Source organism: Rhinopithecus roxellana, chromosome 4 (assembly GCF_007565055.1).
Source record: "Rhinopithecus roxellana isolate Shanxi Qingling chromosome 4, ASM756505v1, whole genome shotgun sequence".
Classification (NCBI taxonomy): Eukaryota; Metazoa; Chordata; class Mammalia; order Primates; family Cercopithecidae; genus Rhinopithecus; species Rhinopithecus roxellana.
Genome location: NC_044552.1, coordinates 121773034 through 121845122, shown reverse-complemented (window position 1 = coordinate 121845122; position 72089 = coordinate 121773034). Strand labels below are relative to the sequence as shown.

General features: G+C 38.9%; 1 long non-coding RNA gene across 1 annotated transcript; it reads right to left on the bottom strand.

The window, feature by feature from the left end:
* Positions 1-43569: 43569 nt before the first annotated feature.
* LOC104678236 lies at positions 43570-50035 on the bottom strand. Its single transcript, XR_004056941.1, has 3 exons — positions 49914-50035; positions 44706-44767; positions 43570-43728 (listed from the first exon to the last, which is right to left on the bottom strand). It is a non-coding gene; the product is annotated as an uncharacterized LOC104678236 (long non-coding RNA).
* Between the last annotated feature and the right edge of the window lie 22054 nt (positions 50036-72089).

The following is a 72089-nucleotide window of genomic DNA, read 5'->3' as shown; positions in this document are numbered from 1 at the left end:
GTATCTAAAAAAATAGGTAACAGGAACAAAAAAACACAATGTAGAAGGAACAAATACAAAATAATAAAAAGGTAGACCCAATCATAAATATATCAATAAATACATGAATGCATTTAATCTAAACATTCCAATGTAATCTAAACACTCCAATTAGAATATAGAGATAGTATGGATAAAAAGCAAGACCAAAATATATGCCATTTGTAAGAGTTGCACTTTAACGATATAGAGAAAAACGGATGGAAAGTACACGGATGGAAAAAGATTTACCATGAAAACAGAAGGTGTAAGAAGACTGGTGTAGCTATATTAAAATAAGATATAAACAAAATTTTAAAGATAAAAGTATCACCAGAGATAAAGAAGGACATTTTATAACAATAAATTTGTCAATCCACTAGAAATGCATAACAGTAATAAATGTCTATGTGCCTAATAACAGAACTTAAAAATACTGGAAACAAAAATTGCCATTCCTAAGTTATAATTAGAGATTTTAATTTCATTCTCCCAAAGATAAAAGAACAGCTAGATAAATTAAATCAGAAACACATAGCTCTTTACAAAATTATCAACCATCTTGATCTACTTGATATTTATAGAATCCTACACCCAACATTTGAAAGAATACAAGAGACGCATTTTTTCCAAAAGCAATGTGGTATATTTGCCAAGATGGATAATATATTCAGCCATAAAACAAGTTTCAGTGAAAGATTCTAAAATAATGAAATCATACTTAGTATGCTCTTTGATCATGATGGGTTTGAATTAGAAACAAATAGAAATAAGATATCTAGGAAAACCCCAAATATTTGGAAATTAAACAACATCTCCTAAGTAATTAATGAGTTAAAGAAAAAAATTGCAAGAAGAAATTAGGAAATAATTTGAACTGAGTGATAAAAATGCAACATATTAAACTTTGGGGGATGCAGCTAAAACAGTGATTGAGGCAAATCTGTAGGTAGATCTTTCTCTTTCTTCTTAGATCTTTTTCTCTTCTGAAAAAGTATTGATTTATACATATAAGATGTATAAGTTAAAGAAAAACAAAAAGATCTAAAATCATGATTTACATTTCAACCTTACAAAATTACAAAAAGAAGCACAAAAATTAACCCCAACTAAGTAGTAATCTACTTAATTACTATTAAGTAGAAGGGAGAAAATAATAAAGATAGCAGAAATCAATGAAAGGTAAATTGGACAAGCAATAGAGAAAAAATAAATAAAACTTGTTCTTTTAAAATGTTAATAAAATTCTTAAAACTCTAGCTGAAAGATGCAAGTCCAAAATTACCAATATCAGAAAAGGGGGCATCACTTCAGATTTTACAAACATTAAAAGGATCATAAAAGAATGTGTAGCTTTTGACAGCCAATTTGACAATTTAGATAAAATAAACAAATTTCTTAAGAAAAATAGATTACCAAATCAGGACCCCACAAACTAGAGAACTTAAATATCCTCATATTAATTATAGAAACTCAGTTCATAATTAAGGGGCTTTGAACAGAGATAACTCCAGGCTCAGAGGTCTTCACTGGTGATTTTCATTAAATGCTTAAGAAATGAAACCAGTTCAAAACAAACTCTTTCAAAAAACAAAGGAAGAGGGAATAATTTATTCCTTAAATGCAGCTAGCATTATCCTGATATTAAAACAAAAACATCATGAGAAAAGACATTATGTTGATAGGCCAAATAAACATAAGTAGTAAATTTCCTAACAAAATTTTGGCAAATCAAATCCAGTAATATGTATAAAAAGGGTAATACATTACAACAAATAGCGTTTAACAATGGAAAATAAATCAATGCATTTCACCACATCAACAGAGCAAACACCAGAAAAATGATTATTTCAACTGACGTTCAAAAAAAAAGCATTTTATAAAAATTCAACACTTGTTTATAATAGAAACTCTTAGCAAGGTAGCAAGGTAGCAAGGTAGGAATAAAAGGTGATTTTCTCCTAAATCTGATTTAAGAATATCTATGAATACTTAATGGATAACATTATGCTCAATATTGAAAGACAGAATATTTTCTCCTAAGATCAAAAATGAGGGAAAGATGTCTACTTTTACTGGGTTACTTAATATTTCACTGGAGTCTTCATCAATGTAATATACAAAAAATCTAATAAAAAATATAAATTGGAAAAGAAGAGGTAAAATTATATTTGTTTATATATAAAATGATTTTGTACATAGAAAATTTTAAAGAATCTATAAAAAGTTACTAGAACTAATGAGTGAATGCAAGATGGTAAGGTACAAGGTCAATAAACAAAATTTATATTTCTGTACACAGTGAACAATTAGACAACTTTAAAAATTCCATTTATAATAGCATAAAAATACTTGGGGATTTTTATGGTCTGAATGTTTGTGTCCTCCTTCCCCACCACAAATTTCTATGTTGAAACTTAATTTCCAATGTGACAGTGTTAAGAGGTGAGGCCTTGAGATGACTAGATCACGAGGGTGGAGCCCTTAAGAATAGGACTAGTGTTCTCATAAAAGAGGCCCCAGAGAGCTTGTTTACCTCTTCCATCATGTAAGAATGCAGCAAGAAGTCACTGTCTAACAAGGAACTGGACACTTCTGGCACCTTGATCTTGAACTTCCCAGCCTCCAGGACTTGGAGAAATAAATTTCTGTTGCTGACAAGCTACTCAGTTTGTGGAATTTTGTGATAAGAGCCTAAATGGACTAAGACATGAATTTATCAAAAGATGGTAAGACCTTTACACTGAAAACCACAAAATCTTGCTGAGAAAAGCAAAAGCAGACATAAATATAGACATACATGTTTGTGGATTAGAAGATTCAACATTGTTAAGACAGCAATTCTTCCTAAATTGATTTATAGATTCAATGTAAAACCAATACAAATCATAATAGACTTGTTTGAAAAAATTAATAAGCTGCTTATGAAATTTACAAGGAGAATCAAAGGCAAAGAATAGCAATAATAATTTTTTAAATGAAGAACAAAGTTGGAGGACATAGCCAGCCATGGTGGCTCATGCCTGTAATCCCCACACTTTGAGAGGCCAAGGTGGATGGATTATTTGAGGCCAGGAGTTTGAGACCAGCCTAGCCAACATGGTGAAACCCTGTCTCTATTAAAAATACAAAAATTAACCAGGTGTAGTGGCACACACCTGTAATCCCAGCTACTCAGGTAGCAGAGGCAGCAGAATCGCTTGAACCTGGAAGGCAGAGGCTACAGTGAGCTGAGATTGCGCCACTGCACTCCAGCCTGGGGGACAGAGCGAGATTATCTCAAAGAAAAAAAAAAGAAAAAAAAAATCAAAGTTAGAGGATATATGTCTCCCAGTGGCAAAACATGAACTGTTTCTCTGCTGCTCACCTGCCATAACAGTCAACACAGAAGACTTCTGTGGCCAAATATGTGATTTCTTCCCACCAACAGGCAAGCGATCAATTTTGCAGTGTACACCAGTTGGGTGTCCTCTAATTCAATTCAGTTCTAATGCTACTTACCTGGAGATAGCATCAGATCACACAGTTTGAGAATTAGGTCCCTCAAGACTGAATCCCATGTTCAATGCCAATCGCATGCTCTAGGTGTTTTACCTGTGCTTTTGACCCACCAAGTAGAAATTGGGGTTTCCCATCCTCTACTCCTTGGATTCAGTTAATTTTCAAGTATGACTCAAAGATCTCAGGGAAATATTTGTGTTTATCAGTTTATTGCAAAGGACATTACAAAGGATATAGATGAAGAGATGCATATGAGGTATGGAGGAGGGGGCATGGAGCTTCCATGCCCTACCAGGAACCTCCACGTGTTCAGCTATCCAGAAGCTCTCTGAACACTGCCTTTTTGGGCTTTTACAGAGGTTTTGTTACATAGGCATGATTGGTTAAACCAACCCATTGTGATCAACTTAACTTTCAGCCCCTTTCTTTTCCCCAGAGTTTGCGAGGTGGGCTGAAAGTCCCAATCCTACAATGATTTATTGGTCTTTCTTGTAACCTTCCCAATCCTATAATGATTTCTTTGTCTTTCCCGTGACCAGTCTCCATCTTGAAGCTACATACGGGCTGTCAGTTGTCAGTCAACTCATTAGTGTACAAAAGGACATCGCTTTGAAGATTCTAAAAATTTTAGGAGGAAATAGATCTGAGACCAAATATATATTTCACATTATCACAATACCTAATCTCAGAAGTTATGATAAAATGACATTATTCAATACAATGTGTTATTGGTATAAAGATAGACAAATAGATCAATAGAACAGAATAGAAAATCTGGAAATAGACCCACACTTATATGATGGATTAGTTTGCAATAAAGGTGCCAAGTAATTCCGTGTGGGAAGGATAGTCTTTTACAAGTGCTGAAATAATTATACATCTCTATGGATTAATAAAAAATTAACCTTGACCCTTACTTCAGACTATAAGCAAAAATTAACTCAAAATGAATCATAGAACTAAATAAAAAAAGCTAAGACAATGAAACTTACAGATAAAAATGTAGGAGAAAGTCTTCGTGACATTGAGTTAATCAGAGTTTTCTTACGTAGGACAGGAAAAGCACTGATCGTCAAACAACATTGACAAAATGGACTTTTGCAAAATTAAAAGCCTATACTTTTAGAAAGATACAATGAAGAACGTAAAAAGGCAAGTTGTAGATGGAGAGAAAATATTTGCAAAGCATATGTCTGTCAAAGGGCTTGTGTCCAGGATCTATAAAAAGCTTAGAATTCCATAGTAAGAAGGCAAGCACAATGAAAAATTTGGCACAAAGATTGGAACAAACTCTTCACACACGGAGACATACGGATGGCAAATAAGCATATGAAAATGTACCCAACATCTCTAGTCAACAGGGAATTGCAAAATAAAACCACACTCTACTACACACTCATTAGAAAGACTAAGGTTAAAAAGACTGCTAGTATCAAGCGCTGGTGAGGAATGTGGAGTAACTCATACAGTTTAGTGGAAATGCAAAATGTTGCAGTCTTTTTTGGAAAGCTGACAACCCCAAATATTGGCAAGCATTTAGAAGGGCACTACACCTCTCATTCATAGCTGGTAGAAGTATATAATGATACAGTCATTTTTGAGAACTGTTTGTTAGTTTTTAATAAAACTAAACATGCCAGGACTTAGCAATTTTACTCCTATGTATTTACCAAGAGAAACAAAAATATAGATCTATAAGAAGACTCATACAAGAATATTTATAATCCTGAGCTGGGGAAAAAAGCCCAGATGTTCATTAACAGGAGAAAGGATAAACAAACTGTGACATTCATACAAAAGAATATTGAGTGCCTGGATCAAAACATCTCGTGCACCCCATAAATATATACATCTATTATGTACTCCCAGAATTTCTTTAAATAAAAAAGGAAAAAAAGAATACTCCCCAGCCACAAAAAAATGAAGAACTACTCATACATACATATGGATGAATCTCACAGACTAACGCTGTGTGAAGGTGAACACATGATTTCATTTACTGTATATGAAGTTCAAGAAAAGGCATTGTTAATATATTGTTATATAAATCAGAGCAGTTGTTGTCTATGAAGGAACTCACTGGAAAATGGTGCAAGAAAACATTTTTGAAGCCATTAAAATATTCTGTCATGAAGAAGCTGTTGGTTACATTGGTACGTACATTTGTCAAAACTCATCCAACTGTACACTTAAGATATGTATATAAATCTTTCTCTAGGAAATATCATAAAGTGAAGTATTACAGGAAGAAAAGAAGAAAAAAGACAAAGGGAATGGTGGAGACATTATTACTAATGTGAATTCGATTTTCCCTTCCAGTTTGGAACTTCTTTTTCTTTCTTTATCTTTCTTTTTTTTTTTTTTTTTCTAGAGACGAGGGTCTTGCCGTGGTGCCCAGGCTAGAACTCCTGGGCTCAAGTAATCTTCCTGCCTCAGCCTCCAATCCTCAGCCTGCTGGGCTTACAGGCATGAGCCACCACGTCCAGCCCATTTTGGAACTTAATTCTGCCTTTTTTTTGAGACAGGGTCTCACTCTGTCACCAAGGCAGGAATGCAATGGCACAATCTTGGCTGCTGCAACCTCCTCCTCCCGGGTTCAAGTGATTGTCCTGTCTCAGCCTCCGCCTCCCAGGTGGGTGGGATTCCAGGCACCCACCACCATGCCCAGCTAATTGTTATATTTTTAGTAGAGAGAGGGTTTCACCATGTTGGCCAGGCTAGTCTAGGACTCCTGACCTTAAGTGATCTGCCCGCCTCAGCCTTCCGAAGTGCTGGGATTACAGGCGTGAGCCACGGTGCCCAGCCTTCTTTTTTCTTAATCCTCATCTTCTGTGCCAGAAGGTTTTTGTTTTCTTAATCAGTAACTCTCTGTTTGAAATTACTAGTCTAAAGCTCTTTGATTTGGTTGCTTTGAATTGGTTGCTTTCATCAGGTTTAGATAATATTAAACTTTAAGGGGCTGAAGTTAATATTTATTAGACTCTTAATTATTAAACTTTTGTTATATACTTATTAAACTCGTGTTCTATTCTTACTATGTTCTAGAAAAAGAATAGACACTGTATATACAATATTTTATTTACCCTCACAGAAAACCTATGGAGTTCATACTATTTATAGAAAAGTCAGCTCAGGTGGACAGAGGTTACATAACTTGCCCAGAGGCAGACAGTTAATTAGTGTTAAAGTTTGATTAGAACCCAGTTCTCCTGGATTTTTTTTCATTTGACCCAATTCAGGTAACACTACAGAGAAACAACTTTCTCACTGACACTACTGCCCACTCCAAACTTCATGTTCATGTTGCCCCTTCATTTCTTTCAGTTACCATGTTGATTATTTGTTCGTTAATTCTTTAAATCATTTCACAAGGACTTACTGTACTGAGCACCTTTTCTGTGCCAGGAATGTGTTAGGTGCCTGCTGGGAAGGATTTCAAAATTGAGGGTGGAGACAGGAAAATAGATAACATCTGGTTGGCAGCGTGTTAAGAGGTCAGTGTAAGATGGGTGTAGCCTCTGAGAGATCCTTAAAACAGACTGGGGGTACTAAAAACAGGTACTTAAAATAGGCTGGGGCAGGCAAGACTTCTTGAAAGGGATGAGCCTGCACCAAGCCAGCCAGGTGAACAGGTGAAACAGCAGTGGAGGATGACCCAGCAAAGGGAGCTGCCGTGCATAGCCATGGCATCACAAGACAATGTGCTCTTCTCTAGAACTGCACATTTTTTTTTTAGATGGAGCCTTGCTCTGTTGCCAGGCTGAAGTGCAGTGCCACGATCTTAGCTCACTGACAACTTCTCCTCCCTGGTTCAAGCGATTCCCGTGCCTCAACTCCTGAGTAGCTGGAACTACAGGTGCACACCACCACGCCCAGCTAATTTTTTTAAAATTTTATTAGAGACAGGGTTTCATCATGTTGGCCAAGATGGTCTTGATCTCCTGACCTGGGGATCCGCCAGCCTCGGCTTCCCAAAGTGCTGGGATTACAAGCGTGAGCTACCGTGCCCAGCCTGAATTGCATATCATTTTATCCAAAAAGTGGATGGAGTTCCAGTGGAAAAGGAATGAACGGTGGAGACGAGAGAATTAAATAGGGGTTGACTCATTAAAGTCTCGGTATGCTGGGTTTGAATTTTATTCTGAGGCAAGGGCAGGGCATCTGAGGAGTTTAAGCTCCTTAAACAAAGGGAATTGAACGTGCTTATGTTTTGGGAAGATCACCCTAGCAGGATTAGAAAGGAAGAATCAAGCTGCCATTGCTATAATACTGTCAAAACCTAGTAAGTGTGTAACATAAGACAGCCGCAGTGAAGAAGGGTCAATCTGCCTTCTAATTAGTCAGGAAGAGATTTCTTTCTCTTTCCTGCCGTTGTTGGTGTAAAGAGAAGAAAGTGTAAAGTACAGGTAGGTTTCAGGCTTGGACCTGAGAAGCTGGTGGTGATGCCTACTGAGATGAGAATGCTACGGGATCAGGTCTACCTAATGTTCCTTCCCAACCACAGACAAAACCTAAAGTGTGTGGGCCCCAACCACTCCTACAACCATATGGTACAGCTATTCGAGGTGAGTTCTCAGGAGCAATTGTGTTGTTCTTCAACCTGAATATACTATATATTTTTTCTAATTGTTTGATCACATCATTATTCCCCTATTAATAACCTCTAATATGAATTTGCAGAAATGAGACCACTGGCTAGATGAAATTTATTGATTCTCTAAGAAAAATTATCTTCATTGGCCAGGCATGGTGGCTCACGCCTATAATCCCAGCACTTTGGGGGGCCAAGGCAGGTGGATCATGAGGTCAGCAGTTCGAGACCAGCCTGACCAACATGGTAAAACCCCGTCTCTACTAAAAATACAAAAAAATTAGCTGGGCGTGATGGCAGGCACCTGTAATCCCAGTGACTTGGGAGGCTGAGGCAGGAGAATCACTTGAAACTGTAAGGTGGAGGTTGCAGTGAGCCAATATTTCACCACTGCACTCTAGCCTGGGCAATAAGAGCAAAACTCCATCTCAAAAAAAGAAAAGAAAAAAGAAAAATTATCTTCATTGGCTAAATGAAGTAACTTAGTTAAGCAATTTTTTTTTCTAAGAGCAAGGATGCATGCATGTACAAAAAGCCTTGCCCTTTTCTCTCTTCTTTTTTCTTTCCTTTCTTATTCTTCCTCCTTTTCCTCTTCTTTCCTTCTGTCCTTCCACCTTCGTTTCTTCCTTCCTCTTTCTTCCTCTCTCTTTCTTCCTTCTTTCCTGTTAATTTGGAAGAAAATTTTCTCCAAACTTGAACTGACTCCAATGACTGACTCTAGCACAAAGAGCATGAACTCTGAAATCTGAAGTGAGATGGACATGTGATACTGAGGTTGATATTTCTGAGAGGTTTTCCACCAAATGTCCCTGACTTACCATCTCCTGCTCTTCACATGACACATGGTTTAATTTCTGCAGGATGGATTACATTCTATCCCCAGCTGATATGCAGATACCATCTCATGGAAAGAAATTTAAAAATAATTGTAAACTCATTAGATGTGGCAGTATCTGGGTGAGGAGGACACTGGGAGAGTGGACATAGGGGAACAGAGAGGGCACCTGTTTCCACTTCTAAGAGAGGATACCGAGATCACACCACTACACTCCAGATTGGGTGGCAGAGTGAGACCTTGTTTCAAAAAAAATAAAGAAGAGGCTGGGCACAGTGGCTCACACCTGTAATCCCACCGCTTTGGAAGGCCGAGGTGGGGTGGATTGCCTGAGCTCAGAAGCTCGCAACTAGCCGGGGCAACACGGTGAAACCCTGTCTCTACTAAAACACAAAAAATTAGTTGGGCGTGGTAGCACATGCCTGTAGTCCCAGCTACGCGGGAGACTGAGGCAGGAGAATTGCTTGAACCAGGGAAGCAGAGGTTGCAGTGAGCCGATATTGCGCCATCGCACTCCAACCTGGGTGACAGAGTGAGACTCCATCTCAATAAATAAATAAATAAATAAATAAATAAATAAATAAATAAATAAATAGAAAAATAGAAAGAGAGGGCTTTAGAACTGTGCTAAGCAAAGCTGCCAATGTACCAATGCAGGGTAAGCACATTGAGCACACAGCTCCACATGTGACTATGACACAATACTTTGGCAGAAGCAGTAAAACCATTTTTAAGGATCCTTGTTTGGGGACCTTCAATTGTTGTTTTATTACAATCAATACTTGTTATACAAAGCTGATAACAAGAACAATGTCCTGGAAAACTAAATCATGGGTTTTTTATTGACTTGGTATCGGAATCAAAAAGACTTTTAATTCATTCAGGCTTCAGTGTCCTGACCCATCAATGAATGCCAATAATTGCTACCAAGCAAGATTTTATGAGAAAATACCGAGATAGCCTTGTGAAAAGTTTCCCAATATAAATTTATTTTACTGTTCCCATTAATTATTATTCTTTTAGAAACATTTTTCAGAGTCAGAGGGTATTTAATTTTTTTAATAAAGCAAGGCACAAGAAAAATTAATTTATGGCGAAAAAATATTTTTATGTAAGATGCCGATCTCTCCATAAAACTTTGAAACAGTGAGTATTTTAATCCTTAGTGGAGACCATTAACTGTAACAACATCTTCCTGCATGGATAATTTTTGGTTTGGCTCTTGCGGAATAGATATCACACGGAACATCAGTTCATGGAATAAAAAGCTGAACTATAAAAATGTATTTTAGTTTTTTTTTAATATTACAAATGTTATTTATTTATTTATTTATTGCAGTGGGATAAACTTCATGACAGATATGGTGGTATTAGACCTCTGCTGTGATGAAATATCAAGCATTTTAACATTTTGGCTTTATTTGAATTTAGTTTTATTTTCATAGCATGTATTCAACTCCCAGAAGTAATATTACCTAATTTCATTTTTGCTTCTACAACTCAAAAGCAAAGATCATCATGTACATGCAAATTTATATAAATCAAGGTCATTGGGAATCAAAACCTTTTTCTACTTTTATCAGTAGACTAGAGCTGTTGTAGCTATATTCTGGCAGTGGATTTGGATAATTTTCAAGTTTTAGGTTTTGCTAACAAGAGTTATTAAAGCAAACAAACCAAAATCCTCTGAATAAATTCAGTGCATCCCAGACCATTGCCTCTAGGCAGGCAAGTCTGGTTCACTGGGGACAACTCATTAAGTGATAAGTGAACTTGGACACACAATCTATATAACTAGACGGAATATAACAGTACTCAAATATTAATGGAGTAAGTGTTAAAACATTCCCTTTCAACCACAATGACTAGATCTCAGAAACATATTACAAACAAATAGCCAGGGCTTAATTTCTTTAAAATCCTTATGCAGACATTTTCCCAGAAGACATACAACCTGCTTAATGTTCAACTCACTAGAGAGATGAGTGTCTAACTTGTCAACAAAAACACAGACACATAAGCACACACACAGAGAAAGTACTGCAGCTGTTACCCTTTGTTATTTATTCAGCCAGTTGGAGCAAAAGACAGTTAACTGCAGGGCGCTTTGCTGGATTTAATCAAGCTTCCTCAAGAAGATGCCACAGTATGGTCTTTACTTTGAGGAGCTTGAAGGCAGTGAGATCTCCACTTCATATTGCCATCTGCCAAGGTGCAAATCTCATTTGAGAATAGTAGGGTTGGCCCGGAGTAGTGGCTCGCGCCTGTAATCCCAGCACTTTAGGAGGTAGAGGACAGGGAATCAATTGAGCTCAGGAGTTTTGAGACCAGCTTGGGCAACATGGTGAGACCCTGTCTCTACAAAAAATACAAAAATTAGCCAGGCAAGGTGGTGTGCGCCTGTAAACCCAGCTACTCAGGAGGCTCAGGCAGTAGGATCACTTGAGCCCGACAGGTGGAGGATGCAGTGAGCCGAGATCGTGCCACTGCACTCCAGTCTGGGTGACAGCGTGACACCCTGTCTCAAAAAAAAAAAAAAAAAAAAAGTAGGATAACTATTCTTATGTTAGGGACAAAGACTGTCAATCTCACTACCTCTATTTTTATGAGTAAACACAGTTTCACCATCATAAAAAGTGACACAGCAACATATGAACAAAACCTGGTAAAAAGAACATGGGAAGATGAAAAACAGCAGTTGGTGTTTGAGTAATGGGATTGGGGTGAATTTTGTTTTTTAATTTTTTAATGATTTTTGATGTTATTTGTATCTTTGAACTTCTGGTTGATTAACACATGCTCACTCATGGAGAATTTTTAGTTATATGAGCATGAACTAGCTTTGTTTATTTTTGTACTAACTATGAAAGAGATGTTAACAGAACTCATAGATATAAAAACCATTTTGTTGGGGAGGGGAGGTGGTTTGCTTAATCTGAGAACAAATTATTTTTAAGCATTACCTTCATCCATTTCCATGTAAGACTCATGGTAGGAATATACAATCTAAATTCCTTGCTATAGCACATTTATCAGGACCAAAGATGACAGTAGTGTTTTAATCATAAGATCACATTATTATAAGTACTTTAAAATGACATAATTGATTTTCTTTAAGAATCCCCTTTAATTGAAGATTATTTTAATAGCTTGATATTAAATAATATATTGTACTAATTCTAGGCTTTCACCTTCTTCCTCCTAGCCCCCCACCCTCACCCCAATCTAACATTGATGGAGCAGTCTTCCTAAAGCCTAGCTTCCTCATGGCACTCCCTGCTAACACTTCAGTGGCCCTCCAGTGCCATGTGAACACTTTTGCTTTTTTTGTTTTGTTTTGTTTTTAAGACAAGGTTTTGCTCTGTCACCCAGGCTGGAGTTCAGTGGCAGGATCTTGGCTCACTACAACCTCCGCCTCCTAGGTTCAAGTAATTCTCCTGCCTCAGCCTCTTGAGTAGCTGGGATTACAGGTGTGCACCACCATGCCCGGCTAATTTTGTATTTTTAGTAGAGACAGGGTTTCGCCATGTTGGCCAGGCTAGTCTCAAACTCCTGACCTCAAGTGACCCGCCTGTCTGTGCCTCCCAAAGTACTGGGATTACAGGTGTCAACCACCCCCCCCACCCCCCATGGACATTTTTGGTTGGCTTTTTCTCAAAGCTGTCTGTAATTTGCTCCCACATTAACTATATAACCTTCTCTTTTAAATCCTCAACACAAAACTCCCATTTCTCCTACTGAAAAACCCTTCCCTCTCTTTTCAACTTATCTAAATTTTGTCTTGCCTCCCAGTTTGATTTCTGTACCATCCAACATAAGAAACCTTCCAGAGAATCACAGCACAATTTGGTAGCTCTTATTTATGAATTTCCATAAAAACTTATTACATATACTTCTATCATCACACCAGCAAAAATAACATTGAATTATTTTAAAATTTAAATAGATTTATTATTTTTAAACCAGATTAATATCCCTTACAAGGGCTGCTTTTTATTATATTTAATTCATATGTTTTCTAGCACCTATTTATTATACAACCAAGAACTGTTAAATTGCAGTGGCATGACCTAGAGTAGACACTCAATGAATACTTGTTGAATGAATAAGGGTAGACAACACTGTACCCATCCAGCAAGCAAGATGCTGGTTCCAACGTTGTTCTATTTTAATCGGAGTGATAGTGGCCAAGGCAGTTCATATTTTTGGTCCCCCATTTTCTCATCTGTGAAAGGAGCCAGTAAAAGAGTTGATGTTTTAATTTAGGCTTGTTCTACTTCCAGTGAATATCTATCTCACTCTATCACCAAGCCTTCCCTTGAGAATCCTTGTCAGTGTTGATCTGAGAAGTTCCTTTCAGCAACCCCTCACCAGCATTCACAGGGGAGCCTGCTAAGATAACTTACTTCCTATTACTCTTTCGTTTCAGCCTTTGTCCTGTGTCTGGAGACTTCTTGGAAGCTGAAGCACACAAATAGCTACAGCAAACCTGAGGAATGGACATGAATAGACTGGCTTTGGGGAACCTGCCAGCTTGGCTGTGTGGCCAAGGTAATAGGCAAGCCAAGGCAGAGCTAGAGCTCAGAGCTGGAGGGTAAATTAAAGCAACAAATGTAGAAACATTAACCCTGAAGAGGAGACAACGATGAATTCTAAAATGCAGGCCAAAGCTCAGACTGCAAGCTGTCTGGCTGCTCCAGGTGTGCCCAGAAGTCAAAGTCCAGTAGGGACAAAGGTGGAGGTGTGGTCCTGCATGTGTGGTGTTGGGGGGATGTGCAAGAGGAGGTGCTTTAAAATCCAGAGATCCCAGCTGTCCTGGTGCACCCTTGGAAGAATAAAAGACTAGAAACTGGACAAGTCAGGCTCAAGTGAAAGCTGTCTAAGGAATCAGGGAAAGAATGGAGCTCAGAGTTGGAGGTCAGGGCGGTATCTAAAAATCCAGGATAGCAGCAAAGCTGCTTACAAAGCTCTTACTGTGGTCAGGGCAGCCTGTAGCACCATGCCATGGGGGGCCTGACTGATCACGCCTTGCATTTGCAAACAAGGATTAATAGGGTATGAGTAGAATTCTGCTGGTGGCAGGGAAGGCAATGCCATTTACATCTTTAGAAGGTTTTAACAAAGGCCTGGAGGACACAACCTTCCCCCAACGTCCTGATGTCGCTGTTTGCTGGCAATAATTAGAGCCAAAAGAAGAGTGGCACAGAATGTGCCAGGGGTGTGCTGTGTACAACCCCAATGACCACAAGGCCTTCCTGGGTCAAGTTCTGCCATCTCTGGTTAAGATGGGCTCACCCTCTAGGACCTTGATTGAGTCATCGGACCACCAAGAGTGCCCCATCAAGAGCCTCCCTCTTCTGGTGACTCGTGCCTGCTTCCCGTAGAGAGCTCCAGAAGGGAGGAAACTGTGAGGAGGTGGAGAGCGTGGCAGGGATCCTAACTTTCTTGCTGAAGGAAGTTCTTAACAAGTACCCATCTGCCTTCAGGGAAGAAAACATAACTCATTTTGGTCTTTCAAATTCAGTTCTCAAAACCAAATCCTGTTGTCAGCAATCTGTGTCCCAACGCCTTCCTCAGCAACAGCATTTTCCCTGTGGAATTAGTTTCCAATGTTCTTTCTTAAATAAACCACTGAAGATTAAAAGGAATCCAGATACCCACCACATTTTGTTTCCTTAATGAGTAATTATCACATTTCTTTGGCTACTTAAAGGCATTCTCTGAGTCAGGTAAAGGAGATCATAATAATCAACAACAAGTACTTCTTGGGTACTTAACAATAGTCTTAGCACTTAATCATACTTAAAATTGACTATTAATGAACCTTATAAACCATTTTGCAATTCTGAAAGTGAATTTCTCTGCAGGCTTAGAGACTACTAAGCCATTTAGATCTTACCAAACAAATATTATTCATGCTTTAATTCCTGGGAAAAGAGATTTAGAAAATGAGGTTAGTGTTCAGTTTTCCTTTCCTGAGTTTAACAATTACATATTCCGTCTGTGATGCTCTGAACTCAGGTTAAACGTTCTTCAAGTTATTCCCACATTTTTCAAGTTATTCCCACGTTAGTGACCTACTTTTACTAAAGAAAAGGGCTGGGTGCGGTGGCCCACATCTGTAATCCCAGCACTTTGGAAGGCTGAAGCAGGAGGATCACTTGTGTTTGGGAGTTCAAGACTAGCCTGAAAGGGAGACAATGTCTCTACAAAAAATAAAAAATTAGCCAGGTATGGTGGCACATGCTCATGGTCCCAGCTACACAGGAGGCTAGGTGGGAGGATCACATGAGCCTGAGAGGTGAAGCCTGCAGTGAGCCCTGGTTGTGCCTCTGCACTCAAGCCTGAGAGAGACAGGGTGAAACCCTGTCTCCAAACAATAAAGTAAAATAATAAATAAATAAATAAATAAGAATGTAAATTAAAGACATTAAGAAATAGCTTTGCTTTAACGTAGGCATTTAAGGCAAATAGGTCACATTTTCTTTTTTTAAAAAATTACTGACCCACAGAAAAACAAGTCAAAAAGCAGACTATTTCATATTAGTGTCTTTTTGTTTTTTTTAAAAAAAGAAGATTAATATAAATTGCCTTCTCACCTGTTTTTAAAATAAAGGATTGAATGATAGAACTTAGACAACAAATCTAGTATCATGATAAAAGCCTTTAATCTGATAGCTAGAAAAGGTAAACAAAGAATAAAACAGGGTGAAGAAGAAAGAGGACAGATAGAATGTGAATTATTATCTACCTCTTTCTCAAGATAAAACTAATATTGCTTTTTAAAAAGAAGCAATTCTTTAGAGCAGAGGTCAGCAAACTTTTTCTATAAAGAGCCAGATACTATTTTATAATTTGCAAACCACATAAGTCCTCTGTTTCACGTGGGTTTTTTTCTTTTTTCTTTTTAAACAATAATTTTAAAATGTTGAAAATATTCTGAGCTCACATCTATAAAAAAGCAGGTAGTGGGTTGATTTGACTCACAGGTGGTATAGCTTGCTAATTCCTGCTTTAGATTTTAAGAATGAGGCAGATGTTGCCAGAATTTGCTCTACTAATTTACTATGAGGTTTGCAAATAAAAGTGTTCTTGACATGAAAACTTGCTATTTTTAATGGAAAGACATGTACAGCCCTTTCTCAGAAAGTAGAGATTAATGCATAAAAATTTATTTTCCTAACATAAAGGATCTTTTTTCAAAAAATAGCTTCTCCATCTTGTGGCCCATTGATGATGATAGCTCTGAAAGCTTTGAAAAGCTTGCAAATACTCAACTTCAGGAATAAAATCACCTCTGAGACCCTCACCTGAAGGCAGGATCTTTCCTGCAGCTTCGGGTCTTCCCAATCAGAAGCATTGTTTCTTAAACTGGACTCTGAGGACAACACTTAAAGTCACTCAAGTTCTCTACAAACTTCTTGTTTTGTGTTTTCATTTCTAAAGACAATAAAAGTAATCAATATGATCAAATTCGGGATTATCTAGATGATCTAGACAACTATTGCTGTCAAAATAGTCCTGATCACAGGCATTTTCAGTACTCACTGAATTGTAGAGCTTTGGATACTTGTCTAGTCTGTTTGGGCCACTATAACAAAATGCCATAAACTGGGTGCTTATAAAGAACAGAAATTTACTTCCCACAGTTCTGGAGCCTGGGAAGTCCAAAATCGAGGCAGATTTGGTGTCCTCAAGTGATGGAAGAATCAAGGGGTCTCTCTGGGGGCTCTTTTATAAGGGCACTAACCCCATTATGAGAGCGGAGCCTAATTACCTCCCTAAGGCCCCAACTCCTAATATTATTACCTTGAGGGTGAGGAGGGAAACATAAAAATACCATAGTACTACTAATAGGTATATCAGTGAAGAACAATATCACAATATCATGTAGATAGGAAGATTTTGCTGCAATTTGGTTAAAACAAAAAGTCGTGGGTGGATACGGTCATCAGATAGTTCAGTATTGGTATCCACATACTCACCCAAAGGAGCTGCACTGCAGTTGTGGAAGCCCTGTGCTTGCTACTAGCAGTGACTTAATTTCTGCAAAGCCACATGATCACGTTCAACTATGCTAGTTAACTTGAATTTTGGCTGGGTGCGTTGGCTGACTTCTGTAATCCCAGCACGTTGGGAGGCCAAGGTGGATGGATCATCTGAGGTCAGGCGTTCGAGACCAGCCTGGCCAACATGGCGAAACCCCATCTCCACTAAAAACACAAAAAAATTAGCCAGGTGTGATGCACGTGCCTGTAGTCGCAGCTACTCGGGAAGCTGAGGCAGGAGAATCACTTGAATTAAGGAGGTGGAGGTTGCAGTGAGCGGAGCTTGCACCATTGCATTCCAGCCTGGACAACAAGAATGATACTCCATCTCAAAAAAAAACCAAAAAAACAATTGTTGAGAAACTCAAAGAGGTTTCACTTGTATGGATTAGGTCTATTGCTATTTACCATAATATAAAATAAAACTGAAAAATTTTTAAATATTTTAATGCATTTAAAATAATAAAACTCATTACATGTCAACATAAATAACACATTTTCTGAAAAGTAATTATATTTTCCAAAGCAAAAATAGAAATATGCTTTTATTTTACATTTTTGCAGATCTCTTTTATACCTGGCTTAAAAGAAGATAGCTAGCTTTTAATTTCTGTTTCTGCACTTAATTTGTTGTATTATGTTGCTTTGGTTTAAGTATTTGAAGAAAGTCTTGTTTCACACAAATGTGTAGTTGGAAAAGAAAACAGTATTTTAACAGCATTTTCAAATAATTAATTTTGGATGTTCTTCTTTGATACTATACTAAAACTCAGCAAGTGATAGCTTCTTACATGTGTAAGAAGCTACAACACGATATCTGAAACTATATCAATAAAATTTTCATATTCTGTTACATGGTAATTCACTGGTCTAAAAACATTCATTGATCTAGTTGGTAGTTTAGACAGACATTTGACTCATGACTTTCATAATATTAAGTATTGGTCATCTGGAAAATTTGGTTCCATGAGATATGCAGATCTTGTAAATGTTGACCTGTGTCACTATACAGTATCAAAAATCACATCTGTTAATATCATCACCAATCTCACCACCACAACAACAAAAAAGTGTTGAAGTTTTCAAAGCTGTTAAGTTCGTTATGGCAGCTACAAATTTTCCAAATTCTAATTTTCACTTGAAAGCTCAGATTTCATTATTCCCAACAAATACTGCCAAATCTTTTTTTGAAATGACAGATCCACTTTATTCATTTAAAAAAAAAATGTCTGTCAATACCAATGTTTGAAGAACTACAGTTTGTCTGTCAGTTGTTCTTTCAAATAAAAATAGTATTTTATGAAGAAAGTGGCTGGTTCAGCCCACCACTCAGTTGCATAAGTGCTTTTCCTTGAGACAACCACCATAGTTCAGTAGGCAGCAGAGGTACTTTCTGTGCACTTGACACAGTTTGGATGTGTGTCCCTGCCCAGATCTCATATTGAAATGTAATCCCCAGTGTTAGAGGTGGGGCCTGATGGGAGATGACTGGATCACGGAGGAGGTTTCTCATGAATGCTTTAGCACCATCCCCTTGGTACTGTCCTCACAATAGTGAGTTCTTGTGTGATCTGGTCATTTAAAAGTATGTAGCACCTCCTCCCTTGCTCGCTTGCTCCTGCTGTCGCCATGCGACATGCCTGCCCCACCTTTGCCTTGCCTTCTGCCATGGTTGTAAATTTCCTGAGGCCTCCCAAGCAGAGCAGATGACAGCATCATGCTTCTTGTACAGCCTGCAGAACCATGAGCCAATTAAATTTATTAAATCTAATTTCTTTAAAAATTTCCCAGTCTCAGGTATTTCTTTATAGTATTAAGAGAATGGACTAATACAGTACTCCTCATTCTACCACAAGAACATTATTTTAAAGATTGAGAGGTAATAAAATTAATATTTATTGCTTAATCTAGGACATTCTTCAGTGAAGCGAGTTTTTTTTTTTTTTTTTTTTTTTTTCGCCAAATATGAATAGGTGGTGCAATGACTAGTACAGTTAGGTACCACTGTTTTGAGTCAGGGCAAGGCACCCACCATTGCCTTTTTACCAACCCCAGTGAAAACGTTGAACAATGAAAAAAGGAACTTATACTATATGAAAATACTTTTCATCTCTCAGACCTTCTGAAAGGATCTTGGCAACTTTTAAGTGTCTGCAGACCACATTTTGAGAATGGCTACTTTTTACTAAGGGGAAATAAAAATTAGGAAGCAGAAGAAATAAAAAGTAAAAAAAAAAAAAAAAAAAAAGAAATGCTACAAACTCTTGAAATTCCTTTCTTCTCAGATATTTCTGTAAACACTTGACACTTTTTTCTTTTCAGGTATTAATTCATTCATGCAACAGATATTAATAGAGCACCCTCTGTGTTCCTGGCCCTGAGTCATGTATTGGGGTGCAGAAATAAGTCAGAGTTCTCTGAAGTAACTTATTGTCTAGAAGGTAAAGGATGATAAATAAATTTGTGCAAATGAGTTTTATCATTTCTATAGTAAAAGCGTAACATAAGGAAGGAAGGAAATGAACCTGAGGGAAATGAGAAAAAAAGTTTGGTAGAAGTGGCACAAGTTGAGTCTTGACATTGGCATAGGCATTTACCAGGTAGGCGGGGCGACAGTGTTGCAGGCACAGCAGGTGGGCAGGTGTAGGCAGAGGAGAAAATGAGGTGAGACTGAAGTGGTAGGAAGTACAGATCCCAAGGGCTCATGAGCCATTCACGGGAGTTACTGTGCACTATTCCATGAACATCCAGGAGCCACAGCCATGTAGGAAAGCAACACTGTTACACTTGCAGTTTAGAAAGATTACATGAAACCTGAAGGATACAGGAGAAGGAAGATGATGGAAGCTATGGTCTCTTGGAGAACTATTGCTGCCGTTCACGTTGTCCTGGTGCAGGCTGAGGGCTGCTTTCCTTCAGCAGCCCTCCTTCAGAACTCTTCAGGCAGGAAGCAGTACCTGTTTCTGTGCTTGCAATTACCTCAAATCCAGGAGATCCACGTCAAGCTCTCCTGAGGATTGTCTCACCCCACTCCACCAGAGTGGTTGGAGCTTCTGCAGCTCAACAAATACCAACCAGGTATGGAGATGCTCGTCTCTCCTTATTGTGGTCCCCTCCAAATCTTTATAGGCTCTGGTGGTGGTTAATTTTACGTGCCAACTCGGTGGATGTTTTGAGATGAGATTCACATTTAAATCAGTGAGCACCGTATAAGCAGATTGCCCTCTGTGATGTGGATGAGTCTTATCTAATCAGTTAAAAGTCTGAATAGAACAAAAAGACCAGCCTTCTCAGGCAAGAGGGAATCATCCAGCAGACAGCCTTTGGATTTCATCTGCATCATCAGCTCTCCTGGGTCTTGACCTGCCAGCACACACTATAGCTTTGGACTTGCCAGCCCCCATAATTGTGTGAGCCAAATCCTGAAACAAACACGCAAACAAATAAATACACATTATATTGGATCTGGTTTTCAAAAGAACCCTGACTAATACAGCTGTTATCTTGGTCCCCTGTTCTTGGCTTGAAATTTCTTGGTGGGAGACACAGTATCTCCTACTAGACCAACAACTTTACTCTCACATCTTAATCCGAAAGTGGCTGCTGGATTAATTCAACCCTCTTTTAGTATTTCTTACATAGATTTGTTTAGCATATCTCCTTAAAAATGTAGGAACACTTATTCACTACTTTTCTTATCACTGGAGCTTAAGCTAGAAAAGTTCCAAGACAACCTATTAAGTCCCACTTCCTAAACTTTTATGTAACCCAACATCTTATATAGAAAAAACATACAGATAAGCTGTTATAGAACATTGTTTATGTGGCCTTTTTGTTTGCAGGAAAGAGACTTACTCATGCTACCTCAAGAGATGGAGCCAGAGTGTTATACCCTGTGGAATAACGAAAATAAAGAAAATAAGAATTTTTGCCTAGGTTTCCTCTTCTAAAACTTACAATCTAAACCAGAGTCCAGAAAAAGGCTCACAACAAGGAATCACAAAACCATAGCTTCCCATGGAGACTAGAACTCAATTTATGTTCTGAAAAGTGATTCTAATGACTGGTTGTTCCCTTGCTAACTTCTTGAGTATTCTGTCTGCCTTTGCACCTCTCTGTGTGCCTATATTCTTCTGCTACTATATAGCTGATTTTTACTAGGTAACTTTGAAGTCTCGAGAGAGAGGATTGGGTTGGTCAATGTAATCACCATGATTCATAAAAGGCAGAGTTTTTGGTGTCAGACCATCTCATAGGCTGTTGGTCTGACTAGTTTAGCTGCCTTTGGGTTAGGTATGAACCATAGTCCAGCTGTCTGTGGGTGGCAGACTGATGTGGAGCAAAACTTGTCCACCTATACTTAAAGAGCTTCCTAGATTGGAACACCGAAGTGGGCAGATTGCTTTGAGCTCACAAGTTTGTGACCAACATGGGCGACATGGTGAAACCACATCTCTACTAAAAAAAAAAAAAAAAAAAAAAAGCAGGGCATGGTGGTGCATGCCTGTGGTCCCAGTTACTTGGGAGGCTGAGGTGGGAGGATGGTTTGAGCCTGGGAGGCAGAGGTTGCAGTGAGCCGTGATCACGTCATTGTGCACCAGCCTGGGTGACAGACTAAGACCCTGCCTTAAAAAGAAAAAGGACTTCCTAGAGATCTTCCTCAGCAGGGGCTGTGAATATGGCATTTCTCTCTGGAAAGGACTGCAGGCATGGCAGCCATCTTACGGCCTGGTGTCCTATAGATCGATCATTTTAACACAGTGTAAACTTCAGGTGACCTTAGGCAAAGGGATGAGGAAACCCTCTACCCCCCTTTTGGAGAAGAGTTTCTCTTTTAATGCTTCCCTTCTTATCGTTCTTTATTTAGTCAGCTTAGGCTGCCATTAACAAAACACCGCAGACTGGGTGGCTTAAACAACAGAAATTTATTTCTCCCAGTTTTGGAAGCTGGGAAGTCCAAGGTCAAAGTGCCATCTGATTCAGTTCCCCAGTGAGGGCTCTCTTCCTGGCTTTCAGACAGCCACTTTCTTTCTTTGTTTTTTGAGACGGAGTCTCGCTCTGTCGCCCAGGCTGGAGTGCAGTGGCCGGATCTCAGCTCACTGCAAGCTCCGCCTCCCGGGTTTATGCCATTCTCCTGCCTCAGCCTCCCGAGTAGCTGGGACTACAGGCGCCCGCCACCTCGCCCGGCTAGATTTTTGTATTTTTTAGTAGAGACGGGGTTTCACCGGGTTAGCCAGGATGGACAGCCACTTTCTTGCTGTGTCCTCACATGGCAGCAAGAGAGAGGAAGCAGGCTTTCTGGTGTCTCTTCCTATAACCACTAATCCATCACGAGGGCCCTCAAGATCTCATCTAAACCTAACCCCCCCAAAGACCCCATCTCCAGACACAATCACATTGCGGTCAAGAGATTCAGCATATGAATTTTTGGGGGAGGGGATGACACAATGTAGTATGAATTTTTGGGGGAGGGGATGACACAATGTAGTTCATAGCATTCTTATTCCATTCTAATCCATCTTCCTCATGTTGGGTGCCCTGAACAGAGTTCCAGATGCCAGACTCCCACTCTTGTCATCCTAACTTTATAACATACTTGTCCTCTGTCTGACTGATTTGCCCAGAATCCTGCTTTCTGTGATGGAAACTAATGAATTGTGACCCAAGCCATGAAAGTGTTATCAACAGAAGCTCATGGGAGCATGAAGTCCTCTCTTGTGTGCATGGTGGATATTCCTGTGGCTGGTGGCAGGCCAATGCAGGAGAACCTGACAATAGGAAACCTTGAAATGAGGTTGGTGTGCTGGGTAGTGAGAAGGAGAGCTTCAAATAATAAACATCTTAGTGCACCTAAGTATAGAGTAGGCCCAGGCTGGGCCCTGGAAAACCTAAGAAAAAGTTAATAGAAAACTAAAAAATTATTTGCATCATCACACCTAGAAACAACTAGAAAACTAGTAACTTTTCATGGTCCATTACAGTCCTTAAGTCAATAATTATTGACTTGTTCTCATACATGATTACATATCTAAAACCAATCCAATGGGCATCTCATTTGTAGAGTCATTATTTTCTTCTGTCACCTATTTTAAATGACATGCAATTAAGGTAAAGAATTGCTTCATTGATCTAACATTTAATAGAAACAATCAATGAAAACTTAAATGCTAATTGAAAGGAGACCAAATATTTAGTGATAGAGAATGATTTTTCAGATGCATACATCACACATCACACTCATGCTCATGCAGTGGATAACCCAAACTGTATTGAAAATCAGTACGATGGTTATGTTAATTTAGATGTTTAATCACACCTTCTTCTTCTTCTTCTTTTTTTTTTTTTTAAACACTCTGTCGCCCAGGCTAGAGTGCAGTGCAGTGGTGCAATCACAGCTCACTGCAGCCTAGACCTCCTGGGCTCAGGTGATCCTCCCATTCAGCTTTCTGAGTAGTGGGGACCACAGGTGCACTCCAACACACCTGGCTTAGATCCTTAATTTAAACAGTTGCCTTCAAGATTTAAAGTTACTGTAAGCGGAAAGTTGCTGTTCGCCTTGTGCATTGTCGGCAGAATGAGAGAGATCAGGGGAATCCTTTTGTATGTGATAAAGGAAGCTGGTACGCTGTCACACACAGCATTCAGCAAATTTCCTTCAAGTTTCCATTGCCTCTGTAATATTCAGAGAAACTCAGAAGAAAAAGAATCTATTTCAAACTGTTAATGGAGCCCTCAGCACTGCCTTATGCTTTTTTTTAAACAAAATTATAGATTCACTCACAAAGAACTGTAAACGTTTCATCTATGTTTAATTTTTAAAAGTGGTAGATAAGATTATGGCTGTGTATTATAGAAACTGGGGCTTGACTGTCACATTCATCAGTCATGGAAATTTCTATATGTTATTATGATCTCTCTGAGCCTTGGTGTCTTCAGATGTCCAATGGGGTTAATACACATCTGCTAAGGCTGTTATGGGATTAGAGATAATAGTGTATGTGGGGGCCCTGCACATGGCCAGCACTCCTTATATTGTTATTTAGAGAAGTGCTGTGCAAACTGTTTACATTGAAAGGACAGTCACATTCTCTGAATTTAATGTTGCTTGAAGGCCTTCTTTCCTGCTGGTGGCTGACTTTCCCTTTTCTTATTGTTCCAAGAATACTTCTCCATTTGGGCCATTGTGAATAGTAACAATTGTTTGGTTGTTCCATCAGAAGGGAGAAGCCTTCCTGGAGCCTGGCTGGCAGAGCCCCTGTCTGATCTGTCTAGCAGTTATGGAGCTGGAGACAGGCGCAGTGCTCTTACTTCCTCCTCGAGGAAAAGAACCCCACCAAAATAGATCCTCATCGTCTTGCAAACACCACCCAGAATAAATATACAGGAAATGAGGGCAAAATCCTACTGTGGTGGTTATTAAGGCAAAATTCTTCCCAAAATATAAAGCTTTCCAGTGTGTAGGAGGGAGTACAGTAGTGGATATTACAGTGCATGAATCATTGTGGTGCTAATTCCAGATTACAAATTGAGTAATATACTATATGCCGAATGGTTCTATTTAGATTAATTGAACATACATATTTTATCTAGAGAAATTTTTCTATGTGGCTACATCTGCAAACAAAGATAAATTAGTCAAAAAACATAAAAAACAAATTGTCCATGGAGTTTAGTGGAAAATTAGTGTCTTGGCATTAAACAAATAATAAACTTCAGCTCTTTTCACATCCATAATGAAGCTTGGAATTAAAACAAAATATGATGCTGTCTAAACCTTTATAACCCTTAAAAATTAAAGCAGATGCAAATTAGAAATGAAGATGGGAGAGAGCAGACCCCCACCAAAGAAAGACACAGCACTAGAAGAGCAGCTACTTGAGCAGTAAGATTATGACATTGCATTAAATTACTGTTAAACCAAATTATTTCTATTCAAGCAAAATAATGATCTTCATTAATCATAAAATTTACTATGCTTTCTCCCTTAATTTGCTAGTTTTCCTGTTGTTCAGACAATGACAAAAGTTGTAGAAAATGCTAATTCAAATTCAAAATTATGATCAACTCATTAATAATACTATTTGACAAAATTTGAAGGATGTCAGCTTGTATAACTTCTCAGACATGAAAAGCTTCTTTTGCTTAAAAAATTGTAATCCTTCTTAATTCATAAGAAAATCAGCTTCTAAGAAGGCAGCACCCTGGCCTACTGGAAAATTAGAAATATCTAGAGAAAAAAGGTGTCTAATGACCTTTATAGTCCTGTTTCAGAAATGGAAAGGGGGTGTAATTCCCTTAACAGATATCAAAACTTACTATAAAGCTACTGCAATCGAAGCAGAATGGTACTGATAGAAAAGCAGATAGGTCAATGGGAAACAATAGAATCCAGAAGTAGGTCTGACTGTATCTGAGAGCAGAAATCATTTGGGAAAAGGTGTATAATATTCATTTTGCATATAATACAAAATACCTATAATAATGAGGTTGGATAATTGACTATGTATATGCAAGAAAATAGCCTTCAATTCTTATCTTGTAACATAGCCCAAAGTAAATTCCTGAAATATTAAGGAGTCAAATATGAAATAAGGAAAGCTATAGAAAATATTTTTTTTTAATTTAGAAAACATTTTATAGCTGTGGAATAAGAAAAGCTTTCTATAGCAAGATAGGAAGCTTTGTTAGGTAAATAACTGAATATATTTTCAAGAAACTATTCATGGAAATAAAGCAAGAGTCATTTCCATAAAAATGTGTAATTTCTATGTAATATAAAGCAGAGAACAAATGAGCTTCTAAGAGAAAATATTTACAATGCGTATAGGACAATGGCTTAATATTTCTAATACACAAAGAGCTCTTACACATTAATAGAAAATGACAAATGGGAACAGGCAATTCGCAGCAGAGGAAATGCAAAGGGCCAATAAACATAAGATGTTTGAGAAGACATATATGGTGTTATTTATAGTAACCCAAAGTCTGTGTGTGTGAGTAGGAGTGAGGGGGTGTTAAGAAAAAATGTGTTCAATAATAAGAATATGTGGAATAGGATGAGATAATAACTCCATGAAATACTGTGAAGCCAGTCAAAACAATAGCCATAATGTACCAAGCAAGCCAGTACATTTCATTATACAGACAAAGGTTTGAGCTGAAACGTTTTTACCAATCAGAAGTCAACTGAAAATAAAAACATTAGTCAGACTAAAAATGAAACTCTGTACTTAATAGATTTACACGTATGCTATATGGTGTTAACATAACATCAAGTTGTTTGTAATAAGCTCTGCTGAAATGCCTTATGCTACCTACAAGGATTGTTTGTCATCCTCTATTCTTGATAATACAACACAAGCAAGTTCCATGAAATCTTTTTTTGTTTACCTGCATCCTGAGTACCTGCGATAAGGCCTGGCATATGGTTTGGGCTAAACAAATATTGTTGGATAAATAAATGATTTAATACTTTTTGGCTATAAGATAGAAATTATGTGGCAATGGAGGTAAAAAGTTTATTAGAAAATGTTATAAGAAAAAGCTGAACTCCAAGTCAAATTTATGCTCTGATTATTTATAAATTATCTCATTTTAATTCTCAGTATAATAAATAATTTTAAAAAGATGTGTAACATCAACAATAGTAATCAGGGAAGTGAAAACGGAAACACTTAGAAAGCATTTAGGGGGCTTCAGAGAGGCAGAGTTCCTACCAGAATAATATAACCTCAAACTAAACCTAGCATCCAGTATTGGTGAGGCTTTGGGGTAATAGTTACTCTTGAACACTATGAAACATTCTATAAATTGCTTTAGCCCCAAAGTAATCTGCTAGTATTTGTTAAAATATAAAAATACACACATTACCTACAATCTCAGTCTGGATAATTATACAATAACAATAAAAATATATAAAACTTGTATACAAGTATGTTTATTAGAGAGAGGCAGTACAGTATGACAGTTAAGAGCGTGACCTCTGTAGATAGACCTGCTGGGGTTCAAATCCGTAACTTATTATGACCTTGAGTAAGTTATTTGATCCTTGTGGGCCTCAGTTTTCTCATTTGCAAGAAGAAGGCAAAAACAATGCCTATCTCATGGAGTTTTCTTGAAGATTAAATGAGATCATATATGCTTAGACCGTTGTCTAGTACATATTAAGACCGTAATAAACATTGGCTGTTAAAACATTATCATTATGTGTACATACAAAAAGCTGGAAACAACCTGAATTTTCATTGACAGGGAAAATAATTGAGCAAATTATACTATGAACTGTATTATGAAGACACTAAGAAAAATGAAGCATATTTGTATGCAGGTATTTGTCCAAGATAATTATTAAGCAAAAAAATTCAAGTTACAGTTTGATACATTGCATAATCTCAATTTTGGAATGAAAACAAAGTGAAACAATTACTCTGCAGATATGCCTATCTTCGTGCCAGACAATACCTTGAGATGTTAATTATATTTTTTTTCCAGTTGTTCACTTTTTACCTCCTTCTACTCTTACCCGCATTTAAGCCCCTAGGCTGCTCTGTGCTTATTGCTCCCACGGGGCAAAAGAACCATTCCTAGTAACTGCTTTCCAAAAAGCCAAACTTGTAAATGTTTGAGGGTTTGAGAAGAAAGGGATCTTCCTGCTGCCTGACTGGAAAAGATATCTGACAGAAATAAAAATACAATACATAAAACATGTGTCCACAGATGCTTATTAAAGGGCAAGGGAAGATATGTCCATGTTGAGGGGAGATGAGAGGGATGAGAGTGTATCAGAAGGAAGGCAACACATGTTGGAGGCAAGCCTGGAAGAAAGAGGCCAAAAACAGCAAATAGAACTTAGGGAAGCAGAAAACTTCACCTAGGCTGGTGGGATCTAAAACCAGAGGACAGGCTGGGCGCAGTGGCTCACACCTGTAATTCTAGTGCTTTGGGAGGCTGAGGCAGGTGGATCACCTGAGGTCAGAAGTTTGAGACCAGCCTGCCAACATGATGAAGCCCCTTATCTACTAAAAATGCGCACACTAGCCAGGCATGGTGGTGCACGCCTGTAAATCCCAGCTACCTGGGAGGCTGAGGCATGAGAATTACTTGAACCTGGGGGGCAGAGTTTGCAGTGAGCTGAGATTCCTTCACTGTACTCCAGCCTGGGTGACAGAGTGAGATTCTGTCTCAGAAAAATAAAAATAAACATAAACATAAATAAAACCAGAGAGCTGGACCTCCACTTCCAGGTGGAGGCCAGGGAAGCTGGCACAGAGGAATGGCTGCAGTGAGCCAGGCCATATGGTGAGCCTGGCAGAGATTGCCATGGCCCAAACATGGCACATAAACCACCAGGCCTCACTGCATCTGACAGCATGGGCCAGGGCATTTGTGGGGACCAGTGGCCAAGGCCCAGGTAGGGGGAAAGATGTCTCAATATCACTACGGTTACCAAGGTCTAGATGCTTCCCATACTGAACCCCCAGCCCCTAACACACACCAAATTCTTGGCATTACGTTAATCCCTCTGAAATGAGGCACAGTTACAGGGAAAGGGAGGGTATTCCAAATTAACTGAGATTGAGCCTTCACTTAAATGATGACATGGAGCCTCGAACTAGACATTAACTTCAGTTAAAGAAGAATTAGATTTTATTTTTTCCTTATCAAAGTTTGGACTTATAGCAGTTAAATGCCTTTTCATATGTTTATATATGGATGATTGAAAAAAAGTTATTAAGAGTAGTTGCCTAGGAGAAAGAGGCTATACAGTTGGAAGGTGAAGGAGAGACTATTTTGGTTTTACTTCAGGCACTTTCATAATGTTTAAATAGTTAAATACGTACTAGTTAAATAAGTTAATTGCCTGAAGTAGTACAAATTGCTAAGACAAGAAAGGCAGGTTCAAAATCATTTTGTAGTACAGAATAAAAGTCAAGGCTCAAAATGCCTATTTTGAGTGAATTATTAGTATCTCCAAATGTTGATTTGCTAATTTATAATGTGAGAGGGTTGGGTTAAGTGATTATATAATCTCTTGTCTCTAAAATTATCATAAGGCAGTAAGTTTTCTATTCTTGAAAATGTACAGCCAAATACAGTAGAAAAGAGTCATATTTGTGAAAGACTTTAGATAAGTAAAGAGTTTTCTAACAATGTTTTTCTAAAGATAATAACTATAGGAACAGCAGTGGAAACATAGAATCGTTCCAAGAACAAGGCTTGGTTGTCAATCCCAGGTCTGCCAATTATTTTCTGCATGACTTTGGGCAAGGCAATTTTAACATTTTGGGTTAGATTACATCTGTAAAGCATGAGTTCCCAAACCTGGCATTAGCATCAGTCCAAGATTTTTAAAAAATACACATTCCATAAATCCAACAGAAATGTCACCAAAAGACACTATGAGAATGTTCACAACAGCACTATTTGTACTAACTCAAAACCAGAAACAATCTGAATGTCCATCAATGAATAAAGAATAAAGGAAGAAATGTCAGTGGGCTCATATGATTGGATACCATAGAGTGGGGTTCAGCAAACTTTGTTCTGTAAAGGGCCAGATAGTAAATATTTCTAACTTTGCCAGTCATGTAATCCCTGTGGCAACTAAGCTCTACCATTGCAGTGTGAAAGCAGCTGTAGATAATACTGAGACAAATTAGTCTGGCAGTGTTTCAATAAAACTTTATTTATAAAACCGGAGATTGATCCCTTACTATATAGCAATGAAAACAAACTAGAACTACCAGCAATAACATGGATGAATTTCACAAGCACACTGTTGAGTGAGAGAAGCCACGTACAAAAGAATACATGCTGTGTGATTCCATTTATCTAAAATTTCAGAATTGGCAAACGTAAGCTATGATGTTAAAAGTCAGAATAGAGTGGTTATCTTGGGAGAGTGGTACCTTGTAGGGGACTCAGAGGGTTTCTTCTGGGCTGGATTGCTTTATTATTTAGTGTGAGACTGTGTTCACTTTGTGAAAGTTAATCTGTATATTTACAGGACTTGCACACTTTTTCCTGATGTAAGGTTTACTTCAGTGAAGAGGTTACCATAAAGAAATAAAAATATTTCAGTGTCTCACTCTGTAGAATCTGAGTTGTTGGCCAGGGTGTGGCTTGAGGATCTATCCTAAGCCTGCCTTGAAGAAGTAAAGTGAGCTGCCCAGGGTCACGTTATTGGCAGAGCTGAGACAGAGAGCAAAATCTCTTACAGTGTTGGGCATGGAGTGAGTCAGTCCTGCAGAAAGAGAGGACGCAGCATCTGCCCTTGAAAATGAACTGGGAAATGGCTAAAAGAAGTCAAGGTCACATTCCGGACGGACTCCAACCTACAATCATATTTGCACTGTCACCTGGACATGCTCACTGACTTCTGCCACCTGGGCAGCGCCCAGTTCAGAACTCTGCAGATTGCTGGAATTGCTGGGGAGCTGCCAGAGGGCTTTCAGAACTCAGCATGAGTCCAGCAAGTGTGGCAGCCAGCTCCCGAAGGGAATGGCCTCAGCATGCTTTCCAGCTCTCGGCTCTCTTACAGGAAGGCGTTGAGGTGCAGCAGACACACTCTGAAGTGGGTTTTCAAACAGACACAATTTCACATTCTAGTTTTGCAACTTGCTGACAAATTAGTGAATTTTACTCAACCCCAATTTTTCTCATCTGTAAAACAGCCATAAAATCACCCCCCACTGCCTCTTCCTCACCCCTCCCACATATAAAGGATTTTTTTCTCTTTTTTTCTGGTCAATCTTCATTGAACTAACATTTACACACCAAGCACCATGAAGCATTTCGCAAAGGTTGTCTCATTTAATTCTTGTCAGTAAAGAAGTTTCATTTATGATCCTCATTTTATAGTGAAGAAACTAGGAATCAGTTGACTTAAAAATGACCTGTCCAAAGTCACACAGGTAAGAGGTGGAACAAATTTCCCACTGAAGAAGTTTGCCTGGGAGCCTGAGCTGGTAACCACTGTTTGTGATGATGACAATGCCTGGCAGTTGGCATCCTGTCTGGCCCATAGATGAAATTTAATAGAAGTTAATTCTGCATTTCCTTTTTTCTTAAAGAGCTATGAATTGGAGCAGAGGCCTGGCAGTCAGAAAGCCAGGATTCTAGTGGGCTGGTAAATCACTTCTATTTCCTTGCAGCATAATGAAAGCATGGGATCAGATCACTCTCCTTAAGCGTTTCTTCTGGGCTGAATGAATTTGTACTCTCTACAGGTCTGAAAGCTTGCTCTAAACAGAAAATAAGTTAAGTTTTTTCCTAAAATTTTATGAAAAATTTGCACTTGTTTCCATCATCTGAGTTTGTTTTGATATTTAAAACATAGATATTATGTCCTACCTAAACCTCTCTCCATGCACTCATTCGCACTCATCCCATCTCGCAGTCTTCTTTGTGCCTTTACTCCAGGCACACCTAATTCATGGCTGCACATTCCCAAGGGCACCCTAGAAGGGGCACTCTCTTGGTTTGCAAAGCAGAGGTGTCAGTAGGTTTCATCAGGTCTCTGTACCTACACAGTTCAATTCTATTACTCTGTTAACCTATGTGATGTGGAGGTTTATGACATAGAAGTTCTCCCCAGACCCGACCATAAACTTCCATCCAGAACTGAACCACCTTAAAATAATCCACGCTCTTTTGATATCTTAATCTTGGCAGATAAGACCGGATTTTCTACAAATTAAAAAGTGGTGATGGTGATGTGTTTGTGGGTGATGATGCTGATAAAATATGACCCCTTCTTTATGCTAGATGATTTCTTATAAAAGCAAATGAAAATTTTGTATCAGAGTTGGAAACCACTGGACCATCAAGTACACTTGAAGGGCAAGAAAGATAAATTTATAGACAAAACTAAGGATTGTTTTTATATTATGTATTTCTCTGTCATCTGCCCGCAGCTGAAACCCAATTAACATTCAAGGGACCATGAGTTTTGTTCGAGCCATTTAGAAGAGTAAAAGGAAAAGTAAATTTTAATAAACCAGTATTTTTCTCTTGACAAAAAGATTAGCGGAATTTGGGAATAATGCTTAAAATAAGTTGTTATAGGCGGGGCGTGGTGGCCCACGCCTATAATCCCAGCATTTTGGGAGGTCAAGGTGGGCAGATCACTTGAGGTCAGAAGTTCGAGACAAGCCTAACCAATATGGTGAAACCTTGTCTCTAATAAAAATACAGCAAATTAGCTGGGCATTGTGGTGGGCACCTGTAATCTCAGCTATTCAGGAGGCTGAGGCAGGAGAATTGCTTGAACCTGGGAGGCAGAGGTTGCAGTGAGCCGAGATCATGCCATTGCACTCCAGCCTGGGCAACAAGAGTGAAACTCCATCTCAAAATAGTAATAATAATAAGTTGTTATAATATATGGAATGTATATTGCAGCATTCTATTTTAAAAACAAACCCTTACAAAAACACCGTTAATTTTGAAAGGCACATTAGCCAGTAGGGTTGAAAGATTTAATGTTCCAGTAATAGGAGTTTGGAATTCCAAAACACAGAGAAATCGTCACTTTTATTGTTTTGCTTAGTTTGGTTTTATTTCAGGAAGTTAGGAGACACTGGGCCTGACAGCGCAGATGACAAGCTGTGGTGCAAATGCTTCCTATCTATGAGACAGGAAATGCTCTCAGACCCTGCACGTAACTCCCTGCAAAGTTTGCTCTTTGTTTTTGGTACATCCATTTGTTTCTTTGTGCTTAATTCTATGTATTGTGTACAGATGAGACAAAGAGAAAGCTGCAGTTATAGGACAGTATATGACTTCTAAAGAAATTGCTCTTACATTATCAAGGAACAAATGAAGAGGTTTACTGATTTATGAGGAGACATTTGGTATAAACTGAAAGACTTGCTACAGTAGCCTTATAAAGGACCTCACAATAAAATTTGTCAGGTCACACACACACACATAGCAAGCACGTACATATATACACATATACAACTGTTTTTCAAAGGATTTCAGATTTTTCAAATGCAGTCACTAAAGATCAGTTCCAGCAATTAATACATTTTGAATTTGTACCCTCTGAGCTCTTACCATTTTGGACAAGCAGAACTTGGGAATTAGGAACCTAGAATATTTTTCTTCATAATTTTGACACTGATTCATCCTATTTTTCTTTTTCAAGGAGGAGGGGGTCACAGGGTCTCCCTCTGTCACCCAGGCTAGTGTGCAGTGATGCGCGATCATAGCTTGCTGTAACCTCAAACTCCTGGGCTCAAGTGACTCTCCCACCTCAGCCTCTTGAGTAGCTGGGACTACAGGAACAGACCACCACACCTGGCTAATTTTTAAAAAATTTGTTGTAGAGACAGGGGTCTCGCTATATTGCCCAGATTTGTCTTGAATTCCTGGCCTTAAGCAGTCCCCCTGCCTCGGCCTCCCAAAGTGCTAGGATTACAGCCAGGAACCAGTGCACTGGGCCATGATTCATCCTGTCTTTGAATCTGCCCACCTGGAAGTGTTGTGTAAATTTTTCCGTAAAGGCTGGAATTGGCTTCAGTTCAGCTATCAGATTCTTCACAGTGCCTCAGAGGCATGCTCCTACTGCTGCAAAAAAAAGCTGGGGGAGGAAAGTATTTTAAAATTATTGAATGATGCTTGCTTAAACTTGCAAATTTACTGTGGCCAGGAGCACAAAATCATGGTAAAAAATTTTCCTCCTACAAGTACTTTTGATGATTTTATTACAATATTATATAAGTCCAACTAGAGAACTACAATAGAATGATACATTTCATCCCATTTGCTATACAGCTGGTTTTTATTACAAAAATCTTGTTTTTCCTTTAGTTTCATTTTTAAGGCAAATATTTGGCTCCTGGTTGAGGGAGTAGAGTGTCAGCCCTTAGCATTCGAAAAGGGAATTGCATGTTGCCTGGGCCATGCTGCCTCCCAAGCCTGTGGGAGAGGAGACTTGCTTGTCTGGTCCACCTCTAGTAGCCCCAGGCATTCCTTGATTTCCAACACAAAACTTCAGTCTCTGACTTTTGGTTACATGGCCATCTTCTCCGTGTGTCTGTGTCTTCGGACGGTTTCCTCTCTGTGTGTTATTTTCTCTTCTAAGGGCAGCTGTCTTTTGGGATTAAGGATGCACCTTATTCCTTGCGATCCCAACAATTACATTTGCAACAACCCTATTCCAAATAATGTCACATGCTGAGGTATTGTGGATCAGAACATCAGCATATCTTTTTGGGAGGCACAATTCAACTCGTAAGACCTGCCAAGCACCATTCTAGGTGCCAGATTACAGAACAAATAAGACAGAGTTCATGCTCTGCAACTACAAGGAGGTTGACATGAAACAAACAAAAACCAAGAATATCAGTTCATGATAAGTGCTATGTAGACGATTACAGGGCACCTTAAACTTACATCGGGTACTACAGAGACAATTATATAATAGGGCACCTACTCTGAAAAAATCACTCTAGGGTGACCTTTAAGCTGAGATCCCAAGGAAAGATGAAGGAAGTCATGCAGAAATAGGAAAAAGAAGATTCAAGGCTAAAGAAACTAAGGCCCCAGGAGGAAAAGAATTGCCCCTATCCCATTGCTCACAGCCAAATCTGTCAGCAAGAAGGGCTTCCTTTTTTCCATGAATTTATGTATGACCTCATATATGATCTGCTTAAGTTTGAGTTCCTGGTAGGTAATTTTCTGTAAACTTATGGACAGATGGAACAGCAACCCAAGGAATAGAACTTTTCATGCTCTAAAAAAAAAAAGTGTTCATCTTTAGCTTGAAGGTGGCACATTGTTTTATGGACTGTGAGGCAATTTTTATAGTTTGGCAGCTACTTTCCAAATACAAACTGAAATATCATTGTAAGGAATAGTAGAAAATAAATGGAGAAACTATTACTGACTAGCTAAGTCCTTCTCATATCTCCTTAAACGATATCATATCTGGTTTACAACTACTCATTCATGAAAGACATTAGTTTCATTTACAAGAAAATCATCCCTAAATTTGTCTTAAATCAGATAAATTTAAAGAAATAAATGGGGTCAAGTGTGGTGGCTCATACCTGTAATCCCAATACTTTGGGAGGCTGAGGTGGGTGGATGACCTGAGGTCAGGAGTTTGAGACCACCCTGGCCAACATAGTGAAACCCCACCTCTACTAAAAATACAAAAATTAGCCGGGTGTGGTGGCAGGCACCTGTAATGTCAGCTACTCAGGAGGCTGAGGCAGGAGAATTGCTTGAACCCGGGAGGTGGAGGTTGCAGTGAGCAGAGATTGTGCCACTGCACTCCAGCCTGGGTGACAGAGTGAGACTCCATCTCGAAAACAAACAAACAAAAAGGGAATACATAAATAATTATAAGAATATAATTAACATAATAAGAATAAAAAATTAACATAAATAATGTAGAAATAGCCATTATTTATGTTTGTGATTATATTTCATAGAAGCCACATTTTCCCAAGAAAGTTCTTAACCTTTTAAAATTCTATAGATCCGATAGTGTAGGACATAGTGATCTAAAGTTGGGATCTAAGTGGTTTCATCTCAAGGAAAATTAAAACATTGCATGACAATGAAAAACAGCAGAGAAAATTTAAGGGCCAAGATCTTTTGTACCTTTTCTATGTAAAGTTTGGGTTTGCATTTTCAAAACTCTTAGAAAGATTATCAGTAAAAATAGGGCATCTTTTTTATCACTGTTGTTTGCAGATATAAGCATATTTTACTCACTGAATTATTAACTTTTCCATATGTCTGTCAATTTTTAGAAAAAGACCAAGAACTTCTAAAATAACATGTCAGAATCTGTGATTCAGGGAGAGAACAAATGTATTCAGCTCTCAGAATAACCTAAGCTCTGACCCAATTGAGTCTTAAATGAGAAGCTTTCTAAGAATATGGTTGTTTCACAGGAACTTTCTATGAATTCTCTCAAACAAAATTTAACAAGGGCCACGACTTCTTAAGATGTTCAAAATTTAACACTGCTCATCTTTTCCTCCATTCTGGGGGAAAAATCAAGCTACAAATCCTTAAAAATTAAGCAAATAAGCAGAAACCTTACTGTGCAATAAGCATTTCAAGACACTTCCAGGAGGGTCGTGTCTTTCTATTGAGTTATATTTCAAATAATTGCATTAGAGAAAAGGTGCTAGGAGATTAAACATAAAGTGTATTCCATGCAATCCCTTTGGGTCAAGGTACACTGCCCTAAACACACTAGACCAGCGTTCATTCATCTGTGGGATGGTGAAATTGCTCCCACTCTCCCTACCCCCAGAATCCTCACCTATGGTTCTTGGAGGCACTAGACTCAGACATGGGGCATCTGTTGTTCTGGCCCAGAGGGTGGGTACCACGAAGGCTGTTGCTCCTGAGCCCCTTCCATGAGGGCAGCCACAGAGGAGGTCAGTTTTTATTCAGTTGGGTTTTTCTGTTGTTTCTTAAAGGCCCACAGTTGCAATATCAGAGGCCCGAGTGAGATGTTGGTTCCCTGGAAGAGTTAGCAAATGAGCTATGAATACCTTATTAATATTGGCTTACCAAATAATTAACAAAGGCAGGTAGAGTCAAAACTCACATATAAATAAGTCACCTGGAGTACATTGTGATTGCTGAGAATGAAGATCTACTATATGGCTTATTCCAGTACAAGTATATATATATGAATGTAATTTCAGAGACCCTTTTTCTAAATCAACTGTAGAAAAGCTAACTCTCTTTTCTTCTACTTTTTACATCACAATTAAAAGGAGACCCCATTCCTTCGGTTCTAGAAGTATGTTAAAAGAACAAGAGCAAGAGTCTGTTGGCTTTTTGCTTGGCACCGGTATTCCTTTTGTGTCTCTTAAGCTTGGCATGTGAGTAAGTCATTGAAGACTGAGTGTGTTATAGAAAGAAAAACCACACTTGAGTTTGAACCTGCAGCTTCAAGGAACAAAACAAATGTTGGCCTAGTAAAAAAAAAAAAAAAAAAAAAAAAAAAAGCAAGTTACTCAGTGTCCAAATGAATCTGCTGTTTTAGGGGGAAACGCCGTGAAAGAGGTAAAGGGTATTTTCTTTACATGAGAACCACAGTACTCTGGCAAGGTATCTGAGTGAACCAGGCGGTGGTGGAATGTTTTTCTCCTGAAGCCTGTCATCACACCACTCTGACTTGCTACAACAGCTGCCTGTACTTGCTGACTCCAGTGAGTTCCAGGCATCAGTAGGGACTGAAAATATAAGCAAAGGAAAACACTTCACAGATGTGGGTTATTTCAGAAAATTGAAGAGAAGGAGGGAGATTGGGGGGTCCTAGGCAAAGCATTAATATTATGAGTCAGATATACCTGCAGTTACCAGATGCTTTGCAGATTCATTTTGTGCCATGCAACACACATTTTCTTCCTGTTTTACTCTTGCAGATTCTCCTCTTGATCCTCTTCCCTCCCACTTGGAAATTTTACTTCTGCTGGATTGTAAAGCTTTGATTCTTTTTTTTTTTTTTTTTTTTTTTTGAGGTGGAGCCTCGCTCTGTTGTCAAGGCAAGAGTGCAGTGATGTGATCTCCGCTCACTACAAACTCCTCCTCCCGGGTTCAATCAATTTTCCTACCTCAGCCTCCCAAGTAGCTGGGATTACAGGCGCCCACCACTATGTCTAGCTAATTTTTGTATTTTTAGTGGAGACGGGGTTTCACCATATTGGCCAGGCTGGTCTCAAACTCCTGACCTCAAGTGATCTGTCCACCTCGGCCACCCAAAGTGCTGGAATTACAGGTGTGAGCCACCATGCCCAACCTAAAGCTTTGATTCTAAAGTAGGCTGGTCTGACCTGGGCATATTGGCTTGATCACAATGGTTCCCTAGACATGGACTAAACAAATTAGTAAATAAGGTATATCTGGTGTAAGTCACCTTTCAGTGAAGAGACTAATTGGGGGTGAATGGGTCCTACATTTTTTATATCAGAACTCTGCTTGGTCCAAATTTGCCAAATAGTTGGCTACCTCTTTATTATATTTGACCTCAGAAAGCCAACCATACATCTATCGTTTAGAGAAAGACAAAGAGTGAAAGAAAAGTAATCAGAAGAGTGTCAGTTGCAGAGAATGGGTGCGGGGAGGAGGGTCTCCGCTTTACATCGTCATTTTGAAACTCAAGATCTTTCCTTCTAATGTAGGACTCAGCACACTACAGCTCACAGGTCAAATATAGCCAGAGTTTGGAAAAGAAGAAAGATTTTGTACATTTTTAAAGGAAAGAAGCTGAGGGAGAAAGAGGAGGAGGAGGGGGAGAAGAAACAGAGACTTTATACAGTCTACAAAGCTTAAAATATTTATTACCTGACCCTTTACAGGAAAAGTTTGCTGACCCCTCATATGACTCAGCAAGTCTCTAGGGCTCTGAAGCACTTCACTGGGTCCCCCATAAGCAACACTTAGGAAAACAATAAAAAGCGTTTGAAGGATTTTGTGGGAGGTGTTATAACCAGGCTTCCAGGAGGCATATGCTTCTGGTAGATAGAACTCAATCATCTACCTGCATGGGAAGACAGAAAATAAAGTCAAGCTATCTGCCCAGGAGGGAAAGGGGTCTGGCTGGTGAAAATGCAGTTGTTACAATGCACACAAGGTTAACTGCTAGGAGAATTAAATTGGCAGTTGTTGAGAGCTCAAGAAAGAGAGTCAGGGCACTTCAGACAAAGGTTATGGAGGTGGCTTCCCAGAAAGGGTCAAACTAAGATGGTCGGTCAGCAAGAGGGTGGGAAATGCAGGTAAATGGAATGAGATAATCCCAGCACAAACAGGGGAAATGTAAGGCTTGGCCAGGGAATCACATCTAACAAGGAAAAAGGTCCCACTGGGAAGTTCTGGGATATCATCTGCCTAGAAAGAAAGATTGGGTTCAGGTGGTAAACGGCCTTGAGTGTCAGTTCACATATATGATGCCAACTTTAAAAAAAAAAGTTCAACCAATAATTTTTTCTGATTTTTATTTTATCGTGTTTTATTTCTTTTTTACTCTTTGGCAGCATCGTCTATGGATCCGGAAACGCTGCATGTTGGGTTTCTTCAGAGGTGTCTGTGGATAAAGGCTACCCTCAGAAGACAGGGATACTTGGATCTCAAGAAACGAAATAAAATTTTAAAATTTGACTCATCTTTTTTGAGAAAACAAACTTATAAATCATACATTTAAAGAAGTAGATGACAACATTTATAATTGGCGTAAATAATAATAAAAAGAACACTCAGGCTCCCACCAGCGGCATTAAGTAACAAAACACTGCCAGTATTTGACACCTGCGTGCCCTCCTTGATCACATCTCCTTCTCCCTGCCACCAAGAGGCAACAATCCTGAAATTTATGGTACTTGTTCTTTGTTTTTCTTTATAGCTTTACTACCTATTTATGGATTTCTGATAATATATTAATTTTACCTGCTTTGGCCTTTGTATAGGTGGTACTATATTATACATATTCCTCTGTGATGTGTTTTTGTGCAATGTTATGTTTTGTTTGTTTGTTTGTTTGTTGAGACGCTTTCTCGCTCTGTCGCCCAGGCTGGAGTGCAGTGGCGCAATCTTGGCTCACTACAAGCTCCGCCTCCTGGGCTCAAGTGATTCTTCCGCCTCAGCCTCCCGAGTAGCTGGGACTACAGTCGCCCACCACCGCACCCGGCTAATTTTGTTTTTGTATTTTTAGTAGAGACGGGGTTTCACCGTGGTAGCCAGGATGGTCTCCATCTCCTGACTTCGTGATCCACCGGCCTCCGTCTCCCAAAGTGCTGGAATTACAGGCGTGAGCCACCGCACCTAGCCCCAATGTTTTGTTTTTAAGATTCATCCAAGTTGCTGCTTGTAGGTAGCAACTAATTTGTTTATATGGTATTCTGCTATATGTTAACCCACTCTTGATGGTCATGTCTCTTTTTAAATTGGAAAACATGTATCCCTTTCAAAAACATTAAAATAAATACTAAAAAGTCAAAAACAAAACAAACAAAAAAACAGGAAATAAGATGCCTGTGACGAATGCATTGCTTGTGTCTGCAGACTATTTAAATGTCACGGTATCGCTCCTTGGAACTCCCTGTTCTAATAGGAATATAGAGCTTGGCTTATCACATTCCATTTGATTTGCTATGACATTTATCTGTACCCTTTCTTGGTGGTTTGTTTTTTCAGATTACCAGTTCCTTGCATGTGATTGAAGGGTTCTGGTTGCTTTAGAGGCAGCCCCCGTCCCCTTGCCTTCACCCTGCCAGTTAAGAACATTCAGGGCACTTTCGTACTAACAAGTCTCAGATTTCCGTTTCAGGACATTTGGGCATAGGCCTTCATACGAGAGTTTCCTCACATACCTCAGGCTGTTGACAACATGACTTGCCCTTTGCAATCCACTTATTCTGGACATAATGTAAGTGACAGTGATAATTCTATGTTATTCATCTTCCTTGGTAGGCTTTTGTTCTTGAGTCTATTTGTGGCTCAATTTTGTAAATGAAGAAAGCCATTTTCTCTTTCATGTCTTAAGCCTGGCTGAGAGAACATTTCTCAGCTTCTGTTGACACATCCATTTAACTGTCCACCTAGGAAAGCTTGGAGATCCTGATACAGCAGCACAAAACATCAGTGCACAGTCCCATGAGAAAACCTCAACTGTTCAAGCCTCACTCTCTAAGACAGTTTTCAAGAGTATTAACAACTATCTCATTCCTTCCTACAGAAAAGAAACAAGAAAATTTTTCCAAGAGTGGTAAAACATTCTACTTCTCCAACATTTCTCTAAGTTTCTTTTCCTTTTTGTTGTGTATTTCAGAGGCAGGTTTCAACTATGAATAATGAGCATATGTTTGTCTCTTGAGAACAACCTGAGTTGCAAAGACTCCTTTTTAAGCTTCTCTACTTAAAGCAATCAACTCTATAAATTATACATCTCTTACTTGATATGCATTTTCTAATAGGTAGTCTAAAGCCATCCCATATGAAAACTCATTTTCACACTAAAGGTGGAAAAAACCTAAAAGCCTTTCCTTTTTTTTCTTTTTTATTGCCAAGAGGCAGATATTCTTCTTTTGAAAAGCCTGTTTATTCCTGGTGGGAAGTTTTATTTCTATCTTCAGAAACATCATTTTAAATTTGCGTAATCAGTTCAGCAAACTGCTTCTTATAGTGATAAATAAATATCAAATTAAACTTGCAATTAAAATTTACTAAAAATATAGGTTGCTATAATTTTGTTGGTGATAAAAGTACAGAAGTAGAAATGATTAATGATGATTACTAATTATGCAGCTGTGTTCAGAGCACACCAGTCTATGAAGCTATAGCTTTTTAGCTAAATAACGATGTTATTCCAGGAAAAACCTTTGTATGTAATATCTAAATGCAACTCATTTCTAGTCAGAACAAACACCCCCATCACCTCATAACGCTTAGCTTGACAAAGAGAACCAGAAAAATAGAATGCTAGAATAATCGTTTCATATCCTCTTTTGCTTATTCTTGGTTTTTGTTGTTGTTGACTGTTAGAGTTTCTAAAAAAAAATGCCATCAATGTGAGAAATTATCTGGTATTAATTATAGTGAAGACAGGACTAGCTTGTTAAAATTCTGACTTCTTTCTTTCCTAAATTTTGTATATCCTGTCTTGGCATTTCATATTGAAAATAACTTACTGGTGCCAGTCGTGGTGGCTCAAGGCTGTAATCCCAGAACTTTGGGAGGCTGAGGTGGGAGGATCACGAGGTCAGCAGTTCGAGACCAGCCTGGCCAACATGGTGAAACTCCATCTCTACTAAAAATACAAAAATTAGCCGGGTGTGGTGGCATGTGCCTGTAATCCCAGCTACTCAGGAGGCTGAGGCAGGAGAATAGCTTGAACTCGGGAGGCGAAGGTTGCAGTGAGCCGAGACGCCACCGCAGCACTCCAGCCTGGGACAAAGTGAAACTGTCTCAAATAAATAAATAAATAAATAAATAAATAAATAAATGTAACTTATTGGCAAGGCTAACAAAGTCACTAAAAAATAAAACCACTAAATAATTGGGTTTTGTTTGTTTGGGGTTTTGTGTTATTTTGTTCTAGAGATGGAGTCTTCTGTCACCCAGGCTGGAGGGCAGTGGAGCAATCGTAGCTCACTGTAGCCTCAAACTCCTGGACTTAAGTCATCGTCCTGCCTCAGCCTCTCCAGATGCAAGTCACTGCACCCAGCAACTTACTAAATATTTGACTTGTAGACAGAAGACTTGGATTTGATCCTATCATCTATTACTTAAAATGAGAAAATCTACAAATTAGGTAGCCCTCAATTTTTTTAACCACATATTATTTTTGATCAGCACAAAAATCCCATTTTCCCTTCTCTCTTCTTCGCTTGTGTAGAACATCATTATTTTATGAAAAACAATTTTACAGATAAAACAACAGAGACCTATAGAGGTTATGTGAAATTATAATATCTCTAACTTAGTTCTCTTATATTCCAGTCATGTGTTACTTTCAGTATGCAATCAACAAACAAAACCAGGCTGGACATGACGCGTCATGCCTATAATTCCAGCATTTTGGGAGGCTAAAGCAGAAGGATTGCTTGAGCCCAGGAGTTTGAGACCAGCCCAGGCAGCACAGCAAGACCCTGTCTCTAAAACCAAAGCAAAAATAAACACACAAAAAGGAGACAGAGAAAGGCAGAGAGAAAAAGAGGACAGAAAAAGGGAGAAAAAAAAGAGAGAGAGAGGGAAGAAAGAAGAAAGATAAAAGAGGGTGTTGCTGTGAATGTTAAGTATGGAATTCTGGGTAGAGAAGAAAATGATAAAGTAGTAGAAAAAATACGGAAATTTGGAAAAAGTTGTCCTCAAACCAGAAGAACTACTGAGACTACCAAACTGTGGCTATAATTTAGTGAACATTTAACATGAAAAATGTTGGGTTAGGGAGATGCATGCAATTTTCCTTCACAGAGGTAGCTTGGTATGATGCAAAGGATAAAAAACAAAAACTCGTTTAGAAATTCAATGCTTCTGTTGGAATTTGGTTCCACCTCTGAAGTGCAGGGTGACCTCGTCCATGTTGTGTAACTTATTTACTCATCTTTCCTCATATGGGAAATGATGATAGTGTATCCATCAACCTACCCACATCACAGGGTTATCTGAGGATCTGATGATACCACTTTTGTATAAAAGCTCTTTGAAAGTTGTAAAGCACCAAAGTAGCATATAATATGACCACAAGTAAACCACATACTGTTCCTTCACGTGGAAGTTGGAAAGTCAAATGCAAAAGTAAAATGGAGGAGATGGGTTACATCATTTTAAAGAAAAATGCAGCTGATCCCATTAACCACAGCCAGATTTTTAAGACCACCTTCGACATTTTTTGAGTGCTTAATCTTAAGCAACAGAGCTTAAGCAATTTTGTTTTAGTATCATGAACACAAGGATCTTTTTGTTTTCGTTTTTGTTTTGTGGTTGTTGTTTTTGACAAAGTGGTTTGAAGAGGCACTGGGGAGGGAAGCAAGATACAACTGAGGGGGCCTCAGCCACTTGCCTCCTTATTACAGAGCATCATGAGATGACAGCAAGGAAGAAATCTCACAGGGGACTTGCAGCAGCCTCTCCGTCTGCCGCTGAGTGATGCAGAGCAAACTGCAGAGCTGGAGACACAGCAGTAGCCCAGAGAACTGGCCTGATGACTCCTCCTGGGCCAAGCACCTCCTGTCAGAGCTGGCCAGTTAGCATTGGCAGACAACCTAGTTAGGACAAGGACACAGAATCAGAGTGGCTGACACAAGAGAGTCCCTCACTGTGACAGCAACTCAAACTTCTGGGGCTCCAGAAAGGAAATAGATGTTTGGAAACAGATATGACAAAAGGCCTTTCCCTTCAACTGCTCAGCATGTGACACTGAATTTTGGAGGATTAAAAAAATAATAAAAAAAGAACCATTGTTCATCCCCTCAGGGCTTAGCAAGTGTTTTATCACATTTTTATAAAATATAGTCTTCGCCCCAAAGCTTTGTTTGCATGAGGGTGTGTCCCATCCATGGGTGGAAAATTTCCATAACGTTTTTCCTTTCAATTCTGTTCCTCCCTCTTTTGTAGAGTTTTTCAGGGTCTCTGTCCATTGTGATTCTAACACGCACCAACCCTAAGGACCAATGTTATTGGCTATTTTAAAACTCGAAAGATCAAAATGGCAGGGGAAGAAATCAGAATCCCTTTAGAGCCAATTATTTGCCAAATGTCTGTATGAAGAGCCAACGTGACACCTGTCTTACTGAATTCATCCACCAGTGACATTTGTTAAATGATTATTCAGCCAATACTATGTCAAAGAATACCACATACTTTAAAAACTCCTTTAATTCTGCAGATCAGCTGATATGAGTGATTTTGTTCCTAAAAAGGTTGGTGTGTTTAAGTCTCTTTTGCACTTGCAGTCTTCCCTACTCCTATGTCTGAGGCAGGTGTTGACAGTTGTTATTCTGTGGTAGGAATTTTTAGAAACAACAGCACTGTAGGGTGGACAAATGGCTTCATCAGGAAATCATGCACTGGTTTGAGATATGGAAGGGTGGATTTGAAAATCACCTTCCCTTTAGTGTCACTTGTACTTTCTCTTTCTTTAGCTGCTCTCTGTTGTGAAATCTGTCCTTCAAGTCACTGCACAGCTTGTCACATACTCCTTACATACACCCTCCTTTCTTGCACAGAGCAATGATCTTACCATTTTCTGAGAGAAGCTCATAGATTCACGCATTATGAGACAAAAGTTGACATCAGTCTTCTCTTAGATGGTTTATAGAAACAAAACAAAGAAACAAAGGAAAATTAGTGCTTTCTCAGAGGAACAGGTAAACACACTGGGATATCCTGCCCTTCCTGGACAATCAATTCTGGAAACACTATGGTCACCTACAGCACCACAATGAACTGCCTTCCAAGAAGCCTGGAGAGCAAATGTTGAGATGTTCTTTTTGCTACAATGCGAAAGCATATCACATTGCTGTTTGCCCATAGCACACTTTTTAACTTAAAAGTAAATGCTAATACTTTGAAGATTAAATATTTTTAAAAAACCCCTCAAACCTAAGCAAATTTTAGTCTCTCTGGAAAAGCAATTGATAAATAATACACTCAAACTGTGAATATATTTTCACACTGTTAAGAATTTATTTATTAAAAAATAATATGTTTCTGGAAACAGCTCCCTTTTGATCATCTCCCCAGAGCTAGAACACACACACAAATTCTATGGAATTAAAGCCTTGTAGGTAAGAAAAAGTTTTGTCAGATGACTTCTTCAGGAAACAAGATCATGCCAAGATAGGCCATCTACCTTTTTTTTTTTTAACTGGATTCTCCATCCTATAATAGTAGATCATAAGTTGAATATGTAGTGTGTAATATGTCAACTTGGCTAGGATGAACTACATTTCCCAGAATTCATGTTCTTGTATCTTTCTGGGTAAGGTGAGCTATGGGGAGAGGTTCTTGTGGGAGACAGGAGGGTGGAGGGGAAGCAGCAGCTACATTTCGGCCGCCCCCCAAACACTGTGGATTATCTGCTGGCTTACTTCCTTGGTGTGGGCAGTGGCCAGGCTTGCAGCTGTTTCATCTTCCCGTGGATCCTCCTTCAGTTTTTTTGATTCCTTCTCTGGTAATTAAAAAGTACAAACTGCTCTAAAGTGCCAAGACATTTGCACACCAAGAGTGGAAAATAAACCCCACAAATATCGAGTCTGAGGCATGTTGAGGCACCCCACAAGTAGAGACCAGAACAAAAGAAGGCTCCGTAAGTCCAGACTGCTCTGGAAGCAGCTCTGCCACTTAGACCACATGATCCAGAAGAGCCAATGGTGCTAGAAATGTCAGTAACAGAAAGAAAGGCTGTTTAAAGCCTTTGCCAGGCTCCCGTAGGTAAAGCACAGACCAGACCCTTAGGATTTTGGAAGAAAGTGCTGCTATTCTTTATAGGTAATGATTCTTCTTTTAAATAGCTTTTATGTTATTACTGGGCCTTGATAGAGACTGAATGTTTGACCATGGGCTACCAATTACCATATGGCCTGAGCTGCCCATTACTAGTGTTGTCTGAGTCACCAGGCCATAAAGTTGAGTATGCACAGCAGGACTCTCTGACCAAATGGAAGTGGTAGATACAAAATTGGGCCTCAGCAGGGCCTGAAAGCACAAATATGTTGCATGAGCAAGTGGCCTACATATCCATGGCCCTTACTCCTGTTAGCCTTCTTTCAACTTACACCTATGACCCTTGGAGAGCTTCTTATGACAAGCCAATAAAGGGATAAAAATCTTGGGCCTAGTTTGCAGAACTTCAAGCAATGTTCCTGGTCATTCATTTTGCTTCAAAGAATAAATGTCCAGAAGTACAAGTCAACACTAATTCATGGGCTATTTGGTTATATGGTCAGAGATTTGGAAAGAACATGATTGAGAAATTGGGTACAAGGAAATCTAGTGAAAAGGTAAGTTGATGGACCTCTTCAAATGGGCATAGTATGTAAAAATATCTGTGTTTCATGTGAATGTTCACCAAAGGGTAAGCTCAACAGAGGAGGATTTTACTAATCAGGTGAATAGAATGAGCCATTCTGTGGACATTCATCACCTTTCTTCCCAACCAACTCCTGTCATTACCCAACTAGAAAATGAAAAAAAAAAAAAAAAAAAAAGGGCAAAGGTGGCAGAAAATGGCTGTTATGCATGGGTTCATCAACATGAAGTTCTACTTACCAAGGCCTATCTAGCTATAGCCACCACTGAGTGCCTAATCTGTTAACAGCAGAGATTGACAGTGAGCCCCTGACATGGCACCATTCCCAGCTACTAGGCTGATTACATTAGATCACTTCCCTCACGGAAGTGGCAGTATTTGGTTCTTACTGGAACAGACACTTGTGGATATGCATTTGACTTCCCTGCCCACATGCTCCTGCTAAAACCACTACAAAAACCATGTACAGAATAACTTATTCACTATCATGGTATTTCACACAGCATCACTTTTGATCAAGGAATTTGTGTCACAGTAAATGAGGTACAGCAATGGACTCATGTAACCCACTGATCTTACCCCGTCACCCTGAAGCAGCTGGCTTGATAGAATGGTGGAATGTCCTTTTGAGACTCATGTGTGGTCCTTTAAGATTCAAAGTATGCTCTAGATCAGCATCCAATATGTATTTCTGTTTCTTCCTTAGCCAGAACTCATGCGTATGGGGATCGAGGGGTAGAAATAGGACAGGATCCTCTCACTATTATCCCTAGCAATTCACTAACAAACGATTGCTTCCCATCCCTGTGACATCAGGCTCGGGTGGCAAAGAGGTCTTAGTTCCAAAAGGAGGAGTTCTTCTGCCAGGGTATATATGATGACTCAGTTGATCTGGAGTGCCACCTGACCACTTTGACTCATGCCATTGAATAAACAGGCAAAGAAGGCAGTGATTGAATCTAGGCTGCTTCTACACAAAGAGAATCAGGAGGAGCATGTCTCAAAAGTTAAAGTTCTACGTTTCCTCTTAGTACTACCATATCCTGTGACTAAAGTGAATAGAAAACTACATCAGTTCAACTTAGCAAGACTGCTAATGGCCTAGAACATTCAGGAACAAAGATTTGGTTTATACCACCAGTCAAGAACCCATGACCAATTAAAGTACTGAGAACAAAGGGAACGTGAAATAGGTAGTGGAAGAATATAGTTCTAAATACCAGCTATGGCCACGTGACCAGTGACAGATACAAGTACTGTACTAGTTATGAGTATTTCTTCTTTATTTTTATATGACTATATGCAAACATACATACCAATATGCATATATATATTTCTTTAACCAATTATTTTGTATTTGTCTTCTGTCTCATTCCCTCATCATCTAACAGAAAATGTGTTAATACTATTTAACTTAATATCTCAATATATAAGTTGTAGGATATCAAAAGAGAAGTGAGAATCTGGTGTGAATCTGTTAAAAGAAAAATGGATATCACCCAAAATAAAATAAAAGAATGCTGGATTCTCTCTTAGGGAAAAGTGTGTTTTGGTTGTTCTTGGGACAGACGTTATCATGTTAGAGGCAGGCATGATTTTGTTATTATCTTTAACTGGAAATTAAGTTTGATTTAAGATGAGTAGGAGGCCAAGTTGTCAAGGCATGGCTTTGTAAAGAGTGAACCCAACTAGACTGAACTCTGTTTCCCAGAATTCCCTTTTCTGTGTGTTTCTGGTTAGGGTGGGTCACAGGAGAGATTCTCGGGCAAAATTTGGAGAGGAGAGTAAAGCAGCAGTCATTTGCTAGCTTATATATGTCTCTTCGCTGCTGGATCACCTCTTGCATGAGACAGCAGCTGGGCCTGCAAGTGTTCCACCTTCCCCTGGAGGGATCCTCCTGAAGCTTCTCCAACTCCTGAGCCAGGTACACACCTGTATTGAGCTCTATAATTAAGGGCTCTGCCTCTGAAGAATGTTATACAACCAAGGTTAGAAGCATTCAGAATTGATGCAAGTTTCAATCTGTCCTTGTGAGCCCCCACTGTGTCTGGGGTTCCAGCTTGCTCTGGTTCTTCCCCACTTTATATCCGTCTTCCTTTCCTGACAACCTGTCATTGGAATTCAAGCTCTAGCATTGGATATGAAGACAACAGCTTTACAGACATGACTTAACCACACCACACTATTAGGTAATGTCAAATCCCCGGAACTATATAAATATACATACATACACACACACAGGCATCCTAGTGTTTTTGTTTCTCTTATTGAAACCTTAATAATACCGTATTTTAGTTGAATGTTAAAAAGTTACATTCTTTAAGAAAAACAGCTTTTTGAGGTATAATTGACATACAATGAACTGCACATATTTAAATTGTACAGTGTGATAAATTTTGACATATGCAGATCCCCTAATCAAGACAGTGAACATATCCATCACTCTCCAAAGTTTGCTTGTTCCCCTTTCTATTCCTCTGTCCTTTCCACTCCTTCCCCATCTCCCCAGACAACCACTGCTGTGCTTTTTCTTCCTCTAGATCAGTTTGCGTTTTCTAGAGTTTTATATAAACAGAATAATACTGTATGTTCTCTTTTTTTTGGTCTGGCTTCTTTCACTCAGCATAATTATTTTGAGATTCCTCTATTCTGTTATGTGCTCATTCTAAAATAGTTTACAAGGTTAAATTCTTTTTTTTCTTTTATTTATTTATTTTTATTATTATTATTTTTTGAGATGGAGTCTCACTCTGTAGCCTGGGCTAGAGTGCAATGGATCTCAGCTCACTGCAACCTCCGCCTCCTGGGTTCAAGCAATTCTTCTGCCTCAGCCTCCTGAGTAGCTGGGATTACAGGAGTCCACCACCACGCCTGGCTACTTTTTTGTATTTTTAGTAGAGACGGGGTTTCACTATGTTAGCCAGGCTGGTCTCTAACTCCTGATCTCGTGATCCACCTGCCTAAGCCTCCCAAAGTGCTAGGATTACAGGTATGAGCCACCACTCCTGTCCAAGGTTAAATTATTAATGAACAACATTCCCGTTAAGTATAGATCCATCATATGCATTTAGATGCATTGGAACTGAGCATGAAGGGAAACCAAAATCCAGGCCATCAGAAATAATGCATTAGGAGCATTTCCTTATATCAGGAAGGTCTAGAGATAGTACCATTACATCAGCCTCACCATTAAGTGGTGGGGAAAAAAGCTCTTTGGAAAGGGTTCCAAAGGTTGGACTTTGCATAAAACAGATACTTTGGTAAGTGGAGTAGGGCTGGACAGCACCATCTCCGGAGGTTAGCCAGGAAACCTAGGAAGGGATGGGATGCCATCCGCTGAATTTTGAGTGTGGCATCTTCTGAGGGAGTGATGGAATGACATCAGCATGAATAACCGTGAGTCATTCTTGTTCTTACCTTTCCTCAGCACCATCGGCATGTGACTTCAGCAGCCCCAGAGTTTCTCCTTTCACCCAGTTTTGTTCTAGCCCCATTTGCTGTCATATTGCCCCAGATGAGCCAGGAGGGACAGACTGCTCCACAGGGTGCCTGGAAACCTCCAAATATGAGTCATGGAAAGCAACATCATGTAGTTGGCATTTGACTGAAAATCAAGAGATCTGGATGTTAACCATGAGCTGTCACTTAATTATAAGCTATGTGACTATGGATAAATCAAATTCTCTCTCTGAATCTCATTTCCTCAACTGTAAACTGAAGGAGTTGGACAAGGTGATCTTGAAAATATCTGCATTGTCTGTAATTAAGAGCGGAATTATAGGCCAGGCGCGGTGGCTCACGCCTGCAATCCCAGCATTTTGGCAGACCGAGGTGGGTGGATCATCTGAGGTCAGGAGTTGAAGACCAGCCTGGCCAACATGGTGAAATCTGTCTCTACAAAAATACAAAAAAAATTAGCCAGGCATGGTGTTGTGCACCTGTAATTCCAGCTACTCGAGAGGCTGAGGTGGAAGAATCGCTTGAACCCGGGAGGCAGAGGTTGCAGTGAGCTCAGATCGCGCCATTGCACTCCAGCCTGGGTGACAGAACAAGACTACATCTCAACAACAACAACAACAACAACAACAACAACAACAACAACAACAGCAACAACAAGAAATTAGCTGGGCATGGTGGTGCATGCCTGTAATCCCAGCTACTCAGGAGGCTGAGGTGGGACAATTGCTTGAAACCAGGAGGCGGAGGTTGCAGTGAGCTGAGATAGTGCCATTGTACTCCAGCCTGGGCAACACGAGTGAAACCCCACCTCAAAACAAACAAACAAACGAACAAACAAACAAAAAAGAGTGGGATAATAAATGGCCAGAGGATTAACAGGTGTAGTCATGTCAAGCACCATGTGGACAGCCTGAATTAAATCCCTACTTGTAAATGTGCTAGGCTACAGCATGGCCATCCATTCATCCATCTGCTCACCCATCCATCCACCTGTCCATCAATAAATATTCACTAAGCCTTCTATGTGCAGGACATTGTGGTCAACACTGGAGACAGGAAGATGTATGGTCTAGCTCTTTTTCAAGGTGCTCACGGTTCACTGAGGGAAGAAACATTTACACATAACTAATTATGTGTGATAATTTTAAAATGTATATTTAGAACAGAGATGGTGTTTTGGTAATATCTTGATCCTCAGAACCTTGTACAAAGTTAAAGGAAAATAATTGTTTTTTTCTGAATATCAGAATATATGGAACAAACAGCATTTTAGAAAATTCTACAGGGAAATATGGGAAAGAGGGATTTAAAATATTTCTTTAAACTAAAAACAGAACTACAGTTTGACCCAGCAATCCCACTCTGGTTATATACCCAAAGGAAAATAATTCTACCAAAGTACACCTGCACTCATATGTTTATTACAATGCTAGTCACAAGAGCAAAGACATGGGATCAACCTAGGTGTCCATTAATGGTGGACTGGATAAGAAAATGTGATACATATACACCATGGAATACTACACAGCCATAAAAATAAATGGAATCATGTCCTTTGCAGAGATGTGGATGCAGTTGGAGGCCATTATCCTAAGTGAATTAGTGCAGAAGCAGAAAATCAAATATTGCATATTCTCACTTATAAGTGGGAGTTAAATATTGAGTACACATGAGCATAAAGATGAAAACAACAGACACTGGGAAGTCCAAAAGTGGGGGAAGGGGTGAGGAAGTGAAGCAAGAGTTTAAAAGCTACCTATTGAATAGTGTATTTACTGTTTGGCTGATGGTTCGAATAGAAGCCCAAACCTCAGCATCACACAATACACCCATGTAACGAAGTTGCACATGTACCCCCTCAATCTAAAATTTTTTTAAGTTCCTTTAGGAAACTCATGCCCCCCCTTTTCCTTGACATGTCTTACTGACAGTTACATATATTTCCATATGTATTCATTACTACAGCAGACCTTTAGGAAGACAAACAGGAAAGAGAACAAAATTCAAATTCTACTCTGCATATAACTGAACAAGTAACCATCAATTTTCCCTCTCTAGAAGATGCCACAAACTTTCTAGGAAAAGGAGACATTATCTAGAATTAGCCAAATTTAATTAAGTTGAGGTTATTAACTTACACTATTATATATAAATGTGATGATTGTAAACTGGAGGTTCACCTTCATGAAGCAAATATATATTTTTGAGACTTATGTCATCAACACCAAAATGTTTACATATTAGCATCTACATTCTCCACAGATAGTTTTAAATAATTAAATTTATATTTTTCAAAACACTACTTGATTTTTCTCAGTTTCGTCAGAATCAAGCAACTGTTGGTTAAAAGAGAACAAAAAACAGCTTATTCCAGCAGAGAAACTCTGGGCATCATTTCTAGCTTTTGTTCTTAACTTGTACAGTTGAAGATATTATGAAGGAAACAGAATATACATATTTTAATGGTTAAACTTAAAATATTTAACTATTCGGCATCCAGCAAACTGGGTGAAGTTTGTTCTTCTATCTGACTTCCGAGAAGCCAGCAAGCCAGGTCATGTGGCTGGCTGACCTCCCAGCACCACCTACCTCAACTCCATGAGATGCCATCAGATCCCACCCAAAGGAGCCAGTCGTCCCCATGAAACAATGACCAATTCTTACAAGACACAACTGGAGCTCTGTTGCTGTGGCACAGGAAGGCTCGATAAGATCTCCCAGTCACAGCATTCTTTTGTGTCAGCAGACGCAAGTGGGATGTTCCTTCTGCAGCTCTTACCGAGCAAGAGGAAGCAGGCTTTGAAACACAATGTTCATTGAAATTGGCTTTCATCTGAGGAATCCCAGGGTGGCTCCTGCTTCATGATGTGCATTCTGTCTGCAGCTGAGCTCTCCTGATGCATTTCCGTTGTTTGTTCTGGGGGGAAGGCAGCACCTTTACGGGACTCACCCTTTTACTAGGTAAAGGGCATCGCATTGTGCTGGGCAAAGCATTATATGTCAGGATGTCTCCAGTGAGTCTGGAGCCCAGAAGGAGCATCAAAAATAAAATAAAAAACAATCAAGTCCTCCGCCATCCTGGCTCACTGATGGAACAATTTAGGAGAAGAACACAAAGCCATCTAATGACCCCTGGGGAGCATTTGCTTATTTGGTGACCTTGCAGGAAGTCATTTATCACTCTAGTTGCTACATTGGGCACAATGCCACAGGACACAAATGGGGGTACTGAACGTAAGTCTGAGTGTTGGCCCAATAGAACCTGTGCAGAAGCAGCCTGGGATCCATGATCCATTGCGGGGCAATTATGGTTTTTAAGAAAATGAAGAGAAGTAAGTAATCCACAGGGTCGAATCATGGGTGAGAAGTCTCTCCATCCCATTGTCCTCGTTTTACAATTTAGCAATTCATCTTCTTTTCAGAGAAAAGCATTCTGGATCCCAAACAGATTTTCTCTGATTAAGAAATGGTCTCAATCAGTACACAGAGAAAAAAGTCAACACTGTTAAGCCCATCTTTTCTTCTTGCTAGATACCTCTTTCTTTCTATCTGCTCCACCCAATCTGGGCCACCCAGTTTATGATGCAAAATGAGATCAGCAATCAACTCCCAATAGGGACAGAAGAGTGAACACAACACTTTTTCACTTCCACGGCACTTTTAACTCTGCACATATTTCTTCCTTTGACTCTCAAAATTAGCTGGCAAAGTTAGATAGGCATTGCCTATTTCAGCAGTACGAAGAGTTAGTACAGAGACAAAGTTAAAGATCCTTGAAACTCTTAAAGAACTGGCAGCAGAAAGTGCAGAACCCACATGTCAGGTTCCTCAGGTAGGCCCTGTTCATCAGATCAGATCCCTTGGGCGTGTGGACAAGTGACCAGTCTCCAGTTGACTGTAAAGACTGGCCTTCATCACCACCAGAGGGCTAACCTCCTACATATGTCTGTGAGTCTATGGCAAGGTAGATAGGACCCATATATAAGGAAATACTGATACTGAAAAACTTGAAAAACCTGGAAGTTGCTTCTTGGAATCCAATGTTCTTGTCCTAATGTAAAAAGAATAGATGTCAATCTTGTAACTGACGCAAGACACTGACGAAAATGACAATCCATGTACTCAGCTTTCCCAAGAATGAAATGAATCAAAAAGTACCAAGAAATCGAAATTCTAGCTAAAGCTCATGAAGAGTACTCAAAACTACTCTCTAAATGGCTTATCTTTAGCTGAGCTTATAACAGAACTTTTGAATTGCTGAAAATTTGGTAGAATCTTCTTGTGAAATTCTTCAGAAAGGATTGCCCAACTCTAGGGATAGCAGAAGTTTTTGATGATCTTTCCAACTACCTATGACTCAATTTATCCCTGATGACAATAGGCTTCTGGAGAAGATAATTTATATTAGCAACTGGCTTTGAGTAAAAGGGTCTGTGAAACTATCTCTTCCTCATCATCTCCTTCCCCCAATCCAGGTTAAAAGAATAAAATGAAATTAAATTATTAAATAAAATGGATAACAAGTGGCCAAAACTTTGCAAAGGAGATTCCTAAATTGAGTGGGATACTCTGGGGTTCTTTTTAACTCTAAGATTCTATGACTTTTTAAAAATTCTAGCCGGGCGCAGTGGCTCAGGCTTGTAATCCCAGCACTTTGGGAGGCCTAGGTGGGCAGATCACTTGAGGCCAGGAGTTTGAGACCAGCCTGGCCAACATGGTGAAACCCTGTCTCTATTAAAAATGCAAAAAATTAGTCAGGCATAGTGGTGCCCTGTAATCCCAGTCACTCGGGAGGCTGAGGCAGAAGAACCACTTGAATCCAGGAGGTGGAGGTTGCAGTGAGCCAAGATCTCACAGCTGCACATCAGTCTGGTCTACAAAGCGAGACTCTGTCAAAAAAAACAAAAAACAAAAAACAAAAAAAAAAAAAAAAAAACTCCAGAGAATGATGCTGGAGCACATAATTTATATACACATATATGTTTATACAACACACACATCGTTGAACAACATGGGTTTGAACTGTGCTGGTACACTTATACATGGGTTTCCCTCTGCCTCGGCCACCCCTGAGATAGCAAGACCAATCCCTCCTCTTCCTCAGCCTATCAAATGTGAAGGCAATGAGAATGAAGACCATTGCTGATCCACTTTCATTTAATTAATAGTGAACACATTTTCTCTTCCTTATGATTTTCTTAACATTGTTTTCTCTAGCTTACATACAGTATATAATGCATATAACATACAAAATGTGTATTAATTCCCTGTTTATATTATCAGTAAGGTTTTTGGTCAACAGTGGGCTGATAGTAGTTTCAGGGGGGTTTCAACTGCACAAACCCCACATTGTTCAAGGATCAACACTCTCTGTGTATTCTCTGGGCTGGGACCAAATAAATAATGTGCAGAAGAGAGATCACATATTATATTAAAGCACATCTAATTCAATTTGTCTTAATTTAGGGAAAAATACATCTGTTGAATACTGCTATGTGTCCAGGACTATATAATGCAACAAATTAAAAAAATACATCTCTGCCCTCAAGGACATCATAGTATGGTCTGAAGGCAATCACATGAACAGATGTTTTTAGTACAATATAGTATGTGTTGAGATAGAGTGATGCCCATGGTAATATGGGCCCTAACTGGATGGACCCTAACCTGTCTTATGAAGGAACAGGAAAGACTTGCAGTGGAAGTAATGCCTGAGCTGACACTTTAAGCTTGAAAAGTAATTATTTAAGTAAAGAAGATAATAAAGGATATTCTAGATGGAAGGACTAACAAGAGAAAAAGTGAGGAGGCCTGAAACACAAGGCACATTTGAATAAATTCAGGAAGCTTGGTATTCCTAAAAAGCTAAGGACAAGGAAGCAATGGGGTAAGGCATGTATGCAGAGGTCAGAATGAAGACGGTCTTGAAATTTTAAAGCTCCTTTAAGATACAGATAAAAGAAATCAGAACAGGGTTTAGGTCTCACCACTTTTGATACTGAGACTTCAGAAATTAGATAGTGTGAGGTAAGAAATCAAGGAAACTAAAAAGGCAAGGTGGAGGTTTTCCTAAGATCAAAAGATTTGCTTAGAGGTGATGAATAACAAGTAGAGGTGAAGGCGGAAGTAAAACATTACTGACATTTTGGCAAGTTGCTTAGAGCCTCTTGGGAGATCTTTAAAGGGCACTAGCAACATGTTTCTTTTCTTCCTTAGAAGTAATCAACGGGACATCTACAAAGGCCTAGGTCTTACCTACATGTCTGTGGACCTAAGAATAAATAAGAAATCAGGACATAAGAAAAAAGGGAGAAGAAAAGGATCAAACTTTGCAGGATATATGTAAAATACTTTTAGTGACCTTAAATTATGAGGTTAAAAATGTAATAAAAAGGAAATGGTTTTGAAATGAGGTGGTTGAATACAAACTGAGAAAAGAAAATGAAGAGAAATGGCCAGGCGTGGTGGCTCACATCTGTAATCCCAGCACTTTGGGAGGTTGAGGCCGGTGAATCACTTGAAGTCAGGAGTTCGAGACCAGCCTGGCCAACATGGTGAAACTCTGTCTCTACTAAAAATGCAAAAATTAACCAGGCGTGATGGTGCAGGCCTGTAATCCCAGCTAGTCGGGAGGCTGAGGCAAGAGAATTGCTTCAACCCAGGAGGCAGAGGTTGCAGTGAGCCAAGATTGTGCCACTGCACTCCAGCCAAGGTGACAGAGAGAGAATCCATCTCAAAAACAAACAAACAAAAAGAAAAAGAAGAGAAGCAAGTAATCCACAGTGTCAAATCATGGGTGATTTGAACTTGCTTGTAGAAAGTAACAATAGCAAAGATGACTTGAGTTTAACAAAGGGTAGGATGTATTTAGTAAATTAGAAATAAGGAATAATATGGGGACCTTTCTTTGGTTGGAAAACTAATAGAAACTACTATTATTAATATAATTTCACAAAAAAGCAAGAAAGGCCTTTATTAAAGCAATACAGAAAAGAATACCTAGGGCTTTGCAGGGAAGGATGAAGGATGCCTCACTGCCTCACCTGCCCCTCCATTCTTCTCAAATCCCACCTCTTAGTGATTTAGCAAGGTCAAGGAGCAAACAGCTGTGTTGCAACCAGGGCCAGCTATATAATTTGCAGTGCCCAGAACAAAATGAAATGCAGAACCTCTTATTCAAAAAGCAGAAAATAACATGCTGTTAAAGGTACTAAAATAGTTTTTTCCTTTCTTTCACAGTCTTTCTCTTGACTTGTCATAGTTTTTATATTTGTTACTATAATTCTGTTCTAAATAAGAAAAAATAAAATTTCAAATTATTAGCAGTATTCTTACCCTTCATCTTTATATTGTGCAATGCCAGTCTTGAACACAAATTTAAAAGTCATTAACCCAATGTAGAATCATCAAAGTCACACAATTTGTATTTTGTATTCTTACATGCACATGTATTTTGCTCTGACTAGAACAGTGGAAATGCTGCAGAATACTAACTCAACTGTTCTTACTTCTCTTCCTCATATGCATACATTCTACCAGCATTCTCTACCTCTGACTTACTGATGGGTAAGAAAAATCTAAAAGGAAAGTTAACTGTAGATCAACTTATCTTTCTCTCTGCTTTATGTCACAATTTCTAGCATATGTGGTTGGCTAATACAGGGAAGTAACATGAGTTATGGATATAATAGATTTCCTTGCTGTTCTTGCCTTTTAGAACTCTATTTCCTTCTGTTTGCATTCAAAGAAAGTTCTCATTCAAAGCGAGTTCTCATTCAAAAGAAAAGTGGTCTCTTGCAGTTATCAGACCACTTCTCCTCCCACTACTTACTCAGTGGTAGACCTAACATGCTTAACATTGCTTGCTTTGAATTTTAGTGAACTCCCATGTATCATGGGTTCACTGGAATGTTCTGCTCATGGGCCATAGTGAATACTACATGGATTATGGGGTAATGAGATATCACATCAATCATGCATTGTATGTGTCTTCTCTGCTCATGCACATTTTCCATTGTCCCATTTCACTAACTTACAAACCACAAGTTCAAAGATAAAATTATCAAGAATTTTAAAATGGCATAGAAAGGCATGAAGCCAGGCACAAGGTCTCCTAAGGACTGTATGACCATACAATTTGCATGTCCATGAGGCCAGCCCAAGGAGCTAAGGACAAATATTCCTAACTATTCTTTGGAGAAATTGTTTCTTCTCAATTATTTCTTATTTTGATCACAGAGCTAATTTAGAAAATGCTTTGAGATCAACAAAATCTCTAGTAGTGCAATTTATAACCCAACCTTATAGAAACTAGGCAGTAAGACTAAATAACTGTAGGCAAACACACCTGCTGAAATTATTTAACTGCCTGAACCAAAGACTTTTATTAAATAGAGATTAAGATTGAAATAATTTGAACTAATATCTTAATGACTATTACAAATTTAATCTTACTCACTCAAGATCCTACAACAATGAACCATGTAGCTGGTCCATTGTCTATTTTTAGTCTTGGGAAAGGGGAAATTCAAGCTTAGAGAGCTCCCTTGTCCACCAAGAAGCAAGATGGAGCAATGCAGCAGGGAATAACTTAATGCTGCCCTTGGATTCTTCAATATGAGGTATATGGTATAAGGACACTGTAGGGATTTTCACAGGAGAGCCTAGAGGTAACAAATGATTGCTTCTTTTGCCTTCTTTGAGTTACAACACCATCATTGTTGGGAACACCAACTTGGAATGTGGTTCACTTTAAAGAAATTTCTTGGTGATAATATCAGTATCTGGTATAGCTTTCTTGTACAGGGAGTTCACTGGTATAGCTTTCTTGTACAGCATCTACAACTTTGTACATGTTAAATTAGAATATCCTAATGAAAAAGGGTTAATATTGAAGTACCCAGCAGAAGACATGCCAGACACATTTCATTACCAGAAAAAACGGGAAGGCACTGATCCAGGAACTCATAAAAGATACTGCAGAGACTGTTGATTGGCAGTTTTTAGCCTCTGCATCTGGAGAGTTATTTATAGTCAAATCTTGATAATCAGTGCTAAAGGAGAAAAAGGAAAGAATAGATTATTGAAACCATGCATCATTCACAAACCATTTTAAACAGTTGTTTTTAACTGCCACTTTCTATCAAAATTTCAACAGGATTTATTAACAAAGAGTCAATTTACAACTTGGTGCTTCTTTTTATGTCATCTGCTGACCCTCAGGAATAAATGTCAAAGACCGGGTCAGAGCATTGTTAGGTAACCATAAACGTAGGATAACAAACAAATGAACTATTACTATGAAAAAGTGACTGATTTACTTTGACTCTGCACAACCACATCATACAACTTTAACAGCTCACAAAGAACAAAACTTGAACACTGAGCCTAATAGCTAGAGGAATACTTATATCACTTAACATACATCTTTTAAATCTCAAGTCATATGGTTTTTAAAAATTCAAGTTCACTCAAAACTAGCAAAGAGTAATTGACTAGAAAATAATTGTTTATCCTTTCACTTTAAAAAAAAATTCTCTGAGTTAGGATATTTAGCCAAAAGACCAAATCTCAATAATTCTAGAAGTTTCTAAAAGATCTGTTTTATTAAGTCGGTCTGTTAGAAACAGCATCATTCAATGGACCATTTGTTTTTGGACCTTATTTGATAAGTCTTAGCACAGGAACTCTCCTTGGGATGTAAACTTGCTTTAATATTTGAATTAATTAGTAATGACTGATGATACTAATACCACAAGTTTATCTGATGCCATAAACCAAATGGATTATGTTTAGGTTCTGTCATCTGTTAGAATTAGAGTAGGCTACTCTTCTGTGCCCTCTAATTTGGGGTTGGCATCCAGAAAGCTGCACACTCAGCACATGAGTTCTAAGATGCCTATCAATTAAACTCCTCATCATAATAGAAAAGAATCACTTTTAACAAGATGAGGATACGGTATTATACCTCTTTCCATTTAGAATAGATTTGCAATGTCATGTTTGATATTTTTTTTGAATGATAGCATTCATTGGCTGCCCATTATACCCCATGCTTTATGCTATGCGCTGTTCATGGAGGAGTTCATTTAATACCGACCCAAAACCCATGAAGCAAGTTCCATTAGTTCTATTATTAAGTTCATTTATCAATGATAAAATAGAGACTTAGAGAATAAGTGTATATTGCTTAGGAACACTCACCTATTAAGTGGTAGGCATGAGATATGACCCCAACTTTCTCACATTGCAACCTGAGCTCTTATCCATTATTCTACATTGAAACCTATTTCATTGCAACAGAAGATGTTGTACTTGATAACATTAAACAGGCTAGGAATAATACATCTTCAACATATAGGTAACTGAAATGCATAAATTTCTTTAGGTGAATCTGACTCCAAATTGTTGCAGCATACCACTATGGTAGCTCAAAAAGAGCAAAATCACTAATGAGAGGATAAAGGAAACAAAACATAGGTTATAGAAAAACAACACAGCCTTGGAGAAGTTGCAATGTAGGCAGATTGATGGAGAAGAAAGAGAGGAAGTAATGAGCCTCCAAAAAGAGTTGGTACCCTATTACACAAGTGCTTCAAGCACTAGTGCATGGTATATGTAATGATTGTCACTGTAATTACTTCTATACTATTGCATCTGAGAGTAGACCCTTCTAAAAGTAAAAAATCAACTCTATTTTCTACTTCTCTTTCCCCACTCTATCTCATCCTTTACTCTTGTTTCTAATCAACTCAGAATAAAATGAATCTCTAATGTAGCCCACAGTTAAAGTGTTGATATACCACTTGTTGAGAATAATTCATCGGTAGTTTATAAATTCAGAAACCAACTAGTAGCCCTCAGATCATTATGAAGTTGACTAGGTTTTCATCATCAAGTCTCTTGCTCATCTGGCAGGACTATACATCCAAATGGTACCGTTACTCCTGAGATTCTTTTTCTGCTGATAACAAAGTTTTAAAGCTTTTAGAATTGAGAGCTTTCTCTGGAACAATATTTTCTATGTAAACCAAGAAAAAAAGAGAGACACATAAATTACAGGTGCTGTAGTTTTGATGAGATAAACACACCTTGAAGTCTAATATTTAGTAGCATGAGAACCTTTTGAGAAACTACTTTTTGACTTGAGGAAAGATAATAGAACAAGGATAATTCCTGATGACTGAATGTAAAAGTTTTTGAATTTTTGTTGTCTGTCTGCACATAGAAAAAAAAATCCCTCTAATCCCAAACTACTCGTTTGGAAAGTGAGTTGTGAAGTGGGTGATTTTAGTACATTCTCCTACTCAGAAACACTGTTAAAACAGAAGCAAAGGCATTTGAGAGCAAAAGGCCTTCTGTTCATCTATAAGCTTTCATTTGGATCACTGAGTTTACTTTCTGTGGCTACATGGGCTCTTTAAAAAATAATAATAAAAAATATTTACTTCAAATTTTTATGTTCTTAAATTTTGCTAAAATTAAATTTTAGCAAAAAATCATGTATAAAGAATTGGATCAGTCAATGCAGACGAAAGTTTGAATTTATGTTGGATGATGCTTTAAACTACAAAACAGATATATCTTCTATGATCAGAGGGATTGAACCTGAATTATTTTTAAAAAGAAACTTGAATATAGGACAGTTTTCAATACTGCTTATAGCAATATTATCATGTAAATGTGGAAATAACTTCTTCAGTTTGTCCCAATCTCAGCACCTGGGGGTGAAGTGTTATTTTTATGTCCTCTATGTTATTAAATGATAACATTTAGTAAAGTCACATTTCATTGTGACTGACAATATCTTATGAGAACAGAGCTTAACAAAACAAAGCTGAAAGAAGAGTTTTGGCTTTGCTTCATATTTCATTTCCTGTCCACAGCTTATTGTTATCAAGGATGGAGAACCTTTTTACATTCTTTAGAATAGAAAGTTCATTTACCATTAGTAAAGTGAGTGAACAAATGACACTATAGCTTTTTATACCAGAGTGAGTGAACAAATGACACTGTAGCTTTTAACAATAATGAAATAGGCCATTTAAGACAGCCTTCTCTTCAGTCACTTTTGGGGTAACTTAAGCTTAAGATGGCTCTGTTACACCAAATTATTTGACTCATTTTGTTTTTTTACATTTTGACCCTGAAATATGTTATCAGACCTTTCTTTTTCAATTATTTTACTTCATACTAAAGATTATCCAATTCCAAGATAAAATTTCCAATGAGGTAAAAATAAAAGTTGAAGGATTGTGGTCAATAGAAAGATAATTGGTTTGTTAGGGTTTTGCCCCTTGCTGACTTTAAAAAACCATTTACTGGATTTTGAAGTGAATTTTCCACTCACAGAAAAAGGATTTATGGAAAAACAACATTCATGTGGGAAAAGAAAAAAAAAAATTAACTCACTGCCACTTCATCGTCTCCACAAGGACAGGCAGGGGAAAAAGCACTTATTATTTCTCTGGCTATAATAAAAAAATTAAGAGAAATTTTAACAGAGCATATTTTTGTTTTAAAAAAGAAAGAAGAGGCACAGTTTGAAACCATCAAGGATTACTTCCTGTGTAGAAGTCAGCTGCATGCATACAATAGCGAAGCTGTGTTCCCTTCTGGAGCCAGAACAAGGTCAGGAATTTCAATTGTGATTCCTGACTCATGGAAAATTCTGACGCATTTTATATGTGTGAGGCTAGGTATATGCAAACCCACCAATTCTTTAGCATGATCAGTGTTTTTACTCATTACTGTTTTTTAACTAAGAAAGAGCATAACTGGAGGAATGCTAAATTTATAATACATTAGAATACAACCTCCCCTCTTGATTCCTCCTTCTTAGTTTCAAGACTTTCTCTGATATTCATACTATTAGGGTTTGTCCCACAGTCTCAAGATCAAATATTAGCAAGTGTTCTTAGTTGTTTCAAGTTATTTAAAAATACTTGTATTTAAGTCATTGCATATATTATTTATGGGAATGTAAACTGTTGCAATCTTTTTGAATGGCAATTTGGCAATATCTATCGAAATATCTCCTCTGCCAAGAGACTTCCAGTTTCAGCTGTGATGTGTAAAGAGATTGGAAGCTGTCATTTCCAACCTTACAACAAGATCAAACTGAAAAACTGAAAATTATCAACTTTTCTTGGACACATCAGAGACGTGGTGAACAAACTCTGTTCCCATTACCCCTATAAAGTTATGGAATCCAGAAGTGAGTCCAGCTGAGATCTGCTCACTGGAAGCAGATGCCTCTGGAGTTCACAAACTGGTAAGAACACTTAGATGGCAATTCTGACAAATTGCTAGAGGTTGAGTGTGCATTTGCCTGGGAATGAGAAATGCTTAGGACTCATGACCTTAGGGTTGAAACACACAAACTGAGCAGGAGTACTCAGGGAAGCCAAAACTGAAGAAGAGACAAAAAAAAGTACACTGGAGGAATTTGAAGTCTCTGGCTCCTGTAATTACTTCAGATATTAAACACAGCCCAACTCCTAACAGATTAGCATAAAACCTCACACTAGAGATCAATTTACCTCTGTCCCTACTACCAAGTATGACACATCTGGCTTTCCACATAAAAAAAAAAAAAAAAAAATTATAAGGCAAGCCAAATGCAAGAAAACACACAATCTAGAAAGATAAAGCAAGCCTCAAAACCAGGCTTGAAATCAACACAGACATTGAAAACAACAGACAGGGAATTTAAAATAGCTATGATTAAAATCTGAGGGTACTAATGTAAAAAATAGATAACATGCAAGAACAGATGGGGAATTTAAGTGGAGAAATGTAAACTCTAAGAAAGAATAAAAATTAAATACTAAAAAGAAAAAAAACTAAGATAAATGAAGGATACCTTTGAGAGGCTTATCGGTAGACTAGAAATAGCTGAGAGAAGAATCAGTGAGCCTAAATTAGACCAACAGAAATTTCTCAAGCAGAAATGCAAGGAAACAAAAGAATTTTTAAAAATAGAACAGAATATTCAAGAACTGTAGGATAATTTCAAAAGGCATAGCATACATGTAACTGGAATACCAGAGGAAGAAGAGAGAGAGAATGGAGCAGAAGAAAGTTGAAGCAATACGGAGATTTCAAAATGGCTGAATAGGAACAGCTCTAGTCTGCAGCTCCCAGCGTGAGCGACACAGAAGACAGGTGATTTCTGCATATCCAACTGAGGTACCAGGTTCATCTCACTGGGTCTTGTCAGACAGTGGGTGCAGCCCATGGAGCAGGGCAGGGCATCGCCTCACCTGGGAAGCACAGGGGACAGGGAATTCCCTTCTGTAGCAAAGGGAAGCTGTGACAGATGGTATCTGGAAAATTGGGACACTCTCACCCTAATACTGCACTTTTCCAATGGCCTTAGCAAATGACACATCAGGAGATTATATCCCATGCCTGGCTCAGAGGGTCCCACGCCCACAGAGCCTTGCTCACTGCTAGCACAGCAGTCTCAGATTGAACTGCAAGGTGGCAACAAGGCTGGGGAAGGGGCATCCACCATTGCTGAGGCTTGACTAAGTAAACAAAGCAGCTGGGAAGCTCAAACTGGGTGGAGCCCACCACAGCTCAAGGAGGCCTGCCTGCCTCTGTAGACTCCACCTCTAGGGACAGAGTATAGCTGAACAAAAGGCAGCAGAAACTTCTGCAGACTTAAACGTCCCTGTCTGACAGCTTTGAAGAGCATAGTGGTTCTCCCAGCACAGAGTTTGAGATCTGAGAATGGACAGACTGCCTCCTCAAGTGGGTCCCTGACTCCTGAGTAGCCTAAGTGGGAGATACCTCCCAGTAGGGACCTGACTGACACCTCATACAGCTGGGTGCCCCTCTGAGACGAAGTTTCTAGAGGAAGGATCAGGCAGCAACATCTGCCGTTCTGCAATACTTGCTGTTCTGCAGCCTCTGCTGGTGATACCTAGGCAAGCAGGGTCTGGAGTGGACCTCCAGCAAGCTCCAACAGACCTGAAGCTGAGGGTCCTGACTGTTAGAAGGAAAACTAATGAACAAAAGGACATCTACTTCAAAACCCCATCTATACATCACCATCATCAAAGACCAAAGGTAGATAAAACTACAAACACAGGGAGAAACCAGAGCAGAAAAGCTGAAAATTCTAAAAATCAGAGTGCCTCTTCTCCTCCAAAGGAACGCAGCTCCTCACCAGCAATGGAATAAAGCTGGATGGAGAATGACTTTGATAAGTTGAGAGAAGGCTTCAGGCGATCGGTAATAACAAACTTCTCTGAGCTAAAGAAAGATGTTTGAACCTATTGCAAAGAAGCTAAAAACCTGAAGAAAGATTAGATAAATGGCTAACTAGAATAAAAAATGTAGAGAAGTCCTTAGATGACCTGGTGGAGTTGAAAACCATAGCACGAGAACTACATGATGCAAGCACAGGCTTTAGTAGCCAATTTGAACAAGTGGCAGAAAGGGTATCAGTGATTGAAGATCAAATGAATGAACTGAAGTGAGAAGAGAAGTTGAGAGAAAAAATAGTAAAAAGAAACCAACAAAGCCTCCAAGAAATATGGGACTATGTGAAAAGACCAAATCTACATCTGATTGGTGTGCCTGAAAGTGACGGGGAGAATAGAACCAAGGTGGAAAACACTCTTCAGGATATTATCCAGGAGAACTTCCCCAACCTAGTGAGGCAGGCCAACATTCAAATTCAGGAAATACAGAGAACACCACAAAGATACTCCTCGAGAAGAGCAACTCTAAGACACATAATTGTCAGATTCACCAAAGTTCAAATGAAGGAAAAAATGTTAAGGGCAACCAGAGAGAAATGTCGGGTTACCCACAAAGGGAAGCCCATCAGACTAACAGCGAATCTCTTGACAGAAACTCTGCAAGCCAGAGGAGAGTGGGGGCCAATATTCAACATTCTTAAAGAAAAGAATTTTCAACCCAGAATTTCATATCCAGCCAAACTAAGCTTCATAAGTGAAGGAGAAATAAAATCCTTTACAGACAAACAAATGCTGAGAGATTTTGTCACCACCACACTTGCCTTACAAGAGCTCCTGAAGGAAGCACTAAACATAGAAAGGAACAACTGGTACCAGCCACTGCAAAAACATGCCAAATTGTAAAGACCATCGATGCTAGGAGGAAACTGCATCACCTAACAAGCAAAATAACAGGCTAACATCATAATAACAGGATCAAATTCACACATAACAATATTAACCTTAAATGTAAATGGGCTAAATGCTCCAATTAAAAGACACGGACTGGAAAATTGGATAAAGACTCAAGATCCATCAGTGTGCTGTATTCAGGAGACACATCTCATGTGCAGAGACACACATAGGCTCAAAATAAAGGGATGGAGGAAGATCTACCAAGCAAATGGAAAACAAAACAAAAAAAAAAAAGCAGAGGTTGCAATCCTAGTCTCTGATAAAACAGACTTTAAACCATCAAAGATCAAAAGAGACAAAGAAGGCCATTACATAATGGTAAAAAGGGATCAATTCAACAAGAAGAGCTAACCATCCTAAATATATATGCACCCAATACAGGAGTACCTAGATTCATAAAGCAAGTCCTTAGAGACTTACAAAGAGACTTAGACTCCCATACAATAATAGTGGGAGACTTCAACACCCCACTGTCAACATTAGACAGATCAACGAGACAGAAAGTTAATAAGGATATCCAGGAATTGAACTCAACTCTGAACCAAGCGGACCTAATAGACATCTACAGAACTCTCCACCCCAAATCAACAGAATATACGTTCTTCTTAGTACCACATCGTACTTATTCCAAAATTGACCACATAATTGGAAGTAAAGCACTCCTCAGCAAATGTAAAAGAACAGAAATTTTAACAAACTGTCTCTCAGACCACAGTGCAATCAAACTAGAACGCAGGACTAAGAAACTCAAGCAAAACCACTCAACTACATGGAAACTGAACAACCTGCTCCTGAATGACTACTGGGTACATAACGAAATGAAGGCAGAAATAAAGATGTTCTTTGAAACCAATGAGATCAAAGATACAACATACCAGACTCTCTGGAACACATTTAAAGCAGTGTGTAGAGGGAAATTTATAGCACTAAATGCCCACAAGAGAAAGCTGGAAAGATCTAAAATTGACAGTCTAACATCACTATTAAAAGAACTAGAGAAGCAAGAGCAAACACATTCAAAAGCTAGCAGAAGGCAAGAAATAACTAAGATCAGAGCAGAACTGAAGGAAAAAGAGACACAAAAAAAATCAATGAATCCAGAAGTTGGTTTTTTGAAAAGATCAACAAAGTTGCTAGCAAGGCTAATAAAGAAGAAAAGAGAGAAGAATCAAATAGACACAATAAAAAATGATAAAGGGGATATCACCACCGACCCCACAGAAATACAAACTACCATCAGAGAATACTATAAACACCTCTATGCCAATAAACTAGAAAATCTAGAAGAAATGGATAAATTCCTGGACACATATACCCTCCCAAGACTAAACCAGGAAGAAATTGAATCCCTGAATAGACCAATAATAGGTTCTGAAATTGAGGCAATAATTAATAGCCTACTAATCCAAAAAAGTCCAGGACTAGACAATTCACAGCTGAATTCTACCAGAGGTGCAAGGAGGAGCTGGTACCATTCCTTCTGAAACTATTCCAATCAATAGAAAAAGAGAGAATCCTCCCTAATTCATTTTATGAGGCCAACATCATCCTGATATCAAAGCCTGGCAGAGACACAGAAAAAAAGAGAATATTAAACCAATATCCCTGATGGACATTGATGCAAAAATCCTCAATAAAATACTGGCAAACTGAATCCAGCAGCACATCAAAAAGCTTATCCACCATGATCAAGTGGGCTTCATCCCTGGGATGCAAGGCTGGTTCAACATACGCAAATCAATAAATGTAATCCAGCATATAAACAGAATCAAAGACAAAAACCACATGATTATCTCAATAGATGCAGAAAAGGCCTTTGACAAAATTCAACAGTCCTTCATGCTAAAAACTCTGAATAAACTAGGTATTGATGGGACATATCTCAAAATAATAAGAGCTATTTATGACAAACCCACAGCCAATATCATACTGAACGGGCAAAAACTGGAAGCATTCCCTTTGAAAACTGGCACAAGACAGGGATGCCCTCTCTCACCACTCCTATTCAACATAGTGTTGGAAGTTTTGGCCAGGGCCATCAGGCAGGAGAAAGAAATAAAGGGTATTCAGTTAGGAAAAGTGGAAGTCAAATTGTCTCTGTTTGCAGATGATGTGATTGTATATTTAGAAAACCCCAACATCTCTGCCCCAAATCTCCTTAAGCTGATGAGCAACTTCAGCAAAGTCTCGCGATACAAAATCAATGTGCAAAAATCACAAGTATTCCTATACACCAATAATAGACAAACAGAGAACCAAATCGTGAGTGAACTCCCATTCACAATTGCTTCAAAGAGAATACCTAGTAATCCAACTTACAAGGGATGTAAAGGACCTCTTCAAGGAGAACTACAAACCACTTTTCAGAGAAATAAAATAGGACACAAGCAAATGGAAGAACATTCCATGCTCATGGATAGGAAGAATCAATCTTGTGGAAATGGCCATACTGCCCAAGGTCATTTATAGATTCAATGCCATTCCCATCAATCTACCAATGACTTTCTTCACAGAATTGGAATAAAACTACTTTAAAGCTCATGTGGAGCCAAAAGAGAGCCCACATTGCCAAGTCAATCCTAAGTCAAAAGAATAAAGCTGGAAGCATCACGCTACCTGACTTCAAACTCTACTATAAGGCTACAGTAACCAAAACAGCATGGTACTGGTACCAAAACAGAGCTATAGACCAATCAGAAATAATACCACACATCTACAACCATCTGATCTTTGACAAACCTGACAAAAACAATAAATGGGGAAAGTATTCCCTATTTAATAAATGGTGCTGGGAAAACTGGCTAGCCATATGTAGAAAGCTGAAACTGGATCCTTTCCTTACTCCTTATATGAAAATGAAATCAAGATGGACTAAAGACTTAAATGTTAGACCTAAAACCATAAAAACCCTAGAAGAAAACCTAGGCAATACCATTCAGGACATAGGTATGGACAAGGACTTCAGGACTAAAACACCAAAAGCAACTGGCAGCAAAAGCCAAAATTGACAAATGTATCTAATTAAACTAAAGAGCTTCTGCACAAGCAAAAGAAACTACCATCAGAGTGAACAGGCATTCTGAACTCCTACAGAATGGGAGAACATTTTTACAATCTACCCATCTGACAAAGGGATAATATCCAGAATCTACAAAGAACTTAAGGAAATTTATAAGAAAAAATCAAACAACCCCAGCAAAAGGTGGGCAAAGGATATGAATAGACACTTCTCAAAAGAAGACATTTATGACAGCCAACAGACACATGAAAAAATGCTCACATCACTGGCCATCAGAGAAATGCAAATCAAAACCACAATGAGATACCATCTCACACCAGTTAGAATGGCGATCATTAAAAAGTCAGGAAACAACAGGTACTGGAGAGGATGTGGAGAAATAGGAATGCTTTTACACTGTTGGTGGGACTGTAAACTAGTTCAACCATTGTGGAAGACAGTGTGGCGATTCCTCAAGGATCTAGAACTAGAAATACCATTTGATCTGGCCATCTCATTACTGGGCATATACCCAAAGGATTATAAATCATGCTGCTATAAAGACACATGCACACATATGTTTATTGTGGCACTATTCACAATAGCAAAGCCTTGGAACCAACCCAAATGTCCACCAATGATAGACTGGATTAAGAAAATGTGGCACATATACACCATGGAATACTATGCAGCCATAAAAAAGGATGAGTTCGTGTTGTTTGTAGGGACATGGATGCAGCTGGAAACCATCATTCTGAGCAAACTATCACAAGGGCAGAAAACCAAACACCACATGTTCTCACTCATAGGTGGGAACTGAACAGTGAGAACACTTGGACACAGGGTGGGGAATATCACACACCAGGGCCTATCGTGGGGTGGGGGGAGGAGGGAGGGATAGCATTAGGAGATATACTTAATGTAAATAACGAGTTAACAGGCGCAGCACACCAACATAGCACATGTATACATATGTAACAAACCTAGAACTTAAAGTATAAAAAATAAAATAAAATAAAATTTTGCCCATCAAAAAAAAAAGAAAATAAATATTTGAAGTAATAATGGCCAAGAATTTTCCAAAATTAATGACCAACACCAAGCTACAGATCCAGAGAACTTAGAGAACATGTAGCAGGATAACTACCAAAAAATCTATACCTAGGCACGTTATTCAAAATGCAGAAAACCGAAGACAAAGAGAAATGCTTGAGATAAGCCAGAGGACACTGGGCGCCGTGGCTCACATCTGTAATCCCTGCACTTTGGGAGGCGAAGGCAGGTGGATCACATGAACCTGGGAGTTTGAGACCAGCCTGGGCAACATAGTGAGACACTGCCTCTACAAAAAATTAAAAAATTATCCTGGCATGGTGGCATGCACCTGTAATCCCAGCTACTTGGCAGCCTGAGGCAGTAAGATCACCTGAGCCAAAAAGCTCAAGGCTGCAGTGAGCCACGTTTGTACCCCTGCACTCCAGCCTGGGTGACAGAGTAAGACTCTGTCTCCAAAAACAAAACAAAACAAGAAAAGCAAAAACATGCCAGAAGGAAAATAGTCACCTCATCTACAGAGTAATAGGAATAAAACTGATAGGACTTCTCCTCAAAACCAGTATAAGCTAGAAGAGAATAGATTGAAATATTCTTTTTGTTTGTTTGGTTGCTTGGTTTTGTCGTTGTTGTTACTGTTTTGTTTTATTGAGATGCAGTCTCACTCTGTCATTCAGGTTGGAGTGTAATGGCACAGTTTCAGCTCATTGCAACCTCTGCCTCCCGGGTTCAAGCAATTCTTATGCCTCAACCTTCTGAGAAGCTGGGATTACAGGTGTGTGCCACCATGCCTAGCTAATTGTTTGTATTTTTAGTAGAGAACGGGTTTCACCATGTTGGTTAGGCTGGTCTCAAACTCAGAGGCTCAAGTGATCTGCCACCTTGGCCTCCCAAAGTGCTAGAATTACAGGTGTGAGCCACTACACCTGGCCTGAAATATTCAAGATGTTGAACAATGACAACAGCAAAAAACACCAACCTTGAATTTCATACCCGTTGAAATTATCTTTCAAAAGTGAGGGAGAAATAAAAACTTTATCTAATAAACAATAACTGAAGGAATTTGTTGCCAGAAGACTTATCCTGCAGAAAAATGTTAAAAGGATGGAAAAGGGATAGAAAAGAAGTTTAATTTTACAAGTGAAGAAATGACTCTTATTTCTCATGTACTGCTTGCATATACTGAAGGCTAATACCTTACGGAACTATCATATCACAAAACCATCTCTGAGCCTGAGTGTGTATTTGCATTGTGATGCTCAGTGTGTTGCTAAAATGGGTAGCAGAAATATTCCTGGAAGCCATGACCTCTATTAGGATGGTTTACGATGTACTTATACACAGAGTGATTGCACTCATAAATATATCCTTCTAAACCAAAGCTCAATGTATACCCAAATAAACTTTCCTTACCCAGAGCTCAAAAGTGTTCACAGTCCCCATCAAATGCAAGGTGATCTGTGATAAAGGAGATGTCAGAGTGGAAATACACAACAGTATTAATTAGGGTTAAAAAGTCTTACCTTTGCAAATCTTTTTTTTTTTTTTTTTTTTTTTTTTTTTGAGACGGAGTCTCGCTCTATCGCCCAGGCTGGAGTGCAGTGGCCGGATCTCAGCTCACTGCAAGCTCCGCCCCCCGGGTTTACGCCATTCTCCGGCCTCAGCCTCCGGAGTAGCTGGGACTACAGGCGCCCGCCACCTCGCCCGGCTCGTTTTTTGTATTTTTTTTTTAGTAGAGACGGGGTTTCACCGTGTTAGCCAGGATGGTCTCGATCTCCTGACCTCGTGATCCGCCCGTCTCGGCCTCCCAAAGTGCTGGGATTACAGGCTTGAGCCACCGCGCCCGGCCACCTTTGCAAATCTTATAAAAATATACAACAGTGTGAATACATTTCTAGGGTCCCTTCCTGAGCCTTT